Below are 72089 nucleotides of genomic sequence, written 5' to 3' on the forward strand. Positions count from 1 at the left end.
TTAATATTGATAACATAATATAATAATGTCCTTAACACCTTCTAAGCCTGGCCGTACTCCCTCGGACTTCCTACTGGGTCCCATCAGCCACGCCGTCTATTCCCGGACTTTTGATATAAATTATAATAAAAAAAAAAAAAACATCGGAAATTCTTCTCTGTGTCTTTTTGGAGCGATCTGAAAGGGTTAATATGCTCTGACAGTCATTTTCTGGTGCTGGGTGTGATACTCCTAATATCCAGCAGGCCACGCCGTTGACTCACATTCTGGATGGATGGCTGGCCAGGAGGAGCCTCATCCTCTCCCCAGTGTTGAAACTCAGCAAGAAGCTCAAACAAGATGGCTGGTCTTTGTCTCTGTTCGTGGATCGCGGTTTCAATCACGTTCGGGCGCCGCTTCTCTATCGCTCCTTTCCCTGCTTCGCCGCACGTAAACGAATGGAATTGATCTCCCCTCCGCCTCGCCAAAGTAAGATCGCCGACCTCTGCAGGATGAATATGTACGCTGTGTCGAGCACTCCAGTACGTGTTGTTATCATGTGGGCTTTGTTTTTTTAAAACATGTTTGTAAATAAATGGCTTATTTCTTCGGCGCTACCTCTGTTCAGAGGGTTCTGCCGCGGCTTGCAACGTGTTAATATTGACAATATAGGAATCTCCATATATGGGCATAAAACGTACGTATAAGTAATGCCAAGCAGGGCCTTGGTGAGTTAGGGCCTTGGTTTGATGCCTGTGGATCTCCATATATGGGCATAAGGGGGTACCCTAACATTCTCATTTTCGGCCTGGGATTTATGACATCAGAAATCACCATGTATGGGCATAAAAGGTTTTTTCTTTTTCTGGGAATGACCATATATGGACTTTTATACCCTGAGAAATCTCGTAGCTTGTCTGACTGTCAGTGTAGGAAGTGAAGTCACGTGACATCCGTTTTATGCCCATATATGAGTCATTCTGTACCACATCACTGTGACTCACTGACATCACGTGACATCACTTCCTGTACTGACAGTCAGACAATAGTGACAGTCAGACAAGCTTCGAGATTTCTCAGCGTACAGTATAATGCGACCTTCGGTCTCAACTAACACAACCTAATAGTGCAGAGCCAAACAAAAGTGTCCAATTGGTCAGTGCAAAAAAATCTAAATAAAACAAGAAAGGGTGACACAGCAAGACGCCACATGAAAACCCTCCCTGGAAAGGCCCTGTGATGTCTATGTGTGGTTGAGGGAGTAGCAGCTACGCCCAGTGAGATGACGTGGGGTGCAGGGTGGGTGGAGGAGGATGGAGGAGGGTCTCACGTCCACCTGGGCTGATATGAGACGACTGTCAGCTCTTATCCTGGTGTTATGATGACGAGCACCAACAGCTCCCAGAGATTCTGAGGTTTCCTGGAACCTCCTCTGAGCTCAGAGAGAGAAACCTTTGAGTTCTCTATATCAGTGTTCCCCAACCAGCCAGGAAACACTTTTCATTGCCAGAAGTTCCCAGGGTACACCTAGATATACAGAGTGTGTGTGTGTGTGTGTGTGTGTGTGTGTGTGTGTGTGTGTGTGTGTGTGTGTGTGTGTGTGTGTGTGTGTGTGTGTGTGTGTGTGTGTGTGCTATTTTCATTATTATTTTACAATTTGGCCAATGTTTTACAATTTTTTTTATAGTTTGTTGATTACTTTTGATGCAATAATGATCTTTTTTTCTTTTCTGTTAGGGTATTAAAAAATCACACCTGTGTGAACTGAGCGGTGGTCGTGGAGGCCGAGCAACATCAAAATATATATATATATATATATGGTTAATAATAATAATAATAAAAAATATTAAAATAAAATATTAAAAACATATTAATAATAAAAATAATAATATGGGGGGGGGGGGGGGGGGGGTGCTTGTTTGCGTGCGAGAGAGAGAGAGCGCCATCCATCCATCCATCCATGCATGTCACTCAGGCCGCCACTGGTATTGCAGATGATGCTCAGGGCAGACTAGACTCAACAGCACCTCTCTGGTCACCCAGGGTACTCAGGCTACACCAGAGGCTACATACAGACAGACACACATACACACACGGCCACGCTATGGAGACGGTGTGACCACCGCTCAAAAGGTTTTAAAAGTCTTTAAATTGTGACTTCACTGTCAAATTTCAAAGGACACACCCAAGCATCTCAAAGTGAACACCAAAGCATCTCAAAGTGAACACCAAAGCATCTCAAAGGGAACACCAAAGCATCTCAAAGTGAACACCAAAGCACCTCAAAGGGACACCAAAGCATCTCAAAGTGAACACCAAAGCATCTCAAAGGGACACCGAAGCATCTCAAAGCATCTCAAAGAGACACCAAAGCATCTCAAGGGGCACACCAAAGGTCCGCGGCACACTGGTTGAGAGAGAACCACTGCTCTATATGTGTCCATCGGCTGTGCTGAGCTGTGCACATACAAACAGACACAGGGGGACGGGGGTAATAGTGGAACGCGCTAACCCGCGCTAATCTCCCCGCCAACCCATCGAAACCGGATGAAATGCGGCCCTTTAGCCGCTGCTGTCTGTGCAGAGACAGCACTGCACATGCAGCGCGCACTGACATGTGCCATATACATTATACAGTAGGACCACATGACACCGGGAGGGCCACACACACACACACACACACACACACACACACACACACACACACACACACACACACACACACACACACACACACACACACACACACACATAGCACTTGGTCCCGGGGCTCAGTGCATGTGAAGGCTGCTGTGGTGGCTGCAGTTTAGCTGCACAGGACAAACCCAAGTTGTTCATGTGTGTGAGAGAGGAAGAGATGGGGGGGGGGGGGGGACCCAAACGGAGACATGTGAGGGTGGGGGGTGAGGGGGGTGGGAACCCAAATGGAGGCGTACGGTCGAAGGGGGGGAGGGGGGGAGGGAGGGTATAGAAGGGCAAAACGTCTGAGCGTAGGAGAGGCCAGGAATGTTAATCCTCTTTGCATGTCTCCCGGCCATGATTAAACTTTTCTAATATCAGGCATGACGAGAACAAGACGGGATCACGCGCGGGTCAGCCGGGGTGGGAGGAGGAGAGGAGAGGAGTCGGGAGAGGCCACACGAACCGGGGCCCCCGCAACGAGGGGTTGAACCGGCCGGCCCGGGGGCCCCCGCAGCGAGGGGTTGAACCGGCCCCGGCCAGGACCCACGCAACGAGGGGTTGAACCGGCTGGCCCGGGGCCCCCGCAGCGAGCGCGTGCACCGGCCCGGGGCCATGCAGCGAGAGGTTGCACGCAGCGAGCACTTGCACCTGCGGCCGTGGCGGCACAGCTTTCTGCAGCTGCTCAGCTGTGGGTAAAGCGCCGGCGAGAACCACAGACGAGCCCCGGGTTTCTGTCGGAAGGCATTCACGTCAACCGCTGGAATACCGTAGCAGTGGGTTGTTCTGTTGGAGAGGCAATGAGACACACGGGTCATAAGCCTGGTTTACGCTTCAGTTGTCAGTTCTAGAATTTTCCGGACTTGCGACTCCACATGCGGTGATGGCACGCCACACCGATGTATGATGGTGTATGAATATATAAGCCAGTGGTTCATGTCAAGGACCCCCACAATTCTGTGTATTTAGCCGTGGACCCCCAAAAGATTTTGTGCCAGGGCAGGGTCCCCCAGAAGAGAAGAGAAGTACATATCAAGAAAAATGTGACAAAGTGGTGACAAAACGATTGTGACGCTACGGGACCGCACTTTTGAGAACCACTGAATTTGAGCAATATAACGCGTTCTGCGGTGCCCAAACAAACGGAACCCCCTGGGCGCCACGGCGACTTGGAACAACGTGACCTGTTGGTCTTTACCTGGGTTACATCAAGCCTTACTCGCCGTGTGAAAACGGCCCGCGAGAGAGAGAGAGAGAGAGAGAGAGAGAGAGAGAGAAAGAGAGAGGGAGACACTTAGCGGCTACGCTAGGCTAATCAGAGGTCGGGGGTCAGCGCCAAACCGTGTGTTCTTAACCCCTCTCCACTTCCTGGAAACATGGGTCTCTCCGGAGAGCAGAGGAGTTAAGGAGTTGTTTCCACAGCTACAGGGAGGAGGGAGGGGGGAGGGGGTCCCTGTGATGACTCTGGGGAGGAGGGGGAGGGGGTCCCCGTGAATACTCTGGGGACCATGCAGCGTTGCATGGGTCCAGTCACGCGTGTACACGCTGTTCCGTATCTTTTCTGACCAGCGTCGCGCCTCTCACGCCGCACGGCCACGCATCGATGCTAAATTACGCCCAGGTTCACACCTCCACAACGTTTAAGGGGATCACACACCGGACGCGGAGGCGGCGCGGAAGCGAAGCGTCAAAACATAAGGCCTAACTAACTAACTCACACCGGCGGCGGCAGCCGTGGATCAGACTCGTAGTCAGACGCCTCACCTGCCGCGCCGATATGCCGCTGTTCTATTTTTCCAGCGTTGCCACGCGGTGAACATGTTCTCCCATGGTTCTCCCCACCGGGGGAAATGGATGTGCTGTGTGGCAGCGCGCCGCATCCAGTTGAGGTTACCACGCGGCATATAGATAGCTTGTAGATCGTCTATTTTCGGCAAAGAGGTTTGGTGTAGGGGGGAAAAAGAGCAGACTAAGTACAGAGTAAAAGGTCAAGTTCATTAAGTATTGACGGTTGAAGTGGTTAAATATCTGAAAACACAAATTGACATGAATCCAAAATACACTGATGATTGTGCTGTCAAACGATGAAACTGTATGGAATCTATGAAAAGGTTGTGGGGGTCCCTGCTTCATCTCTCTCTCTCAACTAAGGGGTCCTCGGCCTGAAAACGTTGAAGACCCCTGATTTAGAGAGAGAGAGAGACAGACAGAGAGAGAGAAAGAGGTGTTTGTGTGTTGCTTGCTGGTGTCAGCAGGAAAACAGATTGTTAAAGTATTTCCTTGCTTGTCAGAGTAAAGGTCCTGCAGTCTCACAGGAGGGCCAGGGCATCATAAATCCTCTGTGATTCTTTCCATGTCCCTCGCTCTCTCTCTGCCTCGTCCCCTCCCTCAGTGGCGTCAGTTCAGAAAAAGCTAAGGTATGGCAACATGACTGGTGTCTTGCACGCGCGGCGAGACATCAGTCATGTTGCCATACCTTAGCAACAGGCATAATACATTTATTTTAAGAAGTACATTTAATCTTTCCCCCCCGTTTCTACGGTTTCTTGGGCTGGATATGGCAGCCTGGAACGGTTGTTCAAGTGCAGCTAAACTTGGCATGTTAGTAAACGTGCCACAATTAACAATAATGAATTGCACCTGTGCAGCTGACATGCGGAACCTGGGAATATACCATTCTGTCAAGATGGGAAGAATACAAGTGTGGAGAATATAACTACAGTATAACCTTGTTAAAGTGACCATTTTGTAAAGTTTTGCATTTGTAGTTATTTTATTGTAATTTAACAACATAATAACGAGCACAGATAGACAAAGGGACATTCATGGATTTATATTTAAAAGTAACTTTTATTTTACCCCCTGAACCCAGGGTATGGCAGCTGCATACCCCTGCCATACCCAATTGACGCCCCTGCCCTCTCTCCCATTCTCTCTCTCTCCCCCTCTCCCCCCCTCTCTCTCTCTCTCTCTCTCTCTCTCCCTCTCCCTCTCCCTCTCCCTCTCTCTCTCTCTCTCTCTCTCCCCCCCCCCCATTGCCTCCCTCTACCACTGAAGACCAACGTGTTTCTAACCAGCTTCTCCTCCGGTCCAACACAATCCCATTCATAATGTTGCCTGGAGGGGCTTCTGTGAATGAGAGACACGCACGCACACGCACGCAGACGCAAGCTCACACACAGGCACGTGCACACACACACACACACACACACACACACACACACACACACACACACACACACACACACACACACACACACACACACACACACACATCAAAGGGGGCTTGAGCCCCTGCCCTTTTATCCGTCTGTAAAAAATGTCCTCTCCAGACCATGAATGCAGTTTTTACTATGGTGAAAGAAATGCAAATGCCCCCTCTTTCCATGCCATACCTGAAGGCAGCGTTCAAGAGAATTGCCTTGTCCAAATTCTCCTGAACTTGAATGCAGCATCTTATGTTGAAAGAATTGCCCTCTTTGTGTAGAAATCCATGCCGCCGTTACGCCACATCTCTAGCCTGACACTCAGCCTGAATTGCATTTTGTTTCACTCCGAGATCGATACGATCGCATGTTACCGTGACGGGCGACACAATGTTTATGTTTGGGAATGTGAGGTGCGGTCCGGCGGCGGTTACATGGAATCACACGAGTTCTTGGAAAACCCCACCCACGCTGCTCACAAGACGCTGATTCACGACGCTGATTCGCCGTACGGATTTCCAAACGAGGAAAACCTCTTCAGCAACACCAGACTCCCTGAATCGCCAAAGCAAAAATTTAAAGGGGTGTGGCTAGCGATTCAGGGTCTGAACAAGGCTACCACATCTCCAGTATTCACTTAATTGATTATGCTTAGTTCAGTGTGGTATCAAGCACCGAAAATAGCCGACCTCCAAGATCATGGAGGTCTGCTGTTTTCGATATTACCACCAAAAGGCCCTTTGAGAAACGTCAGCCCCTGCCTCTCTAACATTCTCTGCATGTCTCTGCTTCACACGATCCATCACGTCCAACGAGCCAGCAGCACCAGCCTCCCTCCCAGCCCCAAGCCGCGCACCCGCCAACACATCTCTGGCTGCTCTCTGGCCGTACCTCATTAAGAAGGCCTGCTTCTCGCGCTGCTATTCAGATCTGGGATTTGGTCAGGGCTCTGCGTTGTATTGTGTTACACATTATGGCAGACGTGTTGAGTTTTACACGCATTGTGAAACGCCGTGTTAGTGACAGAGAACTCACACACACACACACACGAGGAGGACAGACGCTAAGCACGCACAGTCACACTCAAGTGCATGTTGTGTGCGTGTGTGTGTGTGTGTGTGCACTCCCACACACACACACACACACACACTCTCTCACACACACACACACAGACACACACGCACGCACGCACGCACGCACGCACGCACGCACGCACGCACGCACGCACGCACGCACGCACGCACGCACGCACGCACGCACGCACGCACGCACGCACGCACGCACGCACGCACGCACGCACGCACGCACACACACACACACACACACACACACACACACACACACACACACACACACACACACACACACACACACACACACACACACACACTAGGGTGTCGCACCAAACGTTGGGCCCTTGGTACAAGGATTCAGTGCGGGCCCCCCACGAATGTTCTTCATAGGGGGAGGAGGTTTAACCCATTTAGACCGGGAACACATTATTACGCATTATCTTGTGCTTTAACTATTGAAAAATAGCAGATATACAAGCTCAGAGCACGGCACAGAGTCTTTGAATATTTCAAATCCTTCTAAGGTTTTTTGAAAAACCTATGTTTCTATGTCAGTGGTGCTCAAACCTTTTCATGTCAAGGACCCCCAAAATGATTTGTGTTTTGCCACAGACCCCCCCATCTCAAAATATTTTGTTCCAGGGACTCGGTGCTGCACTATGAGCTTGTATATCTGCTATTTTTCAATAGCTAAAGTATAAAATAATTCCAGGCCCCTCCACCTTGGGCCCTGGTAACTCAGTCCCACTCCCCCCCCCCCCCCCCCCCTTGTGACACCCCTGCACAGGCACGCACGCGCGCACACACACACACACACACAGGGGCGTCACACCAAATTCTGGGCCGCGCTGCGAGCTTGTAGATCTGCTATTTTTGAAAAAAAAATTAAATGTGTGCAAGAAACTTATGTTTCCATGTCAGTGGTGCTCAAACTTTTTCATGTCAAGGACCCCCAAGATGAATGTATATCTGGGACCCCCCCCCCAGGAGCAAAATTTGAGTTAAAAATACATATATTCAAAGATTTGCACACATTTTCACGACTTTTAAAAAATAGCAGATATACAAGCTCACAGCGCGGCACCTCAATAGCTAAAGTTACTAGGGCCCCTCCACCTTGGGTCCTAGTAACTCAGTCCCTCTTTGCCCCCCCTTGTGACGCCCCCTGCGCACACACACACACACACACACACACACACACACACACACACACACACACACACACACACACACACACACACACACACACACACACAGAGAGAGACAGACTCTTTCACACGCTCTCACTTGGCTCTATATTTATTCTTCCATCAGAAGCACCGCAGCCTCCAGATCGTTAACATTCTTACACGGAGGGGCATTTTTTTATCACTCCAGCGGCACAAAGCCGCAGCCCTGCCTTTGATGTCGGCCCGCGCGGCTCTGCTTTGCGTGCTAACAAACGCTATCTGAGGGACGTGGTGCTAATCTACGCGGAGCTCCGTCTCTCTGACTGTGTGTAATATGTAGCGACATTGTCTGGTAGCGACGCTGCGGAAGGGTTCGCCCGTGGGGCGGCATAGCTCAGGGGTAGAGAAACCGTTATTAGAGCACAAAGGGTTCCCGAAGGGTTCCCAGTTCGAATCCGGGCTCCCCCTGAGTTAATGTCGAAGGGTCCTTGGGCAAGACTCTGAACCCCACGTTGCTCCCGGTGAGCAGGTTGGTGCCTTGCATGGTTTCCTCCGCCACCGGTGTATGAATGTGTGCGTGAATGGGTGAATGTAATGCACAATCTCTGTAAAGCGCTATATAAATGCACCATTTACCATTTACCCGTAGAGTCCATACGATGGGGCAGGGATACCTGGGTACGCCTGAGGAAAAGTTAGGAGTAGTTCACCCCCAAAATGATTTTATTTTTCTATTGATTACTCACTCCATGGAGAGTTCAATAATATTTTTGGTTTTTTTTTACGCATTCCTAAGACAAAAATGTGATTACAATAGGGAATCAATGGGGGCACATTTTAATATATTCAAAATGATGTCTTAAGGGGAGATACACACTGGACACGGGCCGCTGCACATCCATTTCCCCCGGTGGGGAGAACCATGAGAGAACATGTTCCCTGCGTGGCAATGCTGGAAAAATAGAACAGCAGCGTATCGGCGCGGCAGGCGAGGCCTAATCAATATAACATTTTTCATGTTGGGGGTGAACTACTGCTTTAAGTAAAAGTATACTGTGTGTGTGTTTGTGTGTGTGTGTGTGTGTGTGTGTGTGTGTGTGTGTGTGTGTGTGTGTGTGTGTGTGTGAGTGTGAGTGTGAGTGTGTGTGTGTGTGTGTGTGTGTGTGTGTGTGTGTGTGTGTGTGTGTGTGTGTGCGTGTGCTTATCTGCTGAGAGAGTGTCATAGAGAGATTTACACCATCACCCCTGGACCGGTTCAATCATCACGCCATAGACACGTTCCTCAGATTCCTCCTCCATCGCTGCACGGGGAAAACCCTGTCGTTGCAACCGTCTCATACCCGCGCACGCACGTACGCACGCACGCACGCACGCACGCACGCACGCACGCACGCACGCACGCACGCACGCACGCACGCACGCACGCACGCACGCACACACACACACACACACACACACACACACACACACACACAAATGATTGTTCTTCATGGGGGGGGGGGGGGGGGGGGGTTTAACCCATTTAGACTGGGATCGCAGCATTGCGCATTACTTTGTGCTTTAACTATTGAAACAGAAGATGAAAAGTCGTGTTGTGCAAGTCTTTGAATCTTTCAAAGGTTTTTTTCTTTAAAAAAAATATATGTATATATGTTTCTATGTCAGTGGTGCTCAAACCTTTTCATGTGAAGGACCCCCAAAATGATATGTATTTGGCCACGGACCCCCATCTCAAAATATTTCGTTCCAGGGACCCCCCAAGAAGCAAAAACATTTTCACGACTTTTCAAAAATAGCAGATATACAAGCTCACAGCGCGGCACCTGATGCTGCGCTGTGAGCTTGTAGATCTGCTATTTTTAAAGAGGAGACAGCAAATAAAGCGAAGGCATCAACGTGTGGGACAGAGAAGCAGATAATGGGGGTACAGGGTTATACTGTAGGTTTTAAACTGAACATGACTGCCATCTGCTGGCCAGGGTTTTCACACAGGTGAGAGCTGCAAGCAGCAGCTGCTTTCATATCATCAGTGTTGTTTTTGACAGCAAATTTTGATTTAGTTTTAGTCATAGTCTTTTGAATAAAATGTCTCTTAGTTTTAGTCATAATTTAGTTTTTAGTTTTAGTCTAATTTTAGTCGACTAAATATCATGAGATTTTAGGCGACTAAATCTACAGTTTATTTAGTCAACTGAAATGTATTTTGGCAGGCCTTGATGGCATCCTAATGACTGATTTTACACTTAGTTGTGTGCAGCGTGACGCGTTGTGAGCTTGTAGATCGGCTATTTTCAGCACGCAACACCTGAGAGCAACCAAACATAAAATGACTCTCTTCTCCACTAGTCCCTCCCTAATGTTTTAGTCTAGTTTTTATTTTTGTGACGAAATTGTCAATAAATTTAGTCTCAGTTTTAGTCATCACAGCATAGTTTTTATTTCGTTTTTATTTAGTTTTCGTCAGTGAAAATAAAAACGCAGTCGACAAACATTTTTCGTCATAGTTTTAGTCGAAAAAAAATCAACACTGCATATCATCTTTCAGTCTAGTTTCTGAGAGAGAGAGAAGGGTATTATTATAATCCATGAGGTGAGGACCGCAGTTACAGTCAGATATAGCTGTAAGCCAGCTGGACACGGATGAGCAGGGGCGTCACAAGGGGTAGGAAAGTGGGACTGAGTTACCAGGGCCCAAGGTGGTGGAGGGGCCTTAATTATTTTATACTTTAGCTATTGAAAAATAGCAGATATACAAGCTCGCAGCGCGGCACTCAAAGCTTGTAGATCTGCTATTTTTGAAAAGTGGTGAAAATGAATACGATATGCATTTTTTAAGCGAACATTTGTAACTCAAATTTTGCTTCTGGGGGGTCCCTGGAAGCCAAATACATATCATTTTGGGTGTCCTTCACATGAAAAGGTTTGAGCTCCACTGACATTGAAACATAAGATTCTTCAAAAAACCTTAGAAGGATTTGAAATATTCAAAGATTTTCATGATTTTTCAAAAATAGCAGATCTACAAGCTCGCTGCTATTTTTCAATAGTTAAAGCACAGGGGCCCCACAGTGAATCCTTGTACCCGGGGCCCAGAATTTGGTGCGACACCCCTGCGGATGAGGCCAGCAACAGATCTGGTCCAGGTTCTGCACAGCTTTGGGATTCATTTAGACAAGGCTTGTTGAAATGAGTGTTGAGGGTGTTGAGTCCACAGTTCATGCACTTTCTAATGCAGTAAGAACTAGGGCAGGGATGTCAAACTCAAATACACAGTGGGCCAAAACTTAAAAAAATGGTCCAAGTCAAGGGCCGGCCGGACTGGTTCAATGTTTATTAAAACGCAGGCTTGCGGTCATGGGCCCTCGATACGCGACAATGCATTGTGGGACTTGTAGTATTATGGTGGTGTGTGTGTGTGTGTGTGTGTAGCAGAGTGACTCACTGCCTCAGCGTGATGGTGTCAAAAGTCCAATATTTTCCCCATTCCATAGGGATATCCCTTTGGTCTGATGGTTAAGATGTTGGACTTTCATGCGGGAGACCTTGGTTTGAATCCCAGGCATTGTATGTGCAATATACCAGTGGGCCAGTTTTAATAGTAATTAAATATCATCCCGCGGGCCGACAATAATTCATACCAAGGGCCTGATTTGCCAGCCTGGCGGGGCCTGACGCTATATCTGTGTTCATTCCTTCCACAGTATATCGTCTGGCCTTTGATCTATTGGCAGCTTGAAAAGTGGGCGGGAGTACTTGCCTTGACAGACAGACTCCTCTAACCAATCACCATCTCTCAGCCAGTCGGAAGAACGGCAAACAAACACGTCTTTTCGGCCGATAAACTCCACTAGCGCATCCTCCGTGTTGCTTTTTAATTGTTGTAATTGATTCCAACTCTGAAATAACTGCACTTATTGCTTGTTTTATGGTTAGAGCGTTAACTGTTACACTTTTTGCATCGCGAGGGCAGCCATTGTTGTTTTGAAAATGCTGCAGCCTGCAGCATGCATCTATGTCACCGTCTACACATGGACCAATCAGGGAAATCTTTTCACTTGTTGTCAGGAAGACTACGTTTGTTGTGCGGAAGCATAGTGCGGAAGCAGTCACTGATTGGCCCAAATCACAGAATAATCGGTATACTCGGAAGTCCAGACGTTATACTGTGGAAGGAATGAACACAGATATAGCGTCGGGCCCCGCCAGGCTACTGATTTGGCCCCCCGGGCCTTGAGTTTGACATATGTGAACTAGGGCATTAAAGAAAAAGTCGACACGTCGACTCAGTCGACTTCATTACACAAGAAAGTCGAAGTTAAAAAATAAAATAAAATAAAAAAACGTTCCATTGTTAAAATAGCAGATCTACATGCTCATAACGCCTCGCGTTGCGAGGCGTTGTGAGCATATAGATCGGCTATTTTCACAATTTCTGCCTCTATATATTTGACAATTTGGACAATGTTTAATTTGATATTTTAGATGTGTTAAAAAAGTCCTTAAATTGTCACTTTAGAAATGTGCAGTCTATACACTTAAACTTTATGTTGGTTTGTTTACTGTTGAGTGAGAAAACAATGTTTCACATTAAGTTAATCATCTGGGGGACCCCCCAAAATAATTGGGGGGGGGGGGGGGGGGGGGGGGTCGTGTGTGATGTGACGACGTCATCAAACGATAAAGTCGACTTCAACTCAACTTTTTACTGAGTCGAGTCGACTTGCAAAAATCACAGGTCGTTAAATGCCCTAGTGTAAACAATGTGGAAAGAGTTTCAGTCGGTCAGGACCCCAGCGTGTCCACACGGGAGAAAAAACCTTTCCACTGTCAACAGCGTGACAAGAGTTTCAGTCGGCTCGACGTTCTGAAGACACGGTGCCAACCGTTCCTACATCTGGCTTTGTCTCTGTGTACGTAGGTCACCTCTCTGTCTGTCTGTATGTGTGTATGTCCTGCCCCATTGGCCAAGCTTCGTGGGACGCTAAATGAAATTAACTCGCTAAATAGCACCGCTCACTAGGGCTGCGAATCTTTGGGTATCCCACGATTCGATTCAGAATCGATTCTTGGGGTCACGATTCACGTTTTTTTTTTCTTTTCAATTCTTTCAAATCCAAACGATTCGAATTCAGAAACGATTTTCAATTTCAATTCATATATCAGGATCTACTCCAGTCTGCTGGCATGAAAGCAGAGTACATTTACGTAGCTTTTATACTTGTAAAGGTTTTATCAACTTGCAATTGCAATAATGTAAACACACAAAGGTAAATCCAAGACAACATGTCTGATTTATTCATGCTCGCACACATTCTTTTAACGTGTACAAACACAACATAATATCTATCTATAAATGCGAGAAGTCTCTGCGTGTGTGTGTGTCTGTGTGTCTGTAATCCGCGTATCTCGAGAACCGTTCGTCCCACCGGCTTCAGATTCGGCACGCGCGTTCCCCGCCGCGGCACGGAGTGCAGTGCCGGGCCTCGACCCGACCCGACGCGCGGTTTTCCCGAACCGGCGCGAAACGTTCGGAATCTCCTTATGCGGGCTGATTGTTGACATCAGGCTGTTCCGGAGGAAATCGGCGCAAGCGCTGACTCATTGTGACATCACTTCATAAAAGGCTCTGACATCACGTACGCCACATGAGTCAACAAAAAATGGACGCATATAGACGTGTTCTGATGTTCATATATGGGCTTAAATGGACACAGGCAAACATATGGCCTGTGTCCATTTATGACAACAGGTATAATGGGGTTTGCATTAAAGGGGGAACCGGCACTGTGTCTGCAACACAGTCGGAGGCACAGACAGATACAGAGATCTCCATAATGGGGAATAAAGGGACACAGACAAACAGATATAGAGATATCCATATATGGGCATAAAATGGATGCAGACAGACATATACAGAGATCTCCATATATGGGCATAAAATGGACGCTTAGAGACAGATAACTCCATATATGGGCATAAATGGACACAGGCAAACAGATGGTCAAAACGGGTCCGACAGAGATCTCCATATATGGGCATAACATGGACGTAAACAGACAGATATCTCCATATATGGGCATAAATGGACACACGCAAACAGATGGTCAAAACGGATCCTATGACAACAGATATAATGGGGTTTGCATTAAAGAGCGGGACATTCATTCCCTATTTACATTGTTCCCGAGTTGGCCAGGACGCCGACTAGACGCTCGGCCGCCCGAGCTTCTAGTCTAATAAATTATCGTAATAATAATAATAATAATAATAATCATAATATAAAATCCTAAAATAAAAATCGTTTTTTGGGAAATGAGAATCGATTCTGAATCTCACCATGTTAGAAACACCATTCGAATTCAAATCGTTTTTTTCCCCTGCACCCCTCACTTCACACTGGGTGTGTTTATTTCTTTATTGTTGTTATTTGTGCCAGCAGAGCGTGCAAGCACTGCGTCTGGTGCCGTCTGTTTGCCTGAAAGGTCACCAGCATATCCACTCCTCCACATGGGAGAACAACCCTCAGGAACACTGTCCAAGTCCTTAGATTGCACCCCTTCCATGAGTTTATCTGTGATGGTAACAGAACAAGAGGTTTGGTTTCCACCCTATATGGTTTTTTATTAGACTGTAGTTATGGGCCCCTATCTGTTGATACTGTTTGGAGGAATGATGTACCAAATTTGGACCCTGACTTTTGTTGGGACACAGTATGGTCTAACATTAGGCTATCTTCTAGAAATCCAGACCATCAACAAATTCATTTAAATTTTGTTCATCGGACTTATTTAACTCCTCGCAGACTATGTGCTATGAGGATTTTGAATAATCCCAACTGCACTCTCTGCGCCCCAAATAGTATTGGTACCTTCCTTCACATGGTTTGGGAATGCCCAAATGTGTCGTCATTCTGGAATATGGTTGCCTCAAAACTTTCAACTATTTTTAGTATCAATATCATATCTTCTCCTTCTTTATTTTTATTAAATGACGTCTCACAGTTGCAACTAAACAATATACGCAAGCGCATCTTCTTTGCTGGATTAACGGCGGCGAAGAAGATGGTAGCTACGCGGTGGAAACCTCCTCATACGTTAACGTTTCGCCAGTGGGCCTTAACCTTTCTAGATATAGTATATTTAGAGCAGTCGATAGCAAGGTTACACGGAGCAAAAGAAGAAAACATTAATATGTGGTCGGACATTGCAGATAAGCTTAAGGCTATGATTCAAGAAATCACTATATAGTGGTAACAGCCTAGCACAGGCATGCACTATTGTACATTCCGTGTTGGTCCGGGGAAAGGGGGTGGGTGGGTCTTCTTTTCCTTTTCTTGTTTTGCTATTGTTTGTGTTGTTTGTATGTTAATTGCATTTTTCTTTTGATTATGGAAAATAAAAATAATTGATAACAAAAAAAAGGAACACTGTCCAAGTGTCTTTGAGCAAGAACATGCAGTAATTACGTCGATATGCATAGTTCCGTACGGTCTCTGTGTTACATACAGTTCAATAAAGCCTATGTACATACTGTATCCACTAGATGGCACCCAAATGCATCTTCCCAAAGAGCAAACACTACATAGCGCCTACATTGTTGACAGAGAGGTTTATAGACATCGGCGCTGGTCGCTGTGCTGTATGATATAAAAAAAAAAGACTGGAGAATGGATGAGCGTGGACATGTCCCCTGGCCTGTTCACTGTTCAGCGTGTTGGTGACTTTGTGATTTCTTTTTTTTATGCCCACGGCAATGCATGACATCACTTCCACCTACGAAATGGAGACCAGAAAAAAAAGACGAAACATTTCTCCCTCACTACTGCCCCCACGGTTGACAAAAGTTCGCTACGGGTAGTTCATGGGAATGTACGTTTTTATCGGTTTTAATCCGTCGGGTTGAGTGTTGTCCGTAAGGTTACGGAGAGAGAGAAAGACGTTTCTAGTGTCGTCGACTTGCGGTCCTTGTGTATTACTATGCATGGTACCTAACTGCTCCTGATGAGCAGGTTGGAGCTTGCATGGTTTCCTCTGCCATCGGTGTATGAATGTGTGTGTGTGAATGGGTGACGCACGCACGCACGCACTCACACACAGTACAACGTCTCTTATCAGAGTAAGTATAAGGTATAAATGTGGACGGCCGAGCGATGGACACTGGAGACTCTCGTCCCTGTCTGTTAGTAGTCCATGGGCCATACGAGATGTCGCTATCCGAAAGGTGGCAAAGGTTACCATGCATTTTTGAAAAGCTCTATATCTGTAGATATATAGATATATGTGTCTCAGATATATTTCTGAGACACAGCTACATTGGTGTTATCAGCCGCTAGAGTTGGCGTCGCCATTAACTTTACTGTCCACAACTTTCCAACATCCCATCGTGCATTGCGCAGAATGTGCAGGCAGTTTCCGGTGCCGCAGCCGAGAGTGATCTACAAGCTCACAACGGTTGCATCTGCGACGCGACGTGAGCTTGTATGTCTGCTGTTAACCGGAAGTGTCCCGCAAATAATGCTACAGTATATTCTCACGGAAACAGGTGGATACAGGGGGAAAAAAAGCAAAAGAATAATCTGCTTTAAGTAGCATATAAGGCAGGGATGGGCAACTTTGATGCTGGAGAGGGCCACTATATTTCCACCTTCACTCTAGAGGGCCACTATATTTCCACCTTCACTCCAGAGGGCCACTATATTTCCACCTTCACTCCAGAGGGCCACTATATTTCCACCTTCACTCCAGAGGGCCACTATATTTCCACCTTCACTCCAGAGGGCCACTATATTTCCACCTTCACTCCAGAGGGCCACTATATTTCCACCTTCACTCCAGAGGGCCACTATATTTCCACCTTCACTCCAGAGGGCCACTATATTTCCACCTTCACTCCAGAGGGCCACTATATTTCCACCTTCACTCCAGAGGGCCACTATATTTCCACCTTCACTCCAGAGGGCCACTATATTTCCACCTTCACTCCAGAGGGCCACTATATTTCCACCTTCACTCTAGAGGGCCACTATATTTCCACCTTCACTCCAGAGGGCCACTATATTTCCACCTTCACTCTAGAGGGCCACTATATTTCCACCTTCACTCTAGAGGGCCACTATATTTCCACCTTCACTCCAGAGGGCCACTATATTTCCACCTTCACTCTAGAGGGCCACTATATTTCCACCTTCACTCCAGAGGGCCACTATATTTCCACCTTCACTCCAGAGGGCCACTATATTTCCACCTTCACTCCAGAGGGCCACTATATTTCCACCTTCACTCCAGAGGGCCACTATATTTCCACCTTCACTCCAGAGGGCCACTATATTTCCACCTTCACTCCAGAGGGCCACTATATTTCCACCTTCACTCCAGAGGGCCACTATATTTCCACCTTCACTCTAGAGGGCCACTATATTTCCACCTTCACTCCAGAGGGCCACTATATTTCCACCTTCACTCCAGAGGGCCACTATATTTCCACCTTCACTCTAGAGGGCCACTATATTTCCACCTTCACTCTAGAGGGCCACTATATTTCCACCTTCACTCTAGAGGGCCACTATATTTCCACCTTCACTCTAGAGGGCCACTATATTTCCACCTTCACTCCAGAGGGCCACTATATTTCCACCTTCACTCCAGAGGGCCACTATATTTCCACCTTCACTCCAGAGGGCCACTATATTTCCACCTTCACTCCAGAGGGCCACTATATTTCCACCTTCACTCCAGAGGGCCACTATATTTCCACCTTCACTCCAGAGGGCCACTATATTTCCACCTTCACTCCAGAGGGCCACTATAGATGCCTGAATGGTCCACGTCACACTGATAAAAAACAGTATGCGCACGCAGGTCGGCACCAAATGAACCCCACCGTTCATAGGATGCAATGGATGGCGCTTGCGTTTAAAAATGCATTCCATCAAACTTTCAGATGCCGTTTTTCTCCCAGTGTGGAGGAAAAATGCTTAGGATTTTACTGTAATTTCTCACTCTTGAAATATATAATCCTTAGTTTCTGTTGATTGTAAACAATAATAGCGATTGAAAACAGTTGTCTTTCAAACCCCACCTCCATTCACCGTCATCAGAACAGAGGGAGCGCTCCTCATGATCACAGAGCGTCTGTGCTCGCCCAGCTGCAGTCCATGAAGCCTAATTTATGCTCCGTCCTGCGACGGTGTCGCGCGCAGACCTCTAAGCTCAGAAGGGTTGCATTGGTGACGCGATGTGAGTTTGTATATAAGCTACTCTTGACACGGAGTACCGTTGCGCAATGAAGTATATATGTGTCGATAAGGGCGCTCCCATGGGCGCACCTCACTAGCACACAAGAGGAGGTTGAATAACCAGCGCTCCCCAAAACAACCGGTTTGGGGATCTGTTGGGAATTGATTACATGATACAGTCAGCTGTGCATTCAGTCGCAATGTTTGTAAACAAATAATTGGTCTATATTTCCCCCTTCACTCCAGAGGGCCACTATATTTCCACCTTCACTCCAGAGGGCCACTATATTTCCACCTTCACTCCAGAGGGCCACTATATTTCCACCTTCACTCCAGAGGGCCACTATATTTCCCCCTTCACTCCAGAGGGCCACTATATTTCCCCCTTCACTCCAGAGGGCCACTATATTTCCACCTTCACTCCAGAGGGCCACTATATTTCCACCTTCACTCCAGAGGGCCACTATATTTCCACCTTCACTCCAGAGGGCCACTATATTTCCACCTTCACTCCAGAGAGCCACTATATTTCCACCTTCACTCCAGAGGGCCACTATATTTCCACCTTCACTCCAGAGGGCCACTATATTTCCACCTTCACTCCAGAGGGCCACAATGCACATCGCTACATCCTATTTTGTCCATTGAGTATCTCATACAAAAGAAGCATTAAGTGAAGGTGGGGGCCGCATGTGGCCCCCGGGCCGCCTGTTGCCCATGTATGATATAAGGGGTCAAACTAGGGTTTTTTCATGATTATGAACCCATTGCAAGCATTTGTTTTGCACGAAAAACATTCCTTGGGCTAAAAACGGACCCCACAAAAGTGTGAAAAGTGATGACTCATCACTTTTCATCACTAAACCATAGTCTTGTGGGGCCGTTTATTAACACAAGGTGTCAGCCTCCAGGAAGAAACCCCAAATACAAATAGAATACATAATTGCTCATAACAGCCACACCAGGGGGTCTAATGAAGTGCTGTCAACCTCCTAGACACATGAAAACCAGAGAAAGTACAAAACTATTGCACCTCCTCTTTAAGAAAGATAAAAATCAAACCTTGGTTCGAAGTGAAGCGGTGAACCTTTATTCTATGTGTTCTAGAGTTATGAACTCTGTGATCTATACATCTATACAGTTATGGACTCTGTGATCTATTCATTCTTTATATATTCTGAATTCTACATTCTTTATATATATTCTGAATGAATATATAAAGAATGGAGGGCCAAATTATCATGTGAAGCTTGACCAATCCTCAAAGTATCCATTCATCAGACCGGGAGGGACACTACCCACATATTCTGGACGTACAGGACAGATAAAACCTATTCATTCTGAACTGAAATGGCCATATATGGACATGGGACACACATTTTACTTTTTGAAAAAGCCTATTCATTCTGGACTGATATTCTGGACGTACGGGACAGATAAAACCTGTTCATTCTGAACTGAAATGGCCATATATGGACATGGGACTTTTTGAAAAAGCCTATTCGTTCTGGACTGATTTTTTCTGTCCCGTACGTCCAGAATATTATTCTGGACGTACGGGACAGAAAAAACCTATTCATTCTGGACTGGAGTGACCATATATGGACATGAGGTGACATACATTGTGTTTTTGAAAAACCCTGTTCATTCTGGACTGAGATCACCATATATGGTAATTAAACGGACATTCTGTTTTTGAAAAAGCCTGTTCATTCTGGACTGAAATGACCATATATGGGCGTGATACACACAAAGCCACTCATTGGAAGCGTTTTTCACCGCTTCAAAAAGACAAACCGCGGTTCAAAGTGAAGCGGTGAATCTGAGTATAAAATTGTCTGGAGAGCCAAATTGTCATGTGAAGCTTGACCAATGTTAAATTTTTCATTTTGGACTGGACAGGCATGGGACAGGCACGGGACAGACAAACTCAAACTAATACCGACATAAGGCACAAAGTGCCAGACCTAGTCACATTTGGGTGCTGCAGTAGTAGTATTCAATGTGTTCTAGAGCTATGAACTCTGTATATACATTCGGTTCGAAGTGAAGTGGTGAACTTTTAATCTATCAGACCTGCCAACCCTGGCAAATTTTTTTGAGTACTCATGCGCGGGCCCGCGCGGCGCCCGCAGCGCCCGCGGTGCAATTTTTGTTGTTTTCCCGCACAAAACAGCGTATATTTTGGGGGGTTCCATGCACCTTTTTGAGTGGGACCTGTACAGTTATGTTAACAAAATTTCACACCAGAAATGTAGCACATTGCATGTCTTGACTTACACTAATAGGAGGAGGCAAGATGTTAGAACAACCTTTTAAATAAAAATGCCATTTGGTCTGGAGAAAAAGTAGGCTAGTATTACCAGGCAATACAATAATGTTGCATTAGCAATTCTGTTGACAAATCTTCAATAAAATATACTAACTGCCCTTGCTCAGAGTTAGTTAACAATAGACTAGCAAAACAGTCTATCACCAGTGACTATATGAATGAACATACATCAATATAATCATGTTATTCAAATTGCAAAATAGCTTTTCATTGTCAAGTAGGCTATTTACATAAACCTGTGTCTTTGTTAATTGAGCAGCCTAAATAAATCCACATTTCTGTGCATGATTTGCATGAAGTTGAAAGTATTCAACTCATGTAGGTTTCTATTCCATCCATTAATTGATATAATAGGCCTACAACATTGTGTATAGATCACATACAGCCTAGTCTGTATATTCATTCATATAGGCTGCAGGCTACTCATTGTTGATAGACCATTAATATCTTCATAGATTCACAGGTGATACATAATTTGTTCACTGTTAATGTTTTTGACAATACACATCGGCATAATTCATATACTTGAGTTAAAGTGGAACAGGCAGCCCAGTATTTTATCCAATCGTGGCCAATGTATGCTTCAGTGTACTAAGAAAGAACTGGGTCACACGTTTTGACATTTTCCGACTGGTTGCTCGCTGCAACACCGTCGCATGACGAAGTATAACACAGACTTCATACACAACAGCTCCAGGCGGAGCCGCAGCCGCTCGTTTCGTTTCACCAGCGTCGCAAGATAGGTTTAGGTATAGGCATAGTACAAGATTTCACCAATTCTCACCATCGTGGCTGCTATGACATGTGAATTCACCTCAGAGGGTTTTAAAACTTTATTATTACCTGTTAGATCGTTGGCAGCACTGAGGGGGGGAACAGTCGATGTGCATCGACTCGCACGACACCACGGCCCTTCTCCGTATCATCTTCTTTATACATTAATGTGATTAATATCGCCGTTATGTATCCGATCGATAACTCGTCGGCGCCGCTGTGAGATGCGTGCATGCTGAACTAAACCAAAACCTTCTTATTATAACTCTATGATCAAAACAGACTCCGTCCGCCAATAGGTTAAATTCTTCTTCTATCGACAAAACGAGCATCGCTTCCGTTCTAGTGCTCCCCAGCGCCATGCGCCCCATTCACACACCATTCATGTGGTGCCAATCCTCAAAATCATCCAATCATCAGACCGTGACGGACACTACACACATGTTCTGGACGTACGGGACAGATAAAACCTGTTAATTCTAGACTGAAATGACCATATATGGACATGAGAGGACACACATGGGACACACATTTACGTACAGATAAAACCTGTTCATTCTGGACTGAAATGACCATATATGGACATGAACAGGACACACAAAGCCACTCCTTGGAAGCGGCTTTCACCGCTTCAAAAAACTAGACTAAAATAAAATGTCAGGGAGGGACTAGTGGAGAAAAGATCCAGTAGAACAAAAAAAGTCAATTAACTCAAAAAAGGCATCGCTCACTTCACATTGGGCGCAATTTATTTTTATTTCCATCAACACATGGAGTGCCCATTCAGTTTCCTATGATGACTCAAGAAATAATGTCGTCAGGACATCTTATCGTCCATTCACATGTATTCTTCATGGCTGCAAATAAACTGGATAATATATCTCGGAAGATATTTGTCTCCCGTGACCAGATCTTTCCGTGTAAATAATGGACACATGGTGCGTACATATAGAGCCCTCGGAAATAGAGTATAAACAACACTAGAGGTTAAGTCCACTACGTAGCCTTCACATCTATGTTGCACCGGCGATTCGACTGATATGTCCATATATGGAGATCTCTATCTGTCAGTCCATATCCTATTTTTATGCCCATATACGGATATCTCTGTATCTGTCAGTCCAAATCTGAGATTGAGCCTGGTTCTGCTGATGATTACGTGGAGCTCAGCGACTTGCCCTCCAGAAGCAGCTTGATCTCTTGGGCGTCTAGAGTCTCGTGGGTTAGCAGGGCATCGGCCAGTGTCTTGTGCTCCTCGCTGTGCGTCTTCAAGAGGTGTTTGGCTCGCTCGTACGAGTCCTTCAGCAGAACCCTGACCTCCTGCTCGATGGCAGCCTGCGTCTCGGGGCTGGGCTTGGACCGGTCGGTGTACGTCATGACGCCAAGCTTGTCACTCATTCCAAACCTGGTCACCATCATCTTGGCTATTGTCGTCGCTCCGTCAAAGTCGCTGGAAGCTCCGGTGGTGATTTGGTCTTCTCCAAAGATGAGCTCCTCAGCCACGCGGCCGCCCATAAAGACGTCCATCTCAGCCAGGAGCTGGGCCCGCGTCTCATTCCAGCTGTCATTCTCTGGGATCTGCGACACGTGGCCGAGGCTTTGGCCTCTGGGTATGATGGTGGCTTTATTGATGGGCATGGCATCTTTGGTGTAGTAGGCGACGATGGCGTGGCCGGACTCATGGTAGGCTGTGATGGTCTTGTTCTTCTCGTCGATCTCCATGCTTCTCCTCTCGGGGCCCATGAGGATCTTGTCCTTGGCAAACTCCAGATCCTGCATCGAGACCATCTTCTTCTCGTCCACGGCTGCCTTCAGGGCTGCCTGGTTGACCAGGTTCTCCAGATCGGCGCCGGAGAAGCCCACCGTGCCCCGGGCGATGGTCTCGGCTTTCACGGAGGAATCCGCTCTGATCTTGGACAGGTACCAGTTGAGGATCTCCGTGCGGCCTTTCACGTCGGGCAAGGGGACCGTCACCTGCATGTCGAACCTGCCAGGCCTTATAAGGGCGCTGTCCAAATCCTGGGTGTAGTTTGTGGCACCGATGACGATGACTCCTTCGTTGGCTATGAACCCGTCCATCTCCGTCAGCAGCTGGTTGATGGTTTGTCTGGCGTATGGATCCAGCGGAGAAGCGATCTTCTTGCCTCCAACGCTGTCCAGCTCGTCCAAGAATATCACACAGGGAGCATTGGCCTTGGCCTCTCTGAAGAGGTTCCTGATGCGGCTAGCGCCAGTACCCACGAACATTTCATCAAACTCGGAGCCGCAGGCGTAGAAGAAAGGCACGTCGGCCTCCCCCGCCACCGCCCGCGCCAGGAGGGTCTTCCCCGTACCCGGCGGGCCGACCAGGAGGATCCCCTTGGGTAGCTTTCCACCCAACACGGTGAACTTCTGGGGATTCCTGAGAAACTCCACGACACATTGAAGCTCGTCCTTGGCTTCCTGCACTCCTTTGACGTGTTCGAACGTCACCCCTTTCATCTGGACGGGCTCAGGGGTACCTCGGAACGTGTCTAAACCGGACTTGGTAAACGTAAAGGTCACGATCTGGCTTTTGTACAGGCCGTACGCGCCGATGAGGAGGAGGCTCCACAGGACAAGTCTGGTTCTCCTCCGGGAGGCTAGGGCTCTCTGAGTGAAGTCCTGAGACCTCATGAAGCCCTCGGCGAAGCCGATCTTGAACGTGTCCTGCTGGTTGTTCGGAAGGTTCTTCTGTTTCACCAGCTGGTCCAGAGACTGGGCGTCTGTTCCCTTTCGCCTCGTGAACAGTCCCTTCAGGAAGCTCGTCTCCGCTGGACCATCGTGAACAGACTCTGAGCGTCTGCTCCTCCTCAACGTATTGAGTCCTCTGTGTTGGACCCACGCGGGCCAGAGCCGTAGCTCTGAGCAGACAGCTTTCAGCGGACTACGATGGTGTTGTCCGTGAAATATGGGCGAGCCGAACGCGCCCAGTCTTCCGCGTGAACACCACCCGTGTTTGTTCTGGAGGAAGGTGTCCGCCGAGACGTGGCTGGTCCTCCAGGACGATGGCGACGAAGGTCTCAGTGTGGGCAGCAGCCTGCTGACCAGCTCCACCAGGTGACCCTCTCTCAGCCGGGACAAGCCCAGCTCCTTCAGGCTCCCCCTGGGCTCGCTGAGCAGAGGACCGTGTCTAGCGGCGGCACTGAGCTCTTTCTGCAGCCTCTGGACCGAGGCCGAGGCCGCGGAGTAGACCGAAGTCTGCAAGGAACGGAGGCCATGATGGAGGAGCTGGGCGAGGGCCACGGTCACCTGCTGTGGTTGGAAGGTGGTTGAACATGAGAACATATCCCACACGATACGTGAAATTAATTATCAAGTTAATAATGAAGACATAAACTAAACAAGGATTTAGTTCACATGGGAACTAGACCGTCAGAGCTCTGAGTCACGACTGATTCAAGACAGCCTCGCGAACGCAAATAGACTCCCTGGTCATCCCTGATGATGTCATCAGTGTATGCCCATATATGGGCATGACACCCATATATGGAGCCTGGATATGGAGACTGATTTGTTTGCCTCTGATGCCACGACGACCACATTGAGGTTGGACAACACACTCCTTACAACTGGAACTCCTTATATGGTTATAGCTGAATCGTGGTGACTTGAGCATGAGGTCTGCCCACCCTCTTAACCCATTTAGGCCTGAACACATTATGACGCAATATTTTATGCTTTAAGTCTGGAGCTGGCAAGACTGACATTTACAATTTACAGTTTACAATTTAGGCATATAGCTCGGCTATTTGCCTAAAAATATTTGCCTGGGTGTTTTAGGGAAGGTTGTGTCAGCTTCCCTGTGTTGGCTGATCTGTGTGTGAGGGGTTGTAGTGTTTGATCAGGGTTGCTGTGTGTGTGTGTGTGTGTGTGTGTGTGTGTGTGTGTGTGTGTGTGTGTGTGTGTGTGTGTGTGTGTGTGTGTGTGTGTGTGGCTGTGTGTGTGTGTGTGTGTGTGTGTGTGTGTGTGTGTGTGTGTGTGTGTGTGTGTGTGTGTGTGTGTGTGTGTGTATGTATCAGTGTGTGTGTGTGTGTGTGTGTGTGTGTGTGTGTGTGTGTGTGTGTGTGTGTGTGTGTCTCAGTGTGTGCATGTGCGAGTGAATGTCTGTCATTAGTAGTAGGCCACAGATCGTCACTCAGAATCTCCAGGTTTGAAATGTACGTTGTTTTCGTCAAGTAAAGCCCTGCTTCATCATACAAGACTGTCGCACAAAACTAGTGAAAATAGGCGATCTACAAACACACAGTGTAGCCTCTGATGCCTGCTTTGCTGCGTGTCACTTTTCCCCATTTCCTGTCAGTCTACGTTCCTAGCAAATAAAGACAAACATACAGTAAAAGCCTTAAAAAGTTTCAGATTGAGTTCCCTGGCACAGGCGCGCACACAAAAACACACAAGCACACACACACACAGCCCCCCCCCCCCCCCCCCCCCCCCCTCTTCCTCAGGTGCTAGAGGAAGTGTCTAGAGGAAGCGTCCCGTGTGATGCGCTCATCGCTCCCTCCACACGTTCTCTAAACAAGCACTCTCCAAAACACTGCCCGTTGCCACGGCAGCCGGCTCCTCTGGCCTGAGTAAATAAGAGCAGGCCGGGGAATAATGTCCCCCCAGAGGATGGAGTGACTGTACACACACACACACACAACACACACATACAGCAAAGGTAGCAGACGTACAAGCTCAAAACGAGCGTGCAGATCTGCCCAGCAGCAACTACTGTATGTACCCTTTATCTGTAAAAGGGTAGGCACACTAGCTTCATCCTAGCACATTTTTGTGGAAAAATGTGTTTAGTTTTCTTGAATTTATTGAATTTTCTTGAATACAGTAAATGACCAAACTAAACACAGCGCACACACTCGCTCACTCACTCTCATGCACGCACGCACGCACGCACACACACACACGCGCACCCCAGGGACACGCAGAGAATGTTAGAGAGGCATGGGCTGAACTGTCTAAAAGGGCCTTTTGGTGAAAATATCGAAAATAGCAGACCTCCAAGCTGACCTACAGCCTGATAAAAGGGCAGGGGCTCAAGCCCCCTTTGATGTCATGTGAGCACGTGCCTGGCGCACGCACGCACGCACACGCGCACGCACGCACGCACGCACGCACGCACGCACGCACGCACGCACGCACGCACGCACGCACGCACGCACGCACGCACGCACGCACGCACGCACGCACGCACGCACACACACACACACACACACACACACACACACACACACACACACACACACACACACACACACACACACACACACACACACACACACACAGCACTGCTTCTGGGAATGAGTGATTGTTCATTCTTGGTCTACCACACTGTAAAAAAATAAAAGTTGGGAAAACTCAAAATTTTAAGGCAACAAACTTCAGAAAACTTTTAAGTTAGACAATCAAACATAAAACTTTAAGTTTTGCTTAAATTGGTTTAGTTGGTTTATCTTAACATTTTCAGTTGCCTCAACTTTTATAATTTTTGCTTAACGTAAAATTCTAAGTTGACCTAAACTTAAAAGTTTTCTGAAGTTTGTTGCCTTAAAATTTTGAATATTCCCAACTTTTTATTTTTTACAGTGCACAGATGATCCCGTCACATCGACCACACTGACGTAACTGTCACTCTCACTCTTGATTTACCCTTCGTTGCATGGCCGTGTCAGGCACTGGAAAACACAAGATCTTCAAGCTTGCAACACATTATTGAGATGTTGTGAACTTGTAGATCGGCTATTTTCGGTGTATGACGTGGATCAAACCTTACAGACCTCTAATTAGTGTGGTTGCCCCCTGCTGGCCAGTAGAATACAGCTAGGGTCATCACGTTACAGCAGGCGGTCCTCCAAATCTTTGTGTGATAGAAACCTTTTTGTTCTCCCTTTTTATATTAACCACTTGAACCCTATATATCGTCCATATTCTGAGAACTTTAGCCAAAAATAGACGATCTACAAGCTCACAACGCCTCGCAGCGCGAGGCGTTGTGAGCTTGTAGATCGGCTATTTTCGGCAAAGAGGTTAGGTTAAAGGGGGAAAAAATCAGACTAAGTACAGAATGAAGTCAAGTTTATTAAGTATTGACGGTTCAAGTGGTTAAATATCTGAAAACACAACTTGACATGAATCCAAAATACACTGATGATTGTGCTGACAGTCAAACAATGAAACTATATGGAATCTATGAACAGGTTGTGTGGGGGGTCCCTGTTTCATCTCTCTCTCAACTAAGGGGTCCTCGGCCTGAAAACGTTGAAGACCCCGTAGAATAATACAGTATAGCAGCAGTTGGCACAGCGGCCCATCAGATCACAATACAGTACATTCTATTACCTTAAATGGAAAGTCCATGAAAGTGACTCCACATGCTCATCAACACTAGAATCCTACTTTCTTCTGTTCAACTTGTTTTTTGAAGCGGTGAAAACCGCTTCCAATGAGTGGCTTTGTGTGTCCCATGCCCATATATGGTCATTTCAGTCCAGAATGAACAGGTTTTTTTTTCAAAAACAAAATGTGTGTTTCATGTCCATATATGGTCTTCTCAGTCCAGAATGAACAGGCTTTTTCAAAAACAAAATGTATGTCACCTCATGTCCATATATGGTCACTCCAGTCCAGAATGAACAGGTTATTTCTGTCCCGTATACGTCCAGAATATCAGTCCAGAATGAATAGGTTTTTTCAAAAAGCAAAATGTGTGTCCCATGTCCATATATGGCCATTTCAGTTCAGAATGAACAGGTTTTATCTGTCCTGTACGTCCAGAATATGTGTGTAGTGTCCCTCCCGGTCTGATGAATGGATACTTTGAGGATTGGTCAAGCTTCACATGATAATTCGGCCCTACATTCTTTATATATTCATTCAGAATATATAAAGAATGTAGAATTCAGAATATATAAAGAATGAATAGATCACAGAGTCCATAACTGTATAGATGTATAGTTCTTCACTTCGAACCAAGGTTTTTTTTTTTTTTTTGGGCCACCAAATTAATCAGATATTAGTTTCAGATCCGTGCTGTGAACTAGCGGTAAACAACCTGAGCCCGGCTCCCAGCTGATGATAGATTCTTCATGCCTGCCGCGTAAAATGTAAACAGGAAACAGCCCTCACTTCCCCCCTATTCCAATTGGCTGTTTCTGTAGTGTCCGCGTGGTCCCTGTGCCTGCCTCATTTGCTCACAAACTGATGATAGATTCTTCATGTCATGCTATAGACTGTAAGAAATATGGACGTTGGGAACCCATTGGTTTCTATTCACCATATTCCTGGCCCTCTCTATGGAGGCTGCCATTTTCTTTTACAGAGGGCGCTAGAGAGTTTTTCTCTGTGTGCTGCTTGAAAAAAACATTGTTTCACTTCCTCCCAAGTAAGGAAGTGACAGGGAATTGTCTGTTGACAGATTTTGCCAAAGAAATAAGCCCAACAGAAGCAACTACGCTATGCTACTTTACATTTACATTTGAAAATAGCAGATCAGCAAGCTCACAATGTGTCACATTGCGACACATGAGCTTGTATATTTGCTATTTAAAAAATATTGAGGGAAAAAATATCTTGAATATTTTTTGAAACATTTTAACAACATAAATCTGCGTGGGGGTCCCTGGCACCACATATTTTCAGAGGGGGGTCTGCAACTGTGGACAAATTTGTTAATCTGGGGTCATTGATATGAAAAGATTTGGGAACCACTGGTTTAAAAAATATTAGAAAGTAAGCCCAATAAGCAACTATACTATTTTTTTAAAAGACACAAATTGCTTATTATAAGCAGACATGGCAACCCAGGTACATTCAGAGCCCAGAGCCCAGAACGCCAACTACTGACATTTAAATGCAAGGACTACAGGAAACCAAATGATGTTTTTCAGGCCAGCTTTTTCAGCCTCCGCCTCTTTCAGGATATGAACAGGAAGCCGGGGGCGGGGCCAGGAATATGGTGAATATGCTGGGAAAATGACGTTTCTTCTTGCCCTTGTATGGTAAGTACTATGGGCTTAGGTGGAGACTGGTGAGGTGTGTCTTCAGGCCACGGTGGAAGCTAGGGATTGAGTCTGTTGTTCTATGTGGTTCAAATGCCACCCTTTTCACGTTGGCCTTTTTTTTTTCTTTTTAAATACTTTTTTTGGGCTTTTTGCCTTTATTGATAGGACAGTAGACTGACAGGAAATGGGGGGGGAGACGGGGAGCGTCACGCGGCAAAGGTTGTCCGGATCGGGAATCGAACCGGCGACGCTGCCAGGCATCCATGCCTATGTGGCAATGCCGGTCCCATCCTCTTTTACAGTACACTTTAACACATAATAAGACATAATAAGACAGAATAAAGCCATAATAAGAAATAATGTGTTGGTAATTAGAGCTAATATATTTGATTAGACAGAAAAAAGACAGAATAGTAGAAAGAGCGAATACATTCTCTGGCACCGTCACCTGCCACGGAACTGCAGCGGCAGACACGACCGGCAGTTCGACCAGCAGTTGCACTGCATCGCCGGCGATAGGACCAGCAGTCCCGCCAGTAGGACCGGCGGCCGCCGCACGGACCGGCAGGTCCCGCAGCGGTAAACTGCCCGTCCATGCGGTGGTGGCTGCCGCGGCAGTTACCAGAGATGCCACCGGCATCTCTGGTAGGTGACGGTGCCAGAGAATGTATTCGCTCTTTTCTACTATTCTGTCTTTGTTTCTGTCTAATCAAATATATTAGCTCTAATTACCAACAGATTATTTCTTATTATGGCTTTATTCTGTCTTATTATGTCTTATTATGTCTTAAAGTGTACTGTAAAAGAGGATGGGACCGCAATGCCTAAGTGGTATGCGCCTGGACCAGTAGGCCAGAGGGCGGACCCCCACATTGGCCTTTTATTAGCGCCACCAGCAGGTTCGTTTTTCGCGACTGCCGTGGAAAGGGCCGAAGAAGACATGGCACCCTTTTTCACACCGGCCGATTATAGCGGAGGCCACAATATCCTACCTGACCTGGCGGAGACCTGTGCTCACTTTTGTCTAGTTGTGCATCAATGTGGCAGGTATCAACTGACTGACACACGTCTACGGATGGGACGATATGAAAATGTCGTATCTCGATTATTGTGAGAAAAAGAAATCGCGATTTACGACATTATCATGATAATCCAAATTCATTATCATGGGGCGGAACATTTGCCAAAAAATAGCAGATCTACAAGCTCACAACGCATCACAACGTGACACGTTGTGAGCTCGTAGATCGGCTATTTTTTGGCAAAGACATTTGATAGAGTGAAAAAAAGACTGTATCAAGTAGGTATATTAAGTACATTTTACCAATAATCATAGAGAGTTTAAGTGGTACCGGATATGCAGCTCGGCAAATAAAAGGTGAATTGATCCCAGTGCGTGACGGAGGACGATATCACGATAAATGTAATCTCCATGATACGATTATCATGAGTGTTTTTTATCACGATAAACGATAATATCGCATATCGTCCCATCCCTACACACATCAACACACACACACACACACACACACACACACACACACACACACACACACACACACACACACACACACACACACACACACACACACACACACACACACACACACACACACACACACACACAGTATATGCCAATTAGACGGTGCTGAGTGAGAGGAGTGGAGGAATGCAGGACTAAGTGAAGGTTTAGTCCTCAGTTGTCCCCTAAAGTTCACTGTAGCCTCCATGCTTTACATCAGGGGTTCTCAACCTTTTCAGGTCGGGACTCGGGACCCCCCAAAATAATCATATTTTAACTGGGGACCCCCCCACCCTGACGAGCACTAAGAGTTGAGGCATTACATTTTGTATGACACGGTTCTATTGTGAAAATAGCCGATGTACATGCTCACAACGCCTCGCAACGTGAATTTCTGCCTCTGATGTTTGACAATTTGACCATTTGCCATTTTAGAGGTATTAAAAAGTCCTTAAACTGTGACTTTAGAAATGTGCAGATACCCTCTATACACTTGAACTTTATGTTGGTTTGTTTACTGTTGAGTGAGAAAACAATGTTGCACATTAAGTTAATCATGTGGGGACCCCCCAAAATAATTTGGGTCCCGACCCACAGGTTGAGAACCACTGTTTTACATCACAGATTGGGAGCACATAGAACCCCCCCCCCCCCCCCAACCTGTACCCCTCAAACCTCCCGGCTCCATTTCTGCAGCCCAGCACTAAATCTTACTAGGATTTCAAAACCTTACCCTGTTTGAGTTGGCCATGGATGTTGTTCCTTTGTTGTGTGTGTGTGTGTGTGTGTGTGTGTGCGTGTGTGCGTGCGTGCGTGCGTGCGTGCGTGCGTGCGTGCGTGCGTGCGTGTGCGTGTGCATGTGTGTGTGTGTGCTGTAGGGCATTAACACGTGCGCTGCTCATTGGCTCCATTATGACATCTATAAGCCCATGATTAATGGAGGTCAGAGGTCAGTGCTGTAGAACGAAAACAAAGAAATGTTTGCCGTCTTCCAGGAATTCGGTTATTTTATTTTTTTCGCTGAGTAGCAGGAGATACGGAGGTATGGTGGAGTAGCAGGAGATACGGAGGTATCGTGGAGTAGCAGGAGATACGGAGGTATCGTGGAGTAGCAGGAGATACGGAGGTATCGCGCCAAAACGCTTTCCTTTCAGATGGAACGATCGTTTATAATTTACCCGTTTTCATTGACTCGCAGAGCGAGTGTGTTTGTGTCTCACCGTGGCGCGGTCCCTGCAGATCCAAGCGGGAGCCCCGGCGGCGGCCGCTGTCCGTCTGTAGAGCACCTAACTCACCAAACTATTTTGCATCGCTCCGATCCGCCGACGGGAGCGTTCAAAAGACGCCCGCGGGTGAGCTAGGATCCAAAGATAACCCTCGACGTATGGACAGGGTATAATGCGACCTTCTGTCTCAAAAGTGTAATTGGTAAATGTAAAATGTAAACACAACTTCTCCAAGGATACCAAAACCTTTTTTTTTTTTTTCTTAAAAGCTCATTGTACCGTGAATCAATGATGGTTTAGACAAGATTGAAAATGTGGTTTCAGAAAAGGTTTATGGAGGCTAGAAAAACTAATAAAACACAGTGAGGTGGCGTTTACAGCCTCGTAAAAAGCAAATACTTTGGAATGGCCGCCTGATCAACTCTCGTGAGTTTAAAAAGGAACACTGTGGATTTTACGGTGTCGGGTTGATCTAAAACTGTTTTTTTTTTCTTTTCTTTTTCTTTTATCCCAAACTTGTATTTTATTTCTTATACAATAACAACAGCACAGAAACAGTCAAAGCTACTTACTGTACATGAAGGCTTCATGTTTGAAGCTCAGACATACAGTAGGTGCTTACAGTTACTGTACTTTGTTATCATGCAACAGATGAACCACTTCATTACACGTTCTACATGTTATATTTCATCCGTAGACAGAGTAAAGCAGACAATTTCATTAGTAAATACATTTCTGTGCCGTGCCGAGTTTAATTGGGTGTCTGTCTAATGCACAACAGGTCACATTTCAACCCTGTTCTTCCCTCATGTATATCCCATTACAGTGTCAATGGCATGATCGCTGTTACTGGTTCCTTTGGAAATATTAATGCATATTTGGTTCTCTTCTAATAGAACAGTGAAGTCATGACGTGACTCGCTCATCCCCCGGTTCCACGGAAGTAATTCTACAATAACATTGAGTCACCTTAAATTGTCTCATATAAGCATTGCGGTCCAAAAACAAACAGTCTTTGCAATATTGTCGGAAGGTGGCTCTGTATAGTTTATGATAGTCAGTCACTCATATTTGATAAACCATGTTTCAAGCAAAAATGTAACTAATTTGGCAACGGTAACATTAGCGTTTTCTCACCATCAGTTGATTCTTCATATTCATGAGTCAAACCGCTGAGATCATTTGTTTATAATTGGAACACAGTTCTTATATGACGCCATATGAAAAAGGTCTATAGGAATTCACAATGGGGGAAGAAAACCGCGAACCAGGTAGGATGTGTAAATTATGTCAAACTTCACTACTCTATAACTACTGCTGTATAGGTTAGATAAAGGAATCATGAGGACCAAATCGAAATGTTCCCATTATACTTTTAAAACATCACAGAAATATAACTTAAATCAGTATTAGAGCTTGTATTATGAGCTAAATTAGGACAGCTCACGTATGACTCTCACTAATTATGCATCAACAGCACTTTAACTATTTTTTTCTGTATATTTATAACATTATTTTATGTTTTGTTTGTAACATTGATAATGATGTCCATAATTTTGTATTCTTTACTTATTTTCTTGGTATGTGGTCAGGCCTTGCAGGAAGACTGTATATACTGTACTGCATATTATGATTTGTATTATGATTCTTTTCTTCTTTTTTTTCTTTTTTTTTTGTTGCCTGGACCTCAGAAAGAATCCACTATGGTGTGTAGACTAATGGGGATCCTTAATTGCGAACATCAAGTTACTATGAAAACCTCCACTGGCTGTCTGTCCGTCATGTCACGTCACACTTTTGGCCCTACTGTTATCTCCGCCAACGTTGCCCCTATCCATGCCACACTTTGCACACACACTCCTTGGCTGCCAAACCACAACCTCCAGGCCCTGATTTCTCACATGCCCCTCTTCTAGCTCCACCATGAGGTTGCTTTTTGCAGACAACATACATGCGACCTGACGGTCGCTTATCTCCCGATTAGGGAGTCTTACTGGTAAACTAAACTTAACTAAACCATGTCTGTATGTTGACTACACCTGTAGGCCGAAGAATCTTCTGGATATCACCTGAAACAAGAGTAAAAGCAGACTGTTCTTTAAAGCCTTTAAGTCAAGACTCATCTTCTTATTTTGTGTATCTTCATCATACGTCCAGCTCAGTGTGGCAAAGCCACGCTCTTGTCTCTGGTCCTTCTTGGAAGAGGCGGGTCTCTGAAGGAGGTCTGTGCAGAGGGCATGGTGATTATATGGTCTTCAGTCTGCTCAGAGGACAGGTGGTGATTATATGGTCGGCAGTCTGCTCAGGCTCAACAAGTCCGTCAGGCCCCTCTTCTTCATGGATGTTTTGAACCGGCCAACCCCAGTGCGAAGGCGGTGCAGCAGTGTCCACTGCCGGCGTGGTAGATGTTCTCCTTGGACTCCATCTCCCTTGCCTGGCGGTGCCAGCCTCTATCACACACTTTGTTTTGGGAAAGAGTCTGAGATTGCAGGGAGAGATTCCATTTCTGGGGGGCGGGCTAAAGCCTGGTGAGCTCTTAATTGCTCCCTTTGAACTTCAAATGGGTTGCACACTAACGTAATTGATTGGGCCATACAAGTGTCAAGACCTCGTTAGTGTCAATGAAAGCATCACAGACAACTACCTGTTTGATGCCTGTGACGTCGTTAGTGTTCTTCTCTCTAATCAATGAAACATCAAAGAAAACTAACAGTTTGATGCCTGTCATAGAGAGGAGGGGGAGGGGGGAATGTTTTTGTGTCCACAAAGCCTACAGCCCTGATTGGCTAACCCTTTCTGGTGGCTGGTGGAAATGGTTTCTCAATTGTGAGGATCCAGACCACACTACACCACGGGGTGGTGTTGTGCGGTCTGGTTTATTAACCAGGCTACCATCTCCCGGGTCTAGGATGTGATGGTGCATAAGTGTGGGCTCAGCCGACTCCCATGCCCGCTTCCAGGCAGTTGCCAGCCATGCTCTCGTAGACAGGTCCTCGGGGATGGAACCAAGCATCTCCTGTGCATGTCTGCAGACTGAAGGACTCCTCTGATCTCTTCCAGATGTTCTAGATCTGCTGCATGGGCCTCAGGCTGGGCGACACCGCAAAGTCTGCCCCGGTGCAGGCCTTGATGTCCTCCGCCGTCAGTCCCTCCCACACCTCGACCAGCGTCAGGCCGTTCACCCCGTCCACGTCAAACACCGCCTTCTCCGTGATGATGCGATCCACACACTGCTTCCCCGTCAGCGGCAGGTCGCACCTCTCCAGGATCTTGTGTTTGCCACCCTTGGCCGAGTGTTCCATGGTCACCACCACCTTGGTGCCGGCGCTGGCCACCAGGTCCATGGCTCCTCCCATGCCCTTCACCATCTTCCCGGGGATCATCCAGTTGGCCAGGTCTCCGGCCCGGGACACCTGCATGGCTCCCAGCATGGTCAGGTCGATGTGACCGCCTCGGATCATGGCGAAGGACTCGTCGCTGGAGAAATACGAAGCGCCGGGGAGAACCGTGACCGTCTGCTTTCCGGCGTTGATCAGGTCCGCGTCTACGTCCTCCTCCGCGGGGTACGGGCCCAGTCCCAGGATGCCGTTCTCGCTCTGCAGGTGCACCGTGATGTCGGGCTTGATGAAGTTGCTGGCCAGCATGGGAATGCCGATACCGAGGTTGGCGTACATTCCGTCCTCAAACTCCAGAGCAGCCCGGCGAATGATCCTCTCTCGAACAATATCAGAATCTGTCTTTGGTTTGGGCTTCTCTGTCTGACTTTTCTTCACCGTGCGTCTCTCGATCCTCTTTTCGTAGTCGCTTCCCCTGACGATCCTGTGGACGTAGATGCTAGGCACGTGGATGTCCTCCTCTGCAAAGCTGCCCACATCCACAATCTCCTCCACCTCTACTATGGTGGTTTTGGCCGCCTTGCACATGGGCTGGTTGAAGTTCCTCGCCGTCTTCCTGAACACAATGTTTCCTGCCTTGTCGGCCTTCCAGGCCTTGATCAGAGCAAAGTCTCCGACGATAGCCTTCTCCATGATGTAGTTTCTGCCGTCGAATTCTCGCACCTCTCTCGGCTCGCTGGCGATGGCGACGGTGCCATCTTTGTTGTACTTGATGGGGGAGCCTCCCTCCTGGATCAGCGTGCCGTAGCCGGTGGCTGTGAAGAAGGCCGGCACTCCTGCACCCCCGGCTCTGATCCTCTCTGCCAGGGTGCCCTGTGGCGTCAGTTCCACCTCCAGCTCCCCGGCCAGATACTGCCTCTCAAACTCCACGTTCTCCCCGACGTACGAGGAGATCATCCTCTTGATCTGTTTCGTCTGGAGGAGGAGGCCAAGCCCGAAGTCGTCCACCCCGGCGTTGTTGCTCACCGCGGTGAGTCCTTTAACGCCGGTCCTCACTAAACTCTTTATGAGGTTCTCTGGGATTCCACACAACCCAAAGCCTCCCACCAGAACGGTCGCACCGCTTGGGATGTCTTGTACAGCTTCCGTGGGATCTCTGTAGAACTCGGAATTCCTCTGGCTGCTGGTGGAAAAGTAACATCCACTCGTCTTCTTGCACAAGGAATGGGAACGAGTAGCCAAGTTCAGTTTTGGTCCGCAGGCACCAGATAGATTTTTGAAGAGCACGTTTTCCGCTCTCGTCAATACTTTAAATGCTGCCATGATGTTTTAGAGGTGTCAGATAGCTGCTAGCAGCGCGTGACAGAGGTTATGTTGGGGGGTTTGCGGGACCGCACGGGTCGTTGACGACGGGGAGGGAGGATGGCGTCTGAAGGCTCGTAGGTGCAGCTAACATTAACAGCAGCAGCACCAAGTTCCGTTATTTATGAGATTACGTCATCAGGTTACGTCACCTGACACGTCGATGACGTAACCTGAACAAAAAGGCTTTTCCCCTTTTATAGGAATAAATACTTTGTCGAGTCCCACCCGTTGTCCCGCCCCTCTTTGCACCCATTGGTTGCTGCGTCTTTGTTGGACAAAGATCCTCTCTCTCCATCCACTACCATTGAAATAACGTGTTTTTCTGTTGCTTTGTATTGTTATTCTGTGTATTCAAATCTCATTTTAAACTTGGTTTCAGTAAACAGGGTCATCTCAGGTGCAGTATAGGGACTGGGCATGTGTGTCTGATATAGGCGGAACCAGGGCGGAACCAGGGCGGAACCAGGCAGAAGGGCCTGCTGGTTGGTCAGTCAGGGACCAACTGACAAAGGGTCAATTAAAAGAAGAATCGCACCTGTGCAAAGTCATCATCATCATCATCTGTTTTAAGTCCGCTTTCCAGGCACCGCTGGGTTGGACTGGCTTCTTGCTATGGCTTTCCTCCACCGGGAACGGTCCATGGCCACCTCATGGTCGATGCCGAGTGCCCTCATGTCAGCCACCACGGTCGTCTGCCAGGTCTTCTTATAGGCCAGCCACTGGGTCTTGTCCCCTCTACGTTAAACAACATAACTTTCTCCACCCAATCATTATCTTCCTTCCTCACTATGTGTCCGTACCATCGCAGTCTGCCTCTCCTCACAACATCCGCTATGGCCTCTACTCCCGTCTTCTGTCTCCGTTCTGCACTGCTCTTTCTGTCCCTCAGTGACACGCCGCACATCCATCTAATCGTTGTCTTCATGCTCCACCTTCAGGGCCCATGTCTTGCTTCCATACGTCATGCCACTTCTGACGCAGGCTGAGTACACTTGCCCTTTCATCTTCAGGGATGGAGCCTTGGATGTTAGAAATGGCATGAGTTCCCTGAACTTCTTCCACCCACTTCTCACCCTTGCGGTCACAAAGTGAGCGGTGCAAACACGACACATGTCCATAATCCATATCTCCTCAGTTACTTTGTGTGTATATGCATGGATCTCCATACATGGAGATCTCTTCTTCTTCTTCTTCGTTAGTTTTAATGGCGGATAACAACCAACCTATCTAGGTGTATATCGCCACCTACTCTACTGGAGTGTGTGAATCAATACGGGTATGGTTCTTCAGGTTCTGGAGATCTCTCAGACACTGTTAATGGTTATGTGAATTTGGGAACCCATTCTATTTAAAAAAAATAACATCTTGATATATCGTGTTCATATAAAAGAATGACAGGTTTATCCTCTGCACAGTCAAAACTGTAATGTAAATTTTAATGTGTAAAAGTGTAAAAATGTACCTGTAAATTAATACTCGGTGAAAAGGGCAAAAGGGGGACATGTTGAATCAATGTGTGTGTGTGTGTGTGTGTGTGTGTGTGTGTGTGTGTGTGTGTGTGTGTGTGGGTGTGTGTGTGTGTGTGTGTGTGTGTGTGTGTGTGTGTGTGTGTGTGTGTGTGTGTGTGTGTGTGTGTCTCACAGTGTGTGTGTGCGTGCGTGCAATATGATACAGCATGTGTTGTGTGTCTGAATAATGCACCGGTCTGTCATTGTGTACGTCCTACCATGCTGTATGTGTGTATAGTCCTGTACTCTGTCTGCGTGGGGAGGAGGGACTTGGCTGTGAGTGTCTGATTGTCCTTTATCTGCAGTGCTGCTCTAAGCTGCAGTGCTCCAGTGTGGTATGACTATGAGTAAGGCTTGTGTCAATCTCAGCACCCCATAAATCTCCACTCCGCCCTGCTGTCCCCCCGTTGATGTCACTCTAAACATCTTGTTCCAAACAGTGGTGCCGCTCCGACTGCCAGCAGCGTCAGCCAGCAACACCAGAACACACGCATTGAACTTAAAGGAGTAGTTCACCCCCAAAATTTGTTCTACTAGTGCTTTCGTCATCATTACAACTTGTCATGCTTGGCGAGATGCCGTCAGTTAACACGCCTCATGGCAGCTGGGTACTTAAAATAGATAAAGACTTCCTCTAAAACCGACGGATTTCAAAATAAGATCGACTTGTAACGATTAGTCAACACTAGTTTTATGCACGATGGGATGTTGGATACCTTTTTCAGCTTCTATATAAGTCATGGATGGACCTAAAACTGGTCGATTCCTCAAACACCAAACCGAACGATTTAATAAAAACAAAAAGGAGGAGAAAGAGAGAAAGAGAGAGAGAGAGAGAGAGAGAGAGAGAGAGAGAGAGAGAGAGAGAGAGAGAGAGAGAGAGGGAGGGAGAGAGAGAGGGAGAGAGGGAGAGAGAGGGAGAGAAGGCCGTGCGACCACCAGATCCATTGACTCCCGGTGAGAGCTTTGAGGTTTTTCCACATGCAGGAAGAAGAAGCCACACAGGAAGCCAGACACAGACAGCGCCCCCATGTGACCGCGGTGGGGTCTGCGGCTGCATAATGGATCTCCAGGTGTGTTTAAAGCAAACAGCCCTTTATCATCAGCTGTGATGGATGTACGAGAACCCCCCCCCCCCCACGCACACACACACACACACACACACACACAGAAACACAGACCCCATGGTCACCTGAGACGCATAACTCAAACCTAACACAAGCACGGACACACACACACATGCGCACACACAGGGGTGTCACAAGGGGGGGAAAAGTGGGACTGAGTTACTAGGGCCCAAGGGGGAGGGGGCCTTAATTATTTCATATTTTAGCTATTGAAAAATAGCAGATATACAAGATACAAGTAGATCGTGAAAATGTGAAATATATGTATTTTTTAAGCAAACATTTGTAACTCAAATTTTGCTTCTGGGGGGTCCCTGGAACTAAATATTTTGAGAAATTATTTATATCATTTTGGGGGTCCTTCACATGAAAATATTTGACCACCACTGAAATAGAAACAGGTTTAAAAAAAAATATATATATATATATATATATATATATATATATATATACCGGTATATATATTCCGACTCTCTATGGAAATAAGTTTAGTCTTTTCTAGGATCTCGTTTTAGTTGACCTTGTACCAGTGAACCTTTTCCTATGCAAACTAGTAATAGTCTTCAATCAATCAATCAATCAATCAAAATTGGACCCGTGAAGACTTCTAACAACAACGTTTTTGTTTCAGTAAATTCTCATAGAGAAGAGGCATGGCAGTTGCGTTGGAGAACGATGTATCTGCGTAACTCACAGGCCAAACAATCAATATGTTTAAGAACAGTATTCTCTCTAGGGGGCACGGTGGCGCAGTGGTTAGCGCTTTGCCTCACAGCTAGAAGGTCCTGGGTTCGATTCCCGCCGGGGGACGCTGTGGGTGCTGGGGGTGTGTTTCTCCCTCCGCATCATCAGCGCCCACACCCTAGGTGGGGTCGGCGATAGGGCCTTTCTGTGTGGAGTTTGCATGTTCTCCCCGTGTCTCCTAGGGTTGATACCCTCACAAAAACATGCAGTAATCCTGGTCTCAATAATGCCTCCCCCTGGCCAGCCGGGGCGCTTGATGGAGGGGAGGGGAAAGGAACTGGTTGGAATAACGTGTTCCTTCCACGCGCTACGTCCATCCCAGGGAAATCCCCCCTGTCATGTGAAAAGAAACAACTTGGACTCCTCATGCATAGAAGGAAGCATGAGGTCAGTCCGTTGTCTCCCCAGGCGCGGCAGAGGGAGAGCAGAGCCCAGGATTACATAGGCAATTGGCACTGGGTGAAAAATGGGTTGCAAAATCGTGGGTAGTATTCTGTTTGTGGCGAGATCTCGGTGTATGCATGCTAATTTTGTAGTGTCTTGTAAGACCTCTGGGTTACTTGAGGCCTGAGGGGGTTCCAAAATGGACCCTTACAGGTCTGTTAACTCTGAGAGTGAACAAATGGAACCAAATGGACCCTTACGGGTGTGTAAATCTGAGAGTGTACACATGGAACCAAATGGACCCTTACAGGTCTGTAACTCTAAGAGTGTAAAAATGGAACCAAATGGACTCTTACAGGTCTGTAACTCTAAGAGTGTAAAAATGGAACCAAATGGACCCTTACAGGTCTGTAACTCTGAGAGTTCCATTTGTACACTCTCAAAGTTAGGGTGGTTCTTGAAAAATCAAAGGTTTGAGAGGCACTGATCTAAAACCTCTTTCCCAGGATGCCTTGCTGCGCGTTTACCCACGGGACACATCGCTCATTGACACCGGGCCCACTGACTGAGAGCCACACACACACACACACACACGCACACACACACACACACACACACACACACACACACACACACACACACACGAGAGAGAGAGCTATTACTTCAGCACCGATGTCAATCACGTCTTTTGGCAACCCAACGCGTCCCAGAACTACATGGAGAAAACTACAGGAAACGATGGATATTGAATTAGCGGAATAACAGTCTTCGCACTCGCTCGCTCACACGGCCAGGGTGTGTGCGCGACCGCACACGCCGTCGGCGCGCACACAGAACACACGCGGTGGGCTTAGCTTGATAGCGCTGGCAGGTAATTCAGTGTGATGGTTTTACCAAGCAAGCTACTGGTTCTGTTCTCTGTGAAGTAGTCTGCTGAAACACTCACTGATCACACTCTCTGTCTCTCCCTCTCTCCCTCCCTCTCTCTCTCTCTCTCTCTCTCTCCCTCTCCTTCTCTCTCTCTCTCTCTCTCCCTCTCTCTCTCTCTCTCTCTCTCCCTCTCTCCACATAGACATCATGCCTTTTTTATCCGTCTGTAAATAGTGCCCTCTCCAGAACCATGAATGCAGTTTTCACTATGGTGAAAGAAATGTAAATGCTCCTCTCTCCATGCCATACCTGAAGGCAGCATTCAAGACAATTGCCTTGTCCAAACTCTCCTGAACTTGAATGCAGCATCTTATGTTGAAAGAATTGCCCTTCTCTGTGTAGAAATCCATGCCGTTACGCCACATCTACAGTATTCAAGTGATTATGCTTTGTTCAGCGTGGTATCAAGTACCGAAAATAGCCGACCTCCAAGCTCACGTCATGCATGACACGTTGTGAGCTTGGAGGTCTGCTATTTTTGATATTTCCACCAAAAGGCCCTTTTAGGAATTTCAGCCCCTGCCTCTCTAACATTCTCTGCACGTCCCTGCACACACAGCCATATTCCACGCCAGATTTTCTCCTTAATTGTGTCTCTGAGAAGTAAGCCATTTACCATGAGAGGGAGTGGGTTCTTGGCTGATTTACCACTGTTTCAGGGTTCAACAACCCACGACCCTCGAATGGTAAATTGCTTTTCTACCACTTCTACCATATAAATGAAAGAAAACACAGTTGTAACTTGCAAGGTTATTTAGCCACAATCATGCAACACAACAGTGGGCGGGGTCCATGAGCCAACTCAAGGTTTGTTGACTGATTTACCACTGTTTTAAGCCAATCAGAATCCAGAATCTGAACATGTGACCACAAAAAGTGGTAGAAAAGCCATTTTAGTATGAACATTGTGTTTTTTCCAAATTCAATGCTAAATGCCACTTCCAATGCCACTTTCACTTTAAATGATTCAACTCAAGCACGCCTTAAAAAATCTGTAATCAACTGCAATCGACTAATCAAGGGCTTAAATAGTAGCATCTAGAGATGGACATCGGTATCGGCCGGTATCGAAAATCGGCCGGTATTATATAAAATCGGCCTCAATCGGTGACCGGCCGGTCCTAACGTAATTTCCGGTTTTCCGCCGATCAAAAATGACATGCATGCGCAGTACGCAACATGTGTCTCAACGCGCGCTGACCAAAACAAAGCAGCAGCGAAGCTAACGCTAACAGACTCATGAAGAAAACATGTCGCGGATTTGGACTTATTTCACTGTGTGCCAGGATGATCCAAAACTCGCTCTTTGCATTGATAAGCCATATTACCCGTTCGCTCAAATAAATAACTCCATCTCATTACAGTAGCCTACATCTGAACAAAAGCAACGATGCGAGCTGAACGGGGCTATAGTGTTCCGTCTATCTCTCTCTCTCTCTCTCTCCCCGTCCCTCCCTCCACACACACTCTCTGACTCTCACACACACACACACACACAACGAACAGCAGCGGTGGCTGGCTGCGTGAGTTTAGTCGAAAACAGCTGATCTACAAGGCATACAAACTCACATCTGGTAGCCAGCCACACATATATCCCAAATATTGCGCTACATAAATGCATGTAATCATGAGCAGCATGTGTGTCCACTGCAGTCTGCTTGTTTAGCGTCCTGTGCTAAGATAAACACTTGAGTCTGATCACCCAATGTTGCCAGGTTTTGTTTTTGAGAGAGAAACAAGCAACCAGGGGGGTTGCTTGTTGATACTAATGACAGTATAAAAACAGAAAGGATTGCCAAGCCAATTTCACCAGCATATTAATAACAATGATAATAATAATAGTTAAATAGCACCAGCTTTCATTTTTCAAGTAGGCCTACAAACATTGCACTAGATTGAGTTAAAGTTTTATTTTCTTAAGTTAACTCAGTGCTGCTTAAAAAATTGTTGATTGTGACATTGAAAGTCAACTATTCCAGTGTTTAACTGGGGTACTACGAGTACCCCTGGTGATACCCAGAGGTACTGCATGGGATACTGAAGAAATTACATGGTAGAATACCAGCCAACTGAGATGTGTTTTTGAATTTTGTTGATCAGTTGATGATTGGTTGTTGATTACTAGTTATTGACATGAAAACTGACTGAATCTTATTGTCAGTGTTGAAAATAAATCTGCTCAGGATGCACTGTTTGAAACTCACTCCATTTCTTATTTGTGATGTTATATTGTTGAACAGGGGTGTTATGCATATAGCCTACCATAGTTGTGGTTTTAATTGCAGTTATATAAGCAAAATGTTGTCTGGGAAAGGGAGTACTTGGATAAAAAAATCATGGAAAGGGTACTCAAGCCAAAAAATATATGGTGTATTGTATAATTATTGTTCTTTCTTAGATAGAAAATCGGTATCGGAAAAATCGGTATCGGCAGATCAGAATTTAATAAAACCGGAAATCGGAATCGGCCAAGAATTTTGCAATCGGTCCATCTCTAGTAGCATCAGATGTGCAACCTGGCCTGACTAGAAGTTTGTTGACTTGTTGACTGCGATTAGAGCAGGTAGAAACATGGCTAAGTCTAAGGAATGGTCAGAAAAGTTCAGAAAAGGAAAAGGAAAACAATTGCAAAGGCACTGACTGTTCCAAAGGGTATGGTTTTGAGCATAATTCACAAGTTCAAAGTTAAAGGAACAGTGGCTATACTAATTATAATTGAATTGAATTGAATAATTTCGAGCACAACGGTATGACAAACATGGTCCATAACAGGGCATTCACCAAATATTTGAACATTCGAATATCAAAGTCACTATTCAACGTTGTTCACCGAAGTCAAATATTTGCTTTTTTTTTTTAAATTGTTTTCTCTTTAAAAAATGTATAGTTTATAAAGCTTGGCTAGATCGGAAGTCATAAGAATGAGTTGTCAATGGTTCTCAAACCTTTTTAGGCCGTGACCCCCAAAATAAACATATTTGAACATATTTGAACCACCCTGACAAGCACTTGGAATTGTAGGTATTACATTTAATGTGACTCGGTTCCGCAGATAAATATTGTGAAAATAGCAGATCTACATGCTCAAAACGCCTCGCAAGGCGAGGCGTTGTGAGCATGTAGATCGGCTATTTTCACAATGTTCGCCTCTTGCTTACTTAATATTTGACAGTTTGGCCAGTCCTGTCGAATATTCGACTATTCGAATACTCTGAGGTCGAATAATTCAAATACTAAAAATCGCTATTTGTGAATGCCCTAGTCCATAAAGCAGGTAGATTCATTTGTGCATGTACTTTATAAGCCAGGCCTCCATATAATCATCATGACAGCCGGCATAATGACTGTCACACAGACCACCAGAGGCTGCACGGGACCTAAGAGAGAAGGAATAAAATCACACCTGTGTGAACTGAGCGGTGGTCGTGGGGGGGGGGGGGGGGGGGGGGGTGCCTGTGTGTGTGGGGTGTGTGTGTGTGTGTGTGTGTGTGTGTGTGTGTGTGTGTGTGTGTGTCTGGCCTGGCCTGAACAACAGCGCCACTCCCTTAACATGTGTGGTCAAAAAAGGTACTTCAGGCTACATACAGACACACAGACACGCACGCATACACACACGGCCACGTATAGGAGACGGTGTAACCACCGCTCAAAAATGAGAGAGAACACAGTGGGAGGCTGGGGTTTTAAAGGATTATGCTGACCCCACCTATCAGAGGAAGCCAGAGAGGAGCTCATAGCATGAGTCACCCCAGCACACCAAGGCCACCAACAATACAGCCCAGAGCAGTGTCTTATCTCATTTAACGATGATCCCGAGTATACTCGTGAAAAATACTAGAGTATTTAGAGTGCCGATCCCGAGTATACTCGCATAAAATACTGTACATAGAGTAACGCTGGCACCCTTACCCTACGGTCCTGGCACGATTGGACTCGCCGATTCATCATCATCACGGATCCACGTGCACAAAATAGTAATCCCTTAACATGGAGGCCGACGGTGGATCTCATCTTTAATGTCCATTTTCTCCAAACAACACTTTTAAAGCCAAGGATGGCACTGAGGACAACACAAGCCAAATTTGGCTCTAAAAAAGGATCAAATGCGTTCTCCTGCTATACCACTAACATGTGGAACGTCCGTGGAAACAGGGACGTGCTGGCCATTGGGAAAAGCGGGACAACTCCCGAACGTCCGGTTCATTCCCGGCCGGTCCAGGCCGGCCATTATAGTCTAGTAGCCAAAATGTGAACCCGGGCATTTTGAGTACCCTAAAGTTTTATGTTAGAAATGTTGAGTATGGGTCCCCAGCAGTTAAAAACTGCCGGATGCTAACTTGTATATGTTGAGCAATTTTCATAATTTGCATAATAAGCTTTAATTAAGCATAATCACCTATATGGATAATATGTCAAAAGCTGATAGGACGATTTGAACAATATTGGAGTGGTTTTGGGGGTTATTGAAGATGCTGAATCCATTTCTGACATTTTCTAAATTCAAAATGGCCGATTTAAACCGTAAATGGCCATATACCAACTTAAATTGGGATGATTTTGATACTTTTTTGTTGATTTTGATTATGAATTAAATTATAAATGTGGTTATTTATATGCTTATACATGATCTGCATTTCAAAAGCCAAATATAGACAATCCACACAAAATGATTAGAACAATGACTGCCACAATAGCCTAGCAAAAATAGTCACTTCATCATTTGGAAAATCAACAAAAAAGTCTCAAAATCATCCCAATTTAAGTTGGTATATGGCCATTTCCGGTTTAAAACAGCCATTTTGAATTTAGAAAATGTCAGAAATGGATTCAGCATCCTCAATAACCCCCAAAACCACTCCAATATTGTTCAAATCAGCCAATCAGTTTTTGACATATTATCCATTATTATAGGTGATTATGCTAATTAAATCGAATTATGCTAATTATGAAAATTGCTCAACATATGCAAGTTAGCATCCGGCAGTTTCTACATGCTGGGGACCCTTACTCAACATTTCTAACATAAAACTTTAGGGTACTCAAAATGTCCGGGTTCACAATGGGGCTCTATGGGCTGGCTACTAGACTATTAGGGAAAAAATAATAATAATAAAATGTCGGCCTTCGTTCCATTTTGGGGGCTGGGCGGCCAACAAAGTATATCGTCACTGTCGTGCAGAATCTCTAAGTTTCAAATGTGTACATTTTTTCGCAAAGTAAAGCCCTGCTTCATCATACAAGGCCGTCGCACAGAAGTAGTGAAAACAGCAGATCTACAGTAGATCGGCTGTTTTCACTAGTTTAAATCATTTTTAAAATGATAAATACGAAATATAATTCATGCAATTGGCCCACTGGCTTGTCACTTGTCATGTTCTGAAATGGCAAATCTTTGAGTAGCAGCAGCGCTATAGAGAGAGAGATCTCTCTCTATAGCGCGCAATGAGGGCCTCTCCAACTCTTTTTCCCGGGCTGAATCAGGGGCCCAGCATGTCCCTGAGTGGAAATCACTAACTTCCTTTAAAACAGCTCTGAAAAGTCACTTACAAGCGGCTGCTACTCCACACTGGTAAAAGACAAAGACCCCCTTTCTACTGTAAATAAATACCTTTTATTTATATTTTCTTATCTTTTGTTTTACAGTTTTTTCTCTTGATGATATCCTCAGCGTAGTACTGTGTTCTATCTGTCTGTCATTCAATGTTATATGAATACAAGAGCTTTCAATGTAAGGCTTTCTTGGATCTCCTTTTAGTTGACCTTGTACCAGTGCACTGTCTTGAAACCTTTTCCTAATGCAAACTTCTAATAAAGTATTCAATCAATCAAAAAAACTTGACATACTACACACCAATAGGCCGGGCTGGAAATCTTGTGCGAACACATGAACATGACTTTGCCTGGTGTACACGTGTGAAACGTGCACACAATGTGCACACAACGTGCACACGAAACACAATCAAACGCATGCACAGCAAGTACTGTAGCTCAGGGGCGTCAATTGGGTATGGCAGGGGTATGCAGCTGCCATACCCTGGGTCCATGGGGGGAAATAAAAGTTACTTTTAAATATAAATCCACGAATGTCTCTTTGTCTATCTGTGCTGCTTATTATGTTGTTAAATTACAAAATAAAACTAGAAATACTGTTCCTTCGAAACAGTGTGGGCTCGATTCCAACCCAACAAATAGGATACTTTAAGGTACTGTAAGGTACAGTACCTTACAGTATTGTACTGTACCTTACTATACTGTACTGCACCTTACTGTACTGTACTGTACTGTACTGTACTGTAACTTACTGTACTTTACTGTACTCTACTGTACTGTACTTTACTGTATTCTACTGTAACTTACTGTACTTTACTGTACTCTACTGTACCTTACTGTACTGTACTCTACTGTACCTTACTGTACTGTACTGTACCTTACTGTACTATACTATACTGTACTCTACTGTACCGTACTGTACCTTACTGTACTGTACTCTACTGTACCTTACTATACTGTACTTTACTGTACTCTACTGTACTTTACTGTACTCCACTGTACCTTACTGTACTTTATTCTACTTTACTGTACTTTATTGTACTTTACTGTACTCTACTGTACCTTACTGTACTGTATTGTACTTTACTGTACCTTACTGTACTGTACTCTACTGTACCTTTCTGTACTGTACCTTTCTGTACCTTACTGTACTTTACTGTACTCTACTGAACCTTACTGTACTTTTACTGTACTCTACTGAACCTTACTGTACTGTACATATTATATGTGTTCTAGATCTACATTTTTGATTCTGTGTTTGGGAACCAGCAACTGTCAAATGGACTCCAACTGTAGTGGAGTATATTGAGTGCATATACTGTAGGCTAACAATCCCAGATCACATATGTCCTCCACTATGTCTATAACCAAGGCGTTCTTCTATGTGGCCACTCCAGACTGAGGAGTGGAGCATGGCTTTTATTGTGTTTGTGGATCTGACTTGGAAATGCATTGGTTTTGATATCTCCCTGACAACCAACAACAACCACTAATATGGCTGACTGTCCCTGCGGGCTCTAGGATATATGGCTATGGGATTTACATCCCATCGCCCGGACTTGATTCTTGATCACAGCTGTGTAATCAGTAGAGTGGAGAGGGACATTTATTTATAGTTTTAACTATAACTATAGTTTTATACATCACACAGCTTAGACATTTGGATCAAATCAGAGAGCAGACCTGTGTGAACGCAATGATATAGATAGCATATCTGAAGTGTGAACACTGCAGCCACAGCGCCTTAACATAAACATGGGTCTATTATCCTTCTCTCCACTCTGGGGACCCATTGGAAATGCATTGGGTGCTTAAAGTTAAACATTTTTATTTTTTTATATTTATACTACAAAACATTTCAAAACCAAAAATACAAGCACACTTGTCCTCAGTAAGCTGAACACATAAAAATTTGAATGGTGTTGAAAGGTGTAAGCGTTTAAGAGATGAATCGCGCCAAAGTTTTGAGGATACTGACTGACTGATAGATAAACTAGAAAAATATTGTTCCTTCGAAACAATTGTGGGCTCGCTTCAAGCCAGAAAACAATGGCTATAAAAGCACAAAATGTCAAGATCGCAGGCAGTGCTCTCTTTGACGTTACTGACGTCAAAGATTGGTCCATTTTGTTCCAAAAATGTGTTGTGCAAAAGTTGACCCGCTGGTGGCGCTATAACAGGCCAATGTGAGAAGGTTGGTATCTGTTCCTTGACCTATTGGGAATGTGCTTGCAAGATTTCACGCACATCCCAGGCTGTGTTCATGATTTGAGGTGTTTTTGGCTTTGGACACTTTATCGCTGCTTGCAGCTATATTTATTATTATTATTTTATAATTTTTTTGTGTGCACTTCATAGGCATGTTAGATAAAGGTCCTTAGATTGCGTGTAGAATGTTTCATGCAAATTGCAAAAAAAATCCTAGAATAAAAACAGGTTTAAGCGTTTTACAAACTGCTCAAAATTATATAGCGCCCCCCTTTGGCCATTTGGGGTAAGATTGGTTTCAGTGATATTTGAACTAACCCTCTACACTATTTTGTCATGAAAGTGTGACTTTGCATGTATGTTTTAGAGGCAGAAGAATAATTTGCATAAAAATGCAATATTGTTTGAATTATTTAAAAAAGCATGTTTCAATGTTAAAGAAATCCGATCTGACAGATCTTTAGTTATCGGTCCAAAGTTCACGTAAAAAAAGTTTTGTGCACGTGACGCGAAAATTCCAGAATAAAAGCGGGTTTACGCGTTTTACAAACTGCTCAAAGTGGCGGAAAATCGAAGGGCGGAGCTTACTTAACAACGACACAGATGTCTTCCGCTTGAGTCAAAGCACGCGTGTAACAAGTTGCATGTCTTCAAATGAAACGAGTCATGACTTATGCCCGTTTGAAGTTTGAATTTTCAAACGCTTCGTATAGCGCCCCCCTTTGGCCGATTGGAATAAAATTGGTTTCAGTGATACTTTGACTAACCCTCCACATCTTTGCCAAATGCCATGAACGTGTAACTTTGCATGTATGATTTAGAGGCCGAAGAATAATTTGCATAAAACCGCAATATTGATTGAATTATTAAAAAATGATATTTCACTTTAAAAGAAATCCACCGAGATAAATCTGACCGTATTGGTCCAAAGTTCATGTGAAAAAAGTTTTGTGCGCGTAACAAAAAAAACCCAGGAGGAGATAGATTTTTACTGTTTTTCATATAATTCCGAATTGTGGGAGACCTAAAGGTCAGAGGTCAAAAGTTAGAGGGTAAAAGTTGTTCGGCATGAGGAGACGCATAAGTGTATACAGGTTTCATGGCTGTATGTATAACACAGCATGAGCTATACCTGTTCAAAGTTCGCACTTTCGAAGGCTTCCTACAGCGCCACCATTTGGCCGATTGCTGTAAAAAGTAATAGCACACTTCGCCACTGTAAACTGAACACATTGATGTTTTTATTTTCATTTTCTCACTAAGTATGTAGGAGTAGAAAGGAACCGAAAATCCCGTCTACTTACTAGATAAATAAACTAGAAAATATTGTTCCTTCGAAACAATTGTGGGCTCGCTTCAAGCCGGAAAACAATAGCTATAAATGTACAAAATGTCAAGATCGCAGGCAGTGCTCTCTTTGACGTTACTGACGTCAAAGATTGGTCCATTTTGTTCCAAAAATGTGTTGTGCAAAAGTTGACCCGCTGGTGGCGCTATAACAGGCCAATGTGAGAAGGGTGGTATCTGCTCCTTGACCTATTGGGAATGTGTTTGCAAGATTTCACGCACATTGCAGGCTGTGTTCATGATTTGAGGTGTTTTTGGCTTTGGACACTTTATCGCTGCTTGCAGCTATATTCATTATTATTATATTTTTTTTGTGTGTGTGCACTTCATAGGCATATTAGATAAAGGTCCTTAGATTGTGTGTAGAATGTTTCATGCAAATTGCAAAAAAAAATCCTAACGGGTTTAAGCTTTCACAAACTGCTCAAAATGATATAGCGCCCCCCTTTGGCCAATTGGGGTAAGATTGGTTTTAGTGATATTTGGACTAACACTCTATATCTTTGCCAAATGCCATGAACATGTTACTTTGCATGTATGATTTAGAGGCAGAAGAATAATTTGCATAAAACTGCAATATTCATTGAATTTATTTAAAAAAGCATGTTTCAATTTTAAAGAAATCCGATCCGACAGATCTTTAGATATCGGTCCAAAGTTCACGTAAAAAAAGTTTTGTGCACGTGGAGCGAAAATTCCAGAATAAAAGCGGGTTTACGCGTTTTACAAACTGCTCAAAATGGCGGAAAACCGAAGGGCGGAGCTTACTTAACAACGACACAGATGTCTTCCGCTCGAGTCAAAGCACGCGTGTAACAAGTTGCATGTCTTCAAACGAAACGAGTCATGACTTATGCCCGTTTGAAGTTTGAATTTCCAAACGCTTCGTATAGCGCCCCCCTTTGGCCGATTGGAATAAAATTGGTTTCAGTGATACTTTGACTAACCCTCTACATCTTTGCCAAATGCCATGAACGTGTAACTTTGCATGTATGATTTAGAGGCAGAAGAATAATTTGCATAAAACCGCAATATCTATTGAATAATAGCATGTGAAAAATGTTTCGTGCGCGTAACGAAAAAAACCCAGGAGGAGATAGATTTTTACTGTTTTTCATATAATTCCGAATTGTGGGAGACCTAAAGGTCAGAGGTCAAAAGTTAGAGGGTAAAAGTTGTTCGGCATGAGGAGACGCATACGTGTATACAGGTTTCATGGCTGTACATAAAACACAGCATGAGCTATACCTGTTCAAAGTTTGCACTTTCGAAGGCTTCCTACAGCGCCACCATTTGGCCGATTGCTATAAAAAATAATAGCACACTTCGCCACTGTAAACTGAACACATTGATGTTTTTATTTTCATTTTCTCACTAAGTATGTAGGAGTAGAAAGGAACCGAAGTTTTTTGATACTTGATATGACTGCCTGCCTGATAGATAAATAATGACAATATCTAAAGTGTGCTCGCCAGGTACTGGCGAGCCCACAATAATGAAGATAACATACGTGTGCTCGCCTTCCAGGCGAGCCCACAATAACTACAAAATGCAAAATGTAACAAAATGCCACTTATATACAAGGTATTATAATTATATTCTCCGCACTTTTATTCTCCCCATCATGACAAAATGGTATATTCCCAGGTTCCGCAGGTCAGCTGCACAGATGCAATGCATTATTGTTAATTAGGGTTTACTAACATGCCAAGTTTAGCTGCATTTGAACAACCATTCCAGGCTGCCATATCCAGCCCAAGAAACCGTATAAACCAGTGTAAAAAACAGACAAAACTCGTTTTTTTTTCAGACATGGTGAAAATAGCCGATCTACATGCTCACAGCGCTGCGAGGCGTAGATCTGCTATTTTCACAATAGAAGTGTGTTATACAAAAACGCCACTGCACACAACGTGCACACAAAACACATCCAAACACATGCACAGCATGAAGCTGCCAACTCTTTAAACGTCTCCAGGGTGACGTTTCATACGCGCAGTAATGAGGGGTGAATCATTTGGATCTAATTATGGCCAATGGAGTGGAAAAATGATATAAATCAGCTCAAAGTGATTTCAGTGAAAGGAAAACATTTCCTGGCGTGTGTAAAGCCAGTTTGCCATAACAGTAATTAAAAGCTGTTTTAAATGGAAGATAATTAATTGTAAGTAACAAAAGATTTCCTGTTTTTTTTTTTACGTCTCTCTTGCTCTGTTAAAATCTTTCTCATTGCACATCAAAGAGCCACAAGTATCAAGTGGAAACAGTGGAAACAGGACGCTCTGGCGCCCTCTTGTGTCATGAGCTGTCTCAGACCACAGCAGAAGAATGCAGCCTAATCTGCATCTAGCTTAAGCCTGCAAGACCCGAATTAATTTCTACTGGGCCAAAACAAAACAAAAAAGTAGTAATAATCAGATAGTGTTGTATGGTATGATATGTGCACGGGGCATTTCAAATGGCCTATGATTATTATGCCCCAGCTGCCTTAAAGTTAAAGCTCCAAACAGCCCAGAACAAACTAATTAGGGTTGTGCTCGGTCTTGCTCCTCGGGCCCACCTTACCGATCATCACCACGAAAGCGCGAGGTGGATCAAAGTAGATGACAGAGTACAGCATCTTGCAATGGGCCTGGTGTACAAGATACACTACACCTCAGAGATACCCATGTACCCGACTAACTAGTACTACTTCCTAAAGGTCAAGGATGTTCATGATCACAACACCAGAGGCAGCTCCACTAATCATCATCAACGTAGATTTAACACTAAACAAAGCTCTAATTCGTTCTCCTGCTATACCACCAACATGTGGAACCCCCTTCCACAAGCCTTAAAGGAGAGCAAATCCCTAGCCTCCTTCAAATTTGGTAAGAAAAATCGCCTTCAGGCGGCCCACACAAACACACACACACACACATACACACACCTTTTTCTGCTTTTGAAATTGCCGTTATCCTAGATTAAGTACTGTGTTCTATCCGTCTGTCTTTCAATGTTATATGAGATACTTAAAGTGGTTCCTGTGTACATAAGCCGTAAGGCTTTCTATGATCTCCTTTTAGTTGACCTTGTACCAGTGATTTGTGCTGTCATGTGTTAGGGGCCCCGGAGCACCTGCTCGTGACCCTAAGGGTGTGGCACCCAGGTCCTTCAAGCCATACTACAATGACCGGGACCACCGCGATGCCCGCCGCAAGGGAGACAACCGCCAGGAGAAGCGCAGAGGATCTGTGGGCTCAGACAGACAGCAGTCACCTGGACCCACTGCCACTGCGGATCGCCAAGCCATGCCACCACCGCCAACACCCCAACAACAACCTCTGCAGCAGATGCAAGCTCCGGTGGCACAGCTTGGGCCTCACATGGCCTTTTATCCCATGCAAAACCTGCAACCACTATACCCTGCACCAGCTCCAGTGCCGGCTCCAGCCCAGGCACCCACCACCCCTGTGACCTCTGCACCAAAAGAGAAGCAAGCAGGGAAGAGGAAGGAGAAACGCAACCACGTTCCTCGCCAGTGAGCTGGTGAAGAAAGTAATGTTATGGCCCAATATATTCTCCATATGTTAATCAACAAAAAGGGACATACATTTTATTATGCAGTTAGTGTGCTAGTACTGTAGATGCATATATACTGCAAATGTAGAAAAGCTTCCTTTAAGCATAGGCTGTTGATTTCTGATATACTGTATAATGTATGCTGTATTTCTGATATACTGTATGTGCATGCAAGAACTACATATATACGTGGTTTCTTCACTGACATGGGTAAAGGTTAAAAACTGAATGTACTCATAGTTCAGAACATGACATACTGTTACACTAGCCGCTTCGTTGCCTGCACCTGCGAGGCACGGCCTTGGACTTGGGGTGAAAAAGGGGGGGTTGTAGATAAGTGCCAGGCTGTACCATCGACTCCCCGACATTCCTGTACCGCGCTAACGAACTGTTATCTTCTTATTGCCAACATGAGATATCGCTTCCTGAGGGAGTAAAGGGCAACATGTCGACTTCTAACATGTGAACCGGAGAACTCCCCAAATTCACGTGGATTGGGGAGTTGGTCTGGCCTTGAACTGTCTCCATTGCGAAACATCGTGCATGTTCATGCATGTACGTGCACAAGCGCGTGCCAAAGGTGTGTGTGCTAAACTGAAGCTGTGTGTGTGTAACCCTATTGAGATGTTGTAGCGGAGCACCCTATAAAAGGCTGTGTATCCGTAGCTCCGGGCAGTTCCTGTCTATCTACTTAGAGAGTTCTGACTCTGTTTTTAGTCAAGTACACATACTGTACTTCTTTTTAATTTTCATTACCAATTTCTGTATTGGTGAGCTTATAATTTGTAACTGTTTTTATTTCACTAAAGCTTTTTATTCACTTTTGCTTGGTGTCTGTCTGAATTCATTTTCTAGAGTTTACAACTTTTAAGGTTTTGACTTTTTAACTTCCCTTCGGGGAAGTTCCGCTTCCATGGGAAAGAGGTGTTAGCACCCCAGGGCACTCAAAGCAACTTCTGGCTGTTGGAGCTGAGTTAGACTTTTGGTAAGAATCAACAAGTATATTTTCTTAATTTAAAAGTCTTTCACCTTCTCAGTGACTGACACTGCGCGTGCAGGTGTCAGTTGGGTATGCTTGGCAGACAATAAAATACAAATTCCCAACCCTAACCGGACGGACAGTTTGTCCGCAGTGGGCTCTTTTGTATCAAATAAGTCAAGCTGCTTTTCTCCAAAAAACAGTCCCTGGGAGAAAGCTACAAGGTAACAGTTTCACACTTTATATTGTCTTTGTGGTTTTGGCATTCTCCATCCAGACCTATGGTCTACATTTCTCAAGAGAGGTGCAATATTCTTGGTCTATAAAATAAAGTAGCTGTAGATAGTAATAATATTCACCAGTTAAAGAGGGTCTCATAGACAGTTCAGTCTTTATTCAGAGAAAGGTGTATTTGTACAGTAATAGGTGCATATACAGTAATAGTAGGTTCATACAAATGAGAAAGGTTATTACACCTGTTTGTGTTAACTTAAAGGTATAGTGTAGTGTTAGTGACAGTGTTTATTAGAAAGAGATCTGGTAACTTTGTGGGCCTAGCAAACTTACGGAGGGTTCCGGGCGGCTTAGAGGAGTGCTCAAAAAGGTGAAAGGGCATTCAGTAGCTCCAAGCTCATTACATGGCGTCCCTGGGTGGGCATTGATTGATTATTGATTATTGATTAGTAATTGATTAATTAAATTCGTGTCCACCGCCACATAAAGAATAGCCGAGAGACCCTTGGAATATAGTTATTACTACAGAAGTAAAGGATAGTTAATATTATCAAGGCTTAAGTGTTTTTATCCACAAAACTCCCCGGAGCGTCGGAGATTTTGAACATAGTGAAGTGGAGGTCTGTGTGCGCAGCAGACGGCCAGTAATCGGTAAAAAACATCTCCATTAGGAACTAGATAAAATAGCAGTTGAGAACATCTAATAATATTATAACAACCTTTGCGACCAACCTAAAAAGTTTCAGGCATGGACTCTGCCTATCCCACCGCCACAGACAACGCTCCTGCGGGAGCGGTTGGCGGGGCGAGGCCTGCCTCCCCTACTCCCTCGACTGGCACCATGGCACCCCCATCGGTGGACTCGTGGGACGAGGACATTGACAGCAGTACCTACGACAGTATGGGCGTAATGGCCCCAGTAGTACTGCATAACACATGCGGAGGACAAGCGGCCCGTTACGAATCCAGTACGGGGAGCGCATATCCTGATCTCCAAACGTTGCTGAATTGGAATCAGGGAGCAACGCGAGCCGAAGCTACAGCCCCCCTTCCTTGGTTACACGGCCCCACAGGGACCGGTGGCCTAGAATGGGATCCCCAGACAAACGACGGGGAACAGGCTGAACCTGAGCTGCAGGGGAGACTTCCCCCGCCGCCTCAGGTGCTGGACACTTTCTCCTGGCAAATCCCCGCCAGGACACACACCATAACCCCCGAGAGAATGGTGAAACTAAAGATTTCCTCCGAAAGGTTCGAACAACTCGTGCCTGCAGGAAACAGGCCCTTTGTGGTGAATCCCGCAAATAGGTACCTAGACAACAATGCGGGCATGGCGGCAGCCATAGCACACGGTGCAGGTCGAAGCTACGCCACATGGTGCCGAAACATAGTGGAGTCCCGACCAAACCGAAAACTCGAGAATGGAGAAGTACTGGTATGTGCACCATACCAACTTGCCCATAAAGGATATCAAGGTATTATCAACATGGCTATGCAGAATGTTGCTAGAGGCACCAGGGAGGAAGACCAAAGGTCCACCCTTCTGGCATACTATGGCAAGCTCTTTGCTCAAGCCTATGACATGCAAGTTTATAACCTAGTTATGACCTTGTTTGGAACTGGTACGTGGGATTACGACCAGGCCCTCAGCATTTGGTGCTTTATGGAGATGTTCCAAGGCCTGCCCGACGACCGGCTAGAAATAACGTTGCTGGTCCCAGAGGCATGGCTGGCTAACACTCTCCGCCGAGCCCAGATGGAGGCCTGGCCGCCACACCAGAGGCACGGGTGGGGCGACACATTCGCAAACGCCCGAAGGACTAACGTGGTGCAAGATCTCATACAAAGGGTGGAGAGTCACCGCATAACGGCCAATCGAACTTGGCCCATGACAGGCGAACAAAACAATGGGATGAGAGGCCCTCCCCCGGAGGACCGGAATGTGTGGTTAACCACCTATCCCCCGGCAGGGCCTTCACAAAGCCCACTTCCCGCGGAGGAACCTAGGGGGCAGCCTCGAGAGGTGAGAGGTCCTGACCTCGAAACCACACCGCTCCAAACCCCCCAGGCCCCCGTTGGGGCACCTAGACAGCTGCCGGCACCCGGTCCCCTATACCAGGATACAGGCCGGGTGCAGACACGGTCACAGAGAAGAGGGGACGCCCACAGGGATCCACCGCCCCTCTACCGGGGAACTATCCCTCTGGACCCCTCAAGGATTGTGGCGCCAGAACAGGCCCCGAGGTCATCACCTGACCTCGGGAGGCCTTTGGCCGCCTCAACACCGGGACAGGTTGAACAGTCCATACCTATGGAGCGAAATCCTGTCTCACCTACATCCCGACGACTCGAGGTGTCAGATCACGGGGCATTCCCCGGACCCTCCAACGAGGATCTGGGAGTGGTGCTGGAACCCCCTAGGAACACCCCCATGGAGATCGACGTTCAAAATGGGGACCTAGTGGAACACCCCACTCATGGCCTGTGGGCAATACTCACCTTTACAACCACGTCTTTGTCAACGACGGAAAAGTGGGAGACGTATCTCACAGGAAAAGGTGGTACTCCATACAGAAACCTCCGAAAGGACGTGATGGAGGCCAGAATACCATACAACCTGGATGCCGGTATACCTGTGGTGACTCCCTGCCTGGGAATCCTCCCGGGTGCCTCCAAAATAGTCCACCTGGCTCTTAGGGAATCCACGCTACAACTTAGAACCCTCAAAGACCAGGAGAAGGCTAAAATGGAGCGGGACATAAGGAAAGCACTGCTCGCACGGTCCTCTTTCGAGGGGACCGGAGCGCCAGGTAACCCCTACAGACTGGCGATCATGATGAAATGGGGTAGATTCAAGGTCCAAGGCTTGAGGAAGACATGGATGCAAGAGGCCATACTGGCCGCCATTTATTCCCTCAGAAACACACACAACATGTTCATTCGGTTGTTGGTGAACGATGGGGACTTCGAGGCAGTCTCGGCTCTGGTACGGGCCAGAGAGGCTGCCGAGGCTTCAGAGGCTGGATCCGTCAGGTCAACGGGCCGAAACAGCCAAAGAAGCAGCGCCGGTGCGGAGTCCCGATCTGGGGGCTCTGCTCCAGGCACCCCAAACCGCTCCTTCTCCGTCACGCGGAGAGAGCAGAACCAAAACCAAACCCCAAGGGGTAGACAAGCTACTAGAGGGACCCCTAGGGTGCGGTTCAACCCGCCACCACAGGCCCCTCGCCCGCTTGAACCCCCAGGGATTCTAGTTCGGAACTCCCCCCGTGTCGAGGAGGAGGAAGAGAGCGAGGAAGACTCAGACCCGGACTACGAGCCGGAGGACGAGGAATCCCAGTCTAGGGCATCCTCAAGGGCCTCTTCGGTCTCTGAGTCAGAGTCTAGGTCAGGCTCTCGTTCCAGGTCCAGGGAAAGGCAAATGTACCCTCGGGGCCCGCCTCCCAGAGCTAGGAACAAGAACGCCAAAGCCCGGCTACTGAGGCCTCTAAAAGTGGAATCTCCACTGAAAGGCAAGCTCTTCCAAACCCGCAGTGGACTTAGCTGGACCACGGGTATCGAAGGTGTCCCGGCTGGGGACGAAGGAGAGCTTAGGGGCAACGAGTCAGGACAAATGTGCGACGGATACCCTGTCGAGTGGGAAACCGCCAGAGCACTGGCGCGATCACCCTCGGCGGAGAGAGTCCTCTGGCAACATGGCCTGACCGGGTCCTTCAAGGATGCTTACCTGCACGCGGGTTATGAAGCGATGCGGGAACAGGTCATACTGAGGGATCAGGCAATGGCAGAGCCTGCAAGGAGGTTTGTACATTACAACAACACCCCCTCGGATCCCGGTATAACCATGAGGGAAGATTTATCCCCATACCAAGCCAGGCGGGAATATTCATTTCCTTCCAGATTGGCACCCACCCCAATAACAAGCAGCACCAGAATGGGTGCTTCGTTTCGCCCGGAAGGGAACCGGCTCTCGGGCCAAGGCCACCTTTCAGGGGAAGAATCATACGTTAGCGACCTCCTTAGCAAGGCGCAGTTGATGAAGAATTTGACCACGGCGAGAGACCCGGGCGAGACGCAAGCAAACTACTTGCGGAGAACAATCCCTCTATTTGAGGGGTCTATACTCTATCACGATCCAGAGGCAGCCCGCATACTGGGCCATGTCAGGGGCTTGGACGTCCCCGGAGGGGCCTCCCTCGAGTCCCTGAGCTCAATGGACGTGAGAATTCCCGGGGTGAACCCTGGAGAGAGGATGGTGGAAGAATTAGCCACCCTGGTAGCGGAGGGGGAATTGAACTTGGCTGTTGCAGCCGATAAAATCTCCTGCTCCGTGCCTATCAACCAAGCTACCCTCCTGCTGGAGAAGTTGTTCTCTAAAATCCCAGGAGGACTAAACCTGGCCGTGGGCTGTGCCCACTGGACACAGGCGCAGCTACGGACTGAATGTATGAAGTACGATCAGACCAAGGCGCTGCTCTCATTGAAGAAAAAACATGGGAATCAAAAAGGGTCAGAGCAACCCAAGCCGCAAGGCAAGAAGGCCCCGAGGAAAGAAACCCAGCCTAAGGCTGAGACAACCGAGGCCAAGGATTCAAAAAACGGGGAGCGGGGAGCCACCAAGAAGGCTCCCCCGAAAAAGGCTCCGGCGCAGAAACAGGCAGGGAAGGGGGGACCGAAGGTCCCAACATTCCTGCCTGCAGAAGAATGGGCCGCCCTCCCACAGGAGGAGAAGGAGGCACGGATAGCTCTGAGAGCGGCGGCAAGAGCCGCGCGCGAGGCTCAAGAACAGGAGAAGGAACAGTGACCGAGCCTCCCTCAGCTATCATACACCTGACAATAGACCCCACCAAACGACCCCTGTTGAACGCTATAGCAAGCAAGACAAGGGAGTCAGATGGGAAACTTTTGTGTCAGTTAGGGACAGACCAGTATCGTTTAGATACCGGGGCTGAAATAACACTGCACACAGGTATTCCCATTACGGGATCCATGGAGGTGGAACTAGGTGATGGCTCAATCACCACTATGGGGACGGGGGACAAGCATGGAATACACGGGGTCGTCGGCCCCGTGGATGCAGAACCCTTGATAGCCCCCAAAGACCTGATCATGATCAACCTGGAGGAAATAACTTCAGATGACTATGAGAAGGAATTCCTTTTCCCCGGTCTTGATACCCCAGAGCCACCTAAGAACGTATGTATTAAATACAGCCTTAAATACATGCGTCCCATAGATGTGGCAAAGGAGATTGAAAAGATTGTGGAAGCGTCGGACGGCCAACAGAAAGACCGAATCAGAGAAATTCTTAAGAGAGGCCGTCATGCGACGCATAAGAATGACGCTGGCAGGGTCGACCCCAAGTATACATATACTATTAGGGGTCGAGTGCCAGACAGACAGCCCCAGCACCGAGTGGACCCTCGGTGCAAAGCCGAGCTTACAGCTACCATCGATGAGCTGGAGCAAGGCGGGCAACTGAAGCGACTGGACTCCGCCCTCACCAACACACCTATCCTAGGGGTTCCAAAACCAGGTGGGGAAGGATGGAGACTAGTACATAATCTCATTGCCCTGAACGCGAGGTCGACCTCGGATACCAGGTCAATGTTCAACATTGCGCAGACAACCAGGAACTTGCCAAATAAACGGTTCAAGTCCTGTCTGGATCTGAAGAATGGCTTCTGGTGTGTGCCAATAGACGAACTGTCCACCCAAAAAACTGCGTTCACCTGGAACGGAGTCTCCTATGGCTGGACCGTTTTACCACAGGGCTTTAAATCTAGCCCCTCGCACTTTCAGAGTGTCGTTGAGGACATCCTGAAAGGCCTGGATGTCACGGTATATGTGGACGACATTTACTGGACAAATGAGACTGAAGACGAGCACCTTGACCTGCTAGACCAGGTGGTCACCCGTCTGGCTTCCTCAGGGCTCAAGATTGGCCTCAAGAAATGCGAAATCGCAAAATACTCTTTGAGGTATCTGGGTTTCAACATAACAGACACTGGGAAATCGGTCAGCAAAGAGTACCTAGAACAAATCGCTGCCCTTCCCCAGCCTACCTTGTTGGCTCACCTGGATCATGCCCTGGGAAAGTGTGGTCACATAATGAACCACGTCCCGGGGTACGCTGCCAAGGCAGCACCCCTACATAGACTCAAGGGAAAGGCACTTCAGGGTAAGAACCCCCGCAACCGGAACATACCGATAGCGGACGCCAAACCCCACTGGTCTATATTCCAAACCCATGTGCTGGAACATTGCACCGATTTGGAGAAAAGAGACCCCGGGAAGCACTTGGAGGTTTTCCCTTGCCTGGAAGGTGAGGGAATAACTCTCAGGTGCATGAACCGTTTGGGCAAAGCCCCATGTCTCTTTTTGTCCATGCAATTCTCCAGCCCAGAGCAGAGATATCCCGACCAAGAGCGAATTCTCTGCGGAGTATTCAAGTTCTTGAACGGACTGAAAGACCTCGCTCAAGACCGAGACGTGATAGTCACCACGGAGTACCCCGCACTGCAGTGCGCATCCAAGGGGACTATCTCAGGGTCACGAGCCATGTCGCAGAGGTGGGGACACTGGGCCGGAATGCTTACTGACCCTCGGGTTAAGTTTATAACCACCGGCACCAAATGTCCCATCGAAGCAAAACCTAAGCCCCAGGCCCCCGTGGAGGAACCCCCCTGGGTCCTGTACACTGATGGGAGCCAGCAGAAGGCCGACGGCGACCGGGCCAAATGGGCATTTGTCCTTAAACACAAGGACAAGACCGTGAAATCATCCTCAGGATGGATTGACGGTTCGGCCCAGATGGCCGAGGTGACTGCCATACTAGAGGGAATTATCACAGCTAGGGGTAAACACATCCACAAGCTGTTGATCGTGACCGACAGTGACTACTGCTACCAAGGTGGGGCTGAGAACCTAGAGTTCTGGGAAGCTAAAGGCTATGAGACAAGCTCAGGCCGCCCCATGGCTCATGGTGAACTCTGGGCTCTCATAGTAGAGCAATCCAAAAACATGAGGCTCTCGTGGAAATGGATCAAGAGCCATACGGATGGAGAAGGCATCCACTTCACCGGGAACCGGGAGGTGGATGCCCTAGCCCAGCGCAGACAGCTGGCCAACGCAGTTGGGCTGAAACGCCTGCGCCTAGCCCTGCCGATGGCGTGGGGCAAAGGCAAGGTGGTGGAAGTGCCCGAAGACGAGGCCGACCACATAATCCGGACGATTCATGTGGGTCTCGGTCACGTGGGCAGCCAAAGGCTACTCAAGTACCTGCGGACGCAGGATTTGCTGATCCCAAAAGCTAGGCAAAGAGCTATCACGGTGCGTAAGGCATGTGAACGCTGTGCCCTAGTCAGGGGCACAAAACCGGAATTTGTACCTCCAGGGCAAATTGCGGTGCCCATAGCGGGCACGAACTTTTCTGCCGATGTGTTTGGGCCTATGTCCCAGACAACGCGGAAAGGACACAAACACGGGCTGGTTATCGCTGATAACGGGCCTGGTGCCATAAGGGTGTATCCTATTAAGACACCTACCGCGGCGATCATTTGCCACTGTATATCCCAATTCCTACGGGAAGAGAACGGGGTACAGTCCCTGCGAATGGACAATGCGACTTATTTTACGCACACTAGCGTTAAGTCTTTGCTGGAGGATGAGGGTATTCAGGTGGAATACTCAGTTCCGTACCATGCTAAGACTAACGGAGTTGCGGAGAGGGCTGTTCGCTCAGTGAAGGAACAGATAATTAAAGAGGGCATGGAGAGCTCTTGGGATGAGCCTTCTCCTCTTCTCAAAATTCACCAATCGGTCAACCTTGGGAGAGAGGAGAAGAGATGTGTGTCCAAAGATAACACGGGTGTCTCTTGTCCTTTCTCCACAGGTGAAGCTGTTTGGGTGCTGAGAAAACCCCTGCCAGGAAACCCCAGCAAGAAGTGTGAATCAAAAGACACCGTTGCTGAGATCCTTGGCCCACATAGGCTTAGGTTGGAGAACTCGGGCATAGTTCATATAGACCAAGTTCGCAAGACCAGGTGAGCACTGAGAAATGGCCGAAGCTTCGGGTTGTACACCCTTAGTTAGGGATGGAGAGGTTGCGCCAGGCATGGGGCAGGTGACTGTTGGTTCTCGTAAGGAGATGCCCTTTGCTTTGGAGTGCGCCAGACAAAAAGTGTTGATCTGTGTAGCGCCAGGACGGTCCCCAGCCTCTGGGGACAGTGGAGTTGGAAAGAGTGCCAGCGCCTGGTTAGGCGTGTCCGATGGAGCGGTGAAGTTGGCCAGAGAGGGCTTCATGCCAACGGTGAGGTCAGTGGTGCATAATCCAAGCCTGGATATGGCAGAGGATGGATGGTTACCTAAACCAGAGTATGTGGCGGGGCCTGCGGGCCACCCCATTCTCTGGCAAAGGTATGGACACAGTCTGGGGAAGTGCATGCTATGCCTGATCCCAGTGACCAACCTGCTGTGGCAGGGTCCATCTCGCAACCGCCCGCCCCAAGTGCCGCATGATAGCAAACCCCTCCTTCGCCCTGGTGGCGAGGCCTTTACCTTTGGGCCTAAAGAAGGACCCAGGGGATGTAGAGCGTTGGTATGCCCGGGGTGCTACGTCCTGTACGGACCGCGCATTGCTCTGGCTGCCTATCCTGTCATGACCGCTGAAACAGCGGCCAGTTGCTCATGCACATGGCTAGGTTTCGCCCTGGCCAAATGCAAATACCATGGGGGAGTGAAGTTGAACTCAGGTATCCATCTGACCAAGGGCGGTGGTTTCCTGCAAGCCGGTGACGCACCGGTTCGCAAAGGAGCCCACGGCCGTGGAGGTATCACCTTCAAGGGCAGCATGGAGAATCTGGACAGTCTGATGGAAACTTCCCTCGAGCGAACTATCAGCCTCTCTTTCCCCAGGGCTATGCCCTCCAGGGGATCTAGGTTGTATTCAAGCCGTGGTCCAGATACATTCTGGGTGAAGGACACGGAGGAGCGAGCCAAGCTTTTCCCCAAATATCAGTTGCCTAGCGAAGCTAGCAATATCAAGGGGATGGACCTGCTGCTTGACTGTGCTAGTCTGTTTCGTATGATGCTGGCGGCCAGGGCCCTTCTGGCGATCCCTGGCCTGGTGGCAGTGTCGTTCCAAACAGATATGCCTAAAGATGGCGATACACCTGACTGGTTTACCACAGTCAGCGGGGAGTTGAATGATAAAGGTTTCAGAGAGACCCTATCAATCAAACTCCTGGTGAGGAATGGCCCCGTTGTGACCCGCAAGGGGTCAGGAGGTGAGCCTATCGCTGTGGGGTCTACTATCCGGCCTGCCGGAGGGGGAGAGTACCAATTCGTGGTTTTCTCAATCACTCTGGAGGTGGGGGCTATGCCACATCCCATTAGAGGGATCTCTGTGGACATAAACCCTGGTACCGAGAATCCAGTGGTGGGAGACCCATTAAGGGTCTCACGGATCAAACCACGCAGGGTGCACTTCCAGGGCAGTGCAGGGTTGGGGCCTAAGGGGGATACCCTATGGAAGTTTTTGGCTGGCCTTTCCCTTAAAAAGGAGAGAAGGTCAAAGGATTCCGAGTAATTGATGCTGTTCCACGGCGGGCCCCTAACCTTGTTGCTCTCTCTTTCAGGTAATCGAGCCGGTAAGAGAGAGTGAGGGGGGGGGAAGCCGAGATGGATGCCCGCCTGGTCCGTATAGCCCTGTTGGAGGCTCCTGGAATGGGTAGGACAATCACCTTGGCCCGCTCAACGCATCTTGAGGAGTCGAGAGAGGGCCTGATATCCTCGACAGAAGAGGAAACCGTGCAGTCTGGGGAACCAGTAACAGAGCCCGAGGGGATTGCACCTAGTATGGTTCGCAAGCCCAAGGTTTCCATCACCAACCTAATCACCAGGCACATTATGAAGGGGACCCTTCTGATAATGGCAGTGGTGATGGTGCTGGGATTCGTAAGGGCCCTCAGGTACCCCAAGACTCGCACGGAATGGGAATTCAGAGACCCAACTATCAGAGAGCATGAGGGGGTGCCGGTAGTATACGCACGTATAACCAGCCCTATCCCCTGTGTTCCTGAAAATCTCACTGACCGGTGGTTGGCCTATAATAATTATAAGGCCACAGCACTGGGCAGTAGCCCGCCCGCAGGCGGCTGGGGTGAGCCCCCAGAATGTTCAGTAGCCAGCACGGAACCTGAGTGTTGGGTGCTTGAACCTAGACATGGTTGTAACGGTCATATCACATGGCAGGATCTCAGTGACCAAGTAGACGAGGTATCCCAGGGGGCAGAGGGGGCGGTAGTACTGAGAGTCTACCCATCCGACCCTGTCGGTGAGATATCTACAAGCGTCAAACTGGCCAAAGGGATTCAAAAAGTATACCAATGTACCACGGTCACTGCCCGATCTCGCTACAGCAGTGAGAAGGAGTGGGGACTGTGGGAAGACATATCCAATTGCTCCGATGCCTCAGTGGATGGAGCCGAGGCGGTGGAACTAAGGATACATCGCAGAGAGTTAGCCTTGGAAGGGGATATAGCCGCTGAAAAAGTGACTTTGCTCACTGTTTGGCCACCGTCCCCTGAGAGGGAACTCCAAGCGCTGCTGAGCTACGTGTCACCACTGAGGAATAATTCCTCTTCCCCGAGAGCAAGGAGGGCTACGCCCGGCTACAAGCCACCACCGGTCACCGACCAAGCGGGTGGCTGTCCCCACAGAATCACTACCAAATGGTTTAAGTGGATTGTGGGGATAACCAAGCCAGGCAAGAAGATGTACTCCTACCCACCCGGCTTGCTGTGGATGAAAAATCGGCCGCTCGCTGGTGGGAAAACTCTATACTACACGGACACTCCGGTATTATCAGCTGACCAGGTTGGGGCAATAGAGGGTCCATGGGGAACCAAGGTGGTTGATTCATTGCTCACGTGTGTAGCAGCCAAGCTCGACCCCACCGACCTCCCATGGAGGGGACTTACGGTGGAGAAAGTCATCAAACGCCTAGCGAACAAGATGGGGGAGCTAATACCCATCTGTCGTGAAGGAAAACGGATGGGGATCCCACGTGACTCCCTAACTGTCCGCACGAATGGGACTATAATCCCTGGTCAATCCTCATGCAGAGTAGACTTCAGAACTATGCTGAGGAGGTTTAGGGTGTTCCCTGACTTGACAGCCTCACAGACCTCGTGGGGTAAATGGGATCATGAAGGGCCTTTAAACAACATAAAAAACTATGCGGGTTTGGGCCTGACGAACGAAGAAGTGAAACTCCTCGATAAGTGCTGGGTTAGACCTGGGAACACAGAGGAGGAAAGGCTGAAGATGTTCCTTCATCAACAGTTTGCGGCCCAAGTTTTGGGATTCCAACTGTATTCATGGCGCCAATTAATCGGGCGGGGTGAAGGGACATCAGGGGCCAACCCCACTCTTTACCCGGGCTCCTTCATGGTCACTCTGGGGGGAAATAACAAAGATCCTCCAGAAGAGACCAGGCCGAACCCTAATATCAATCCGGACAAGACTGAAAGGCCTGTTCGGGAATGGATATTGGATTGGAAGAGGGAAGACCCCCAAAAGCCGTTCTCTAGACTACCAGAAGACGATCGGAACCAAGGAAAAATCTCTCTTCCTCCACCCCTCGTATTAGCGAAGAAAACCGACACTGGTTTTATCCTGCGCTGGGGGTTGGAACCTACGTACAAGGCCACAGGAGCCCAGGTGGGAGCGTATCCTCAGACTACATATGGTATCAGGGGAAAGCAGTATTGTACCTTGGAAGATCAAAGCCAGTGTACAACCCAAGACACTCATCCAGCAACCCATGTGGATGAGGCAACTTCTGCCATGGTGGATATAGCTTCCACCAGAACCATAACCCACGTGACCGAGGGCAATGGTCATGAGGTCGCATGGATCAATTGGGGTCCCCTTAAAAGGGACCAAGCTGCCGAAATAGGTTGTGACGCTAAGAAAATGGTGGCACGATATTATGTCACACGCAATCCTCCTCCCCAGGAGCGTGCATGGAACAACATGCACTGGTATGACTCTCCTGTGTTGGAGAAAAAATATGATTCCTGGAGGTGGAGGCCTGTGATAGGAAGACAAGAAAGTGAGTTTGTCAACCCAACAGAGGGAGTAGGGGCACCGGCAATGTTGGTACGTTGCTACCAGGCCTCCCCTACGTCTCCACTAGGACCGAAGCAGGACACCCTAGACTGGGCAGGGCGGACTGAACGGTGTGGACCCCTTGACTCTGTGTCAGCTAGGCTCTTGGACAAGGGGTTTCCTTACTTCTGGCCGCCCGATGCGTACCTACTGAATCGTTGGGGATTTGCCAACGGTCCATTTTGTAACAACAACGGCAAAGGCAATTGCCATTGTTATGGCACCTGTGGACAGGCTGGTTGGGTGGGAGCCCTTTTAGGGCCATGTGATTCAGTGTTCATGGACTTCGGCACACCATGGGCTCCCCCATCTGATTACCTAGTCTCAGGGAGGCCATCATTGAATCCGGGAATCGGATGGACGGCCCGAACATTCTCCATGCAGGCCGTGTACCCCAAAACTCATGCAGTCAACATGACTAATGGTACGTGTCACCCTAACCGATGGCCTGAGGCGGATTACAGGAAAAGGCCTAGGACCGGCTGGGGTGATTTCAAGTCGGCCACATTTCTGTTAACCTCAATAGTAGGTTATGCGGCTATTGACATAGGAGAGTCCGTAAAGGAAGGGACTATAGAGGCGTTCGAAGAAGTCACATCTGTATTTCAGACCTCCTGGAGAGTTGTAGCAGGTGTGCTCAAATGGGCTATCCCTTGTTTGATGTTACTGGGATGGCTTATCGTGTTCTCAGTACTGTACCGCCTGGGCCTGTTAGGGGGCGTGGGCAGAGCTCTCAAGGACATGCTGAAATGGATGTGTGCAAAGAGAGGAGGAGCTCAGAGGGAGGGGCGTCCCCTCCCATGAGGAGGAGCCGTGGCCTGAGGCGCTGCATAAAAGGAGCCCCTCAGGCTAGCTCTTGTCATAACTCCCGTTGGCTGTTATATGGACGTTGCTCAGGCACTTAATATTCTGCGTGAAGAATTTAAACCCATCTACGACCTAGCCATGGCCAGCGAGAGACAAGAGCAGATCATCAGCCTGGATGACATGGACGATGACAATCTTCTTGCCATGGATCCTGAGGAGAATGACTTACTTTCCGAGGGCCAACCGGAGGAGGACCGGAGTGGAGCAACCACTCCGGCTCCAATGGATGAACACTCTGAGCCCTCTGGGCTCGAAGGAGGGGCAGTCTGGAGGGTGGTGATTCCTCCTCCTGCCGATACCCAAGACGACGAGGACGAGGAGGCTGGGATGCCCAGAATGCAGCTGTATAATACTAAGGGTGCTAAAATCGCCGATGACAGCCTGAAAATCCCCCAGGTCTGGGAGGCCATCGTGGGCATTCGCAGAGGGCATATGTCCAACAAAGATCCGTTCCTGACACCCAACTGGGAGACCTACGTGCTGCTGAAAACTGTTTCCATCAAGCGGTCGGTGATCTACAGCCGCTTGGTGGGAAACAACTGGCGCTCCATCGTTCCTGTGTGCGTGACCACCTACAGGGTCATGCAAAACAACCTACGCTACCAGTCTGGCGAAGTGTGGGCAACTATCGAGACCCAGGCAGCAGGGCGAAACCGCTTCGGCATCCTGGAAACCATCCTGGGCCCCAGGATGATCCGGGGAAAATGGGAGAAGAATTCCCAGGGGATTCGAGAGGTTACTCGAGACCCCAAAGTGTGGCCATCCGATGATGTTGTGGCTGCACTCGAGAAGAACCATGGTGCCAGAGGGGGTGTTAGGGGCCCCGGAGCACCTGCTCGTGACCCTAAGGGTGTGGCACCCAGGTCCTTCAAGCCATACTACAATGACCGGGACCACCGCGATGCCCGCCGCAAGGGAGACAACCGCCAGGAGAAGCGCAGAGGATCTGTGGGCTCAGACAGACAGCAGTCACCTGGACCCACTGCCACTGCGGATCGCCAAGCCATGCCACCACCGCCAACACCCCAACAACAACCTCTGCAGCAGATGCAAGCTCCGGTGGCACAGCTTGGGCCTCACATGGCCTTTTATCCCATGCAAAACCTGCAACCACTATACCCTGCACCAGCTCCAGTGCCGGCTCCAGCCCAGGCACCCACCACCCCTGTGACCTCTGCACCAAAAGAGAAGCAAGCAGGGAAGAGGAAGGAGAAACGCAACCACGTTCCTCGCCAGTGAGCTGGTGAAGAAAGTAATGTTATGGCCCAATATATTCTCCATATGTTAATCAACAAAAAGGGACATACATTTTATTATGCAGTTAGTGTGCTAGTACTGTAGATGCATATATACTGCAAATGTAGAAAAGCTTCCTTTAAGCATAGGCTGTTGATTTCTGATATACTGTATAATGTATGCTGTATTTCTGATATACTGTATGTGCATGCAAGAACTACATATATACGTGGTTTCTTCACTGACATGGGTAAAGGTTAAAAACTGAATGTACTCATAGTTCAGAACATGACATACTGTTACACTAGCCGCTTCGTTGCCTGCACCTGCGAGGCACGGCCTTGGACTTGGGGTGAAAAAGGGGGGGTTGTAGATAAGTGCCAGGCTGTACCATCGACTCCCCGACATTCCTGTACCGCGCTAACGAACTGTTATCTTCTTATTGCCAACATGAGATATCGCTTCCTGAGGGAGTAAAGGGCAACATGTCGACTTCTAACATGTGAACCGGAGAACTCCCCAAATTCACGTGGATTGGGGAGTTGGTCTGGCCTTGAACTGTCTCCATTGCGAAACATCGTGCATGTTCATGCATGTACGTGCACAAGCGCGTGCCAAAGGTGTGTGTGCTAAACTGAAGCTGTGTGTGTGTAACCCTATTGAGATGTTGTAGCGGAGCACCCTATAAAAGGCTGTGTATCCGTAGCTCCGGGCAGTTCCTGTCTATCTACTTAGAGAGTTCTGACTCTGTTTTTAGTCAAGTACACATACTGTACTTCTTTTTAATTTTCATTACCAATTTCTGTATTGGTGAGCTTATAATTTGTAACTGTTTTTATTTCACTAAAGCTTTTTATTCACTTTTGCTTGGTGTCTGTCTGAATTCATTTTCTAGAGTTTACAACTTTTAAGGTTTTGACTTTTTAACTTCCCTTCGGGGAAGTTCCGCTTCCATGGGAAAGAGGTGTTAGCACCCCAGGGCACTCAAAGCAACTTCTGGCTGTTGGAGCTGAGTTAGACTTTTGGTAAGAATCAACAAGTATATTTTCTTAATTTAAAAGTCTTTCACCTTCTCAGTGACTGACACTGCGCGTGCAGGTGTCAGTTGGGTATGCTTGGCAGACAATAAAATACAAATTCCCAACCCTAACCGGACGGACAGTTTGTCCGCAGTGGGCTCTTTTGTATCAAATAAGTCAAGCTGCTTTTCTCCAAAAAACAGTCCCTGGGAGAAAGCTACAAGGTAACAGTTTCACACTTTATATTGTCTTTGTGGTTTTGGCATTCTCCATCCAGACCTATGGTCTACATTTCTCAAGAGAGGTGCAATATTCTTGGTCTATAAAATAAAGTAGCTGTAGATAGTAATAATATTCACCAGTTAAAGAGGGTCTCATAGACAGTTCAGTCTTTATTCAGAGAAAGGTGTATTTGTACAGTAATAGGTGCATATACAGTAATAGTAGGTTCATACAAATGAGAAAGGTTATTACACCTGTTTGTGTTAACTTAAAGGTATAGTGTAGTGTTAGTGACAGTGTTTATTAGAAAGAGATCTGGTAACTTTGTGGGCCTAGCAAACTTACGGAGGGTTCCGGGCGGCTTAGAGGAGTGCTCAAAAAGGTGAAAGGGCATTCAGTAGCTCCAAGCTCATTACACATGAAACTGTACTTTTCCCTATTGCAAACTGCTAATAAACTCTTCAATCAATCGATCAATCAATCAATACCTTTTACCTCAAGAACAACACTTTCCCTTCCCCTATAGCTGGGGTCAGCAACCCGCGGCTCTAGAGCCGCATGCGGCTCTTTAGCGCCACCCTAGTGGCTCCCTGGAGCTTTTTAAAAAATGTATGAAAATGGAAAAAGATGGGGGGGGAAAAATATTTTTTGTTTCAACGATTTTTTTATCGTCACTGTCGGGCAGAAACCTTGTATCTCCAAGTTTCAAATTTGTATTTTCTTTTTTTTTTGCAAAGTAGGCCTAAAGTCCTGCTTCATCATACAAGACTGACGCACAAAGATAGTGAAAACAGCCGATCTACAAGCACACAACACCTCGCACCGCGAGGCGTTGTGTGCTTGTAGATCGGCTGTTTTCACTAGTTTAGTTCATTTTTGTAAATGATAAATACAAAATGAAGTTTTGGACATATACAAGGTTTCTACCCAACAACGACGATATATAAGGCTTTTATAATTTTTTTGCGGCTCTAGACAGATTTGTTTGGGTTTTTTTTTGGGTCCAATATGGCTCTTTCAACATTTTGGATTGCCGACCCCTGCTAGCAGCAGTTGGCCCAGTGGCCGGCTGTCAAAACACTGAACA

General features: G+C 47.1%; 2 protein-coding genes across 2 annotated transcripts; both read right to left on the reverse strand.

The window, feature by feature from the left end:
* Positions 1–22601: 22601 nt before the first annotated feature.
* On the reverse strand, positions 22602–34640 carry LOC308296779 (ATP-dependent zinc metalloprotease YME1L1-like; the record flags this gene model as incomplete). Its single annotated transcript, XM_080740105.1, has 3 exons — positions 22602–24719; positions 34367–34439; positions 34576–34640. The coding sequence occupies 3 exons, from the start codon at positions 34638–34640 to the stop codon at positions 22602–22604; spliced, it is 2256 nt and encodes a 751-aa protein (XP_080596231.1).
* A 640-nt stretch (positions 34641–35280) lies between these two features.
* LOC308296658 (succinyl-CoA:3-ketoacid coenzyme A transferase 1, mitochondrial-like) lies at positions 35281–36873 on the reverse strand (the record flags this gene model as incomplete). Its single annotated transcript, XM_080739986.1, has 1 exon — positions 35281–36873. The coding sequence occupies one exon, from the start codon at positions 36871–36873 to the stop codon at positions 35281–35283; it is 1593 nt and encodes a 530-aa protein (XP_080596112.1).
* Between the last annotated feature and the right edge of the window lie 35216 nt (positions 36874–72089).

This window comes from Nannobrachium achirus, assembly GCF_963921795.1.
Source record: "Nannobrachium achirus genome assembly, chromosome: 13".
In the NCBI taxonomy this organism is placed as follows: Eukaryota; Metazoa; Chordata; class Actinopteri; order Myctophiformes; family Myctophidae; genus Nannobrachium; species Nannobrachium achirus.